General features: G+C 42.4%; 1 protein-coding gene across 1 annotated transcript; it reads right to left on the reverse strand.

Annotated features, from left to right (window-relative positions):
* Nucleotides 1-2,815: 2,815 nt before the first annotated feature.
* On the reverse strand, nucleotides 2,816-33,081 carry OSTM1 (osteoclastogenesis associated transmembrane protein 1). Its single transcript, XM_084827229.1, has 6 exons — nucleotides 32,621-33,081; nucleotides 25,662-25,776; nucleotides 14,625-14,722; nucleotides 10,515-10,676; nucleotides 9,065-9,230; nucleotides 2,816-5,769 (listed from the first exon to the last, which is right to left on the reverse strand). Exons 1-6 carry the CDS (start codon nucleotides 32,996-32,998, stop codon nucleotides 5,714-5,716), a joined length of 975 nt encoding a protein of 324 aa, XP_084683355.1. The 5' UTR covers nucleotides 32,999-33,081; the 3' UTR covers nucleotides 2,816-5,713.
* Nucleotides 33,082-71,129: the final 38,048 nt, after the last annotated feature.

The raw sequence follows: 71,129 nt of genomic DNA on the forward strand, positions 1-71,129 counted from the left end.
TGCAAGATGATGCTGTCAAGGTGATGCATGCCATATGCCAGCAAATTTGGAAAACACAAGAATGGCCAAAAGATTGGAAAAAACCAACTTATATCCCCATACCAAAAAAGGGAAGCACCAAAGAATGTTCAAGCTATCGAACAGTGGCACTTATTTCACATGCCAGTCAGGTAATGCTCAAGATCTTGCAAGGTAGACTCCAGCAATTCATGGAACGAGAATTGCCAGATGTACAACCTGCATTTAGAAAAGGCAGAGGAACTAGAGACCAAATTGCCAATATCCGCTGGATAATGAAGAAAGCCAGGGAGTTTCATAAAAACATCTATTTCTGTTTTATTGACTATTTTAAAGCCTTTGACTGTGTGGATCATAACAATTGTGGCAACTTCTTGGTGGTATGGGGATACCAAGACATCTTGTATGCCTCCTGAGGAATCTGTATAACGACCAAGTAGCAACGGTAAGAACAGACCACGGAACAACAGACTGGTTTATGATTGGGAAAGGAGTACAGCAGGGTTGTATACTCTCACCCTACCTATTCAACCTGTATGCAGAACATATCATGCAATGTGCTGGGCTTGATGAAGCCAAGGCTGGAGTTGAAACGCTGGAAGAAAGATTAACAATGTCAGATATGCAGATGATACCACTTTGATGGCTGAAAGCGAGGAGGAGCTGAGGAACCTCATGATGAAGGTGAAAGAAGAAAGTGCAAAAGCTGGGTTGCACTTAAATCTCAAAAAACCCAAGATTATGGCAACCAGCTTGATTGATAACTGGCAAATAGAGGGAGAAAACGTGGAGGCAGTGACAGACTTTGCTTTCTAGGCACAAAGATTACTGCAGACGCTGACTGCAGCCAGGAAATCAGAAGATGTTTACTTCTTGGGAGGACAGCAATGACAAATCTTGAAAAAATAGTTAAGAGCAGAGACATCACACTGACAACAAAGGTCCGCATAGTTAAAGCAATGGTATTCCCCGCAGTAACCTATGGCTGCAAGAGCTGGACCATAAGAAAAGCTGCGCGAGGGAAGATAGATGCTTTTGAACTGTGGTGCTGGAGGAAAATTCTGAGAGTGCCTTGGACTGCAAGAAGATCAAACCAGTCCATACTCCAGGAAATCAAGCCAGACTGCTCACTTGAGGGAATTATCTTAAAGGCAAAACTGAAGTACTTTGGCCACGTCATGAGAAGACAGGATACCCTGGAGAAGATGCTGATGCTAGGGAAAGTGGAAGGCAAAAGGAAGAGGGGCCAACCAAGGGCAAGATGGATAGATGATATTCTGGAGGTGACGAACTCGACCTTGGGGGAGCTGGAGGTGGCGACGGCTGACAGGAAGCTCTGGAGTGGGCTAGTCCATGAAGTCACGAAAAGTCGAAGCGACTGACCAAATAAACAACAATTATTCCTAAAGTCACATCTATGCATATCAATCAATATATGTTAATGTTATGCAACTCTGTATCCTCTTTTGGGGTGATGCAGAAGGCACTTACTAGCACCCCACTCCCAGCCTGTTTTCCTGGGTGAATCATCCATTCAATTTGGAATGTCTCACCAGCATGCTGACAACCTTTGCCCTATTTATATACATATATATTAATCAGAGCCAGTAGTAATGGAGGGTAAGGTTCCCTGACCCCAATGCCTAGAGTAGGGTGGGCAACACATGGCCCTCCAGATATTTTGGCCTACAACTCCATCAGCCCTAGCCATCATAGCCAATGGTGAGGGATGATGGGAGTTGTATGCCAGGTTAAGACATTTTTATTCTCTCGGATATTTTAATGGTTTGTATTTTAAAATAGTATTGGGTATTTTAAAGCACAGGAAATTAGTTTTACTTTACTGTTTTAAAAATTGCCATTTTAAAGGTGTATTATGCTATGTATTGCTATTATGCTATTTATTATCCTTAATTGGTTGATTGTATATTTGATTGTCTTGTTTTAAATTACTGTAACCAGCCCCGGGATAAATATTCTGAAGGTTTGTATAAAAATAGCTTAAAATAAATTAAATTCAGTATAAGGCAATTTCATATGGTCATATGAGTGGGGTCACAAACTGGGCGCCCTCCTGGATTTCACATTACTCTTGGATGCTTAACAGTTCATTTTAATTGGCTACAGATGATACATCAATTACAGCCCCTTCTCAGTGATAGGGGCTTGCTTCTATCATTCATGTGTAATGTAATCCAAACCTTCAGCTTCAATTAATACAACACAGTCTGTTCTTGAAGCTGCGGGTGGTGCAAAAATGCATCTGCATCTCTCAGGACAGGGATGAAAGCAAACAGATTAAACAGCTATTCTAACCCAACTGCACAGGTTTCCAGTTAATTCCAGAGCCCAAATTCATGAGGCTGGTTATTACCTTTAGGAGCTCTTATCTGCCTGGGTCCTATACCCCTTTGACTGACTGCCTTTCTGTTTCTTGAGATCTTTGGGGACGATCTGAGCTGATTGCATTCCTTTAAAGCGCTAATGGCCCAATGTGTCTACCCATACATCTTGCCATCTGTCATGCCTTCAGATTTATCTTGTGATTAATCATACAGAAAATGTAATATATAAAATGCCCTGAGGCACCAATATTCTGACTAGATTTTTTTTGTAGCACCAGTACTTATACATGCTATTCTTTAACATTCATAGATTTCTCCCCAATAAGAGAATTTTTATGCTGTATTTGTAGTTTTAATTTTTGTGAAATGCCCAGAGAGCATTGGCTATTGGGAGGTATGTAAATTTAATAAATAAATAAAGACAGATACAGTAATCCAGTAACAAAGTGATTTCCAAGAAATAATCTTTATTCCACCTGATGTTATAAAAAAGTGATTTTTCTGCATAATTAACCTTTTAAATATTTTGCTGCTTATTTGCTGATGTTTTCATTGCCTGTAGGTTGAAAAACAAACAGCAGAAAATAGGGAAAGAATCAATAAAAAGAGATTTGAATGCACAATGTAAGATTTTAAGCCATGTGTAAAAGATAGCACTATACTATAAGGTAACAACTTTGTAAGTTTAGAAACAAGTTATGTCTTTAATTCTTTTAAGTTTAAATAAGAAAATCAAAAATCACATGAGTACTTTCATCTGGCTTAGCAGCTAAGAAAATAAAACAGCTTTTTTCTCCCAAGCGCTTAACCACCATACCCAAGAGTAATGACTTTGAGACCTACTTAATGCGAATGCACTCAAAAAGCCACTGCTTATGAGAGCAAATCTGTCATTCTGTAGCTTTCCACACACACAGCCTCTCTTAGCATGAATGAAAGATCTCTTTGAGCTGTTCCCCATCATATGATTCCTCAAATCAATGTAATGCTATTAACGGCAGGAGTTGCCTAAATCCAAGCATCTTGACATCTGAAAGCAACAGGTATAAAAACAGACACCTGAAAAAAAATAGTAATGTGATTTCTCCCATCAGTGACAGACAGATATCTTTAGGTATTAAGCTACATAAAGATATTACTCATCCTTATGTAGGTAGGATGGAAGAATACATGTTTTACAATATGTAATTATACTTTATTTTGGCCATACTCCAACACACTGCTTAAGTCAGCATACTTTTATTTTAAATCAGCTTAGCCCTGCTGATCCAACAGAACTAACCTGTCACAAATCCTATCATGTAGACTTAAGTGGTTTGTGGATCTCATTGGTACATTGGTGAAACAACTCAAAATCAGTAAGGACAATTCACTTGATTAGGGAAGTATGTAACTAACACCCTGACATTCTAATGAACCTCTTATTTTATTTTAGCTGCTTATTTGCTGATGTTTTCATGGGACTGTTGGTTGAAAAGTAAACACTAGAAGGTACAGGAATGTTTTCATTATTACAGTGCAAACTAATGGCCCAGTGCTAAAAAGTGCTGCATCAGCAAATGAATGATTTGGATGGCAGGAGCCAACTAGAGTGTCTTAATAAAATTTGATATGCCACGGTATTTAGAGTTGTGGTGGACCTGCTTCATAATCCATATGTTTTATGAAACTAAAGTATCAGAGCATAATGTTGTGGAGGTGAAACAAAACTAGACTCCTGTTCATCCGACTTAGAAAAAGTTCTCCTTAAAGAACTCTGTTCCTCCTTTTCTCTGCACCCTGCTTATTTTTCTGCTGGGATTGTGAAAAGACTACTCTCCCCACTTTGCGACATGGGGGAGCAGTGAGATTTCCTCTCACTTTTTTTTTCTTCTTAAAAAAAGAAAACAGAAGAATTCCTCCTATTGGTTTAAACACTTAAGTTCTACCACAAATTTAGACCCTGAGAGTCTGAGATCCTAGGTTTCTTAACCATGTTTTTATATCTTCTTAAAACAATAGAAAAATCTATGTGCCTCTTTTGCTACTAAAATACTGTCATATTTAGAATATTTTTAAAAACTGTACCAAGAAAAAGCCACTACTTTTCATAAAATATATGTTACCCCTTTTATATCTTAGGCTCAACAAGTTCTGGCCCAAAAAACTCAGCATTTCTACTGATGGTTTTTTTTTTTACTTTAACTTTCCCAAGACAATATATACAAAAACAGAAGAATACTGTTGTAATTCCAATATATTATACTATGTACCATTAACTATAAAGCCACTGTATAAAGACTAACTTTAGAAACAGGAGAGGAAATGAACTCACTTACGTAACAATAGGGCTGTTTGCACAACAGGACAGCCCACCACGGGTTATTTAATCCACAGTGCAGCTGAGGCACATGCAGGAATTGTGTGGCTACCATTATGAATATGCAACTCCCACCTGGGGGTTGTCATGTAGTAAGGACCCAGCAAGTGTGGGTTACACGAGGGTTAAACAACCTTCGCATAACCCATGCTTGTTGGGTTGGCATGATTCGACAGCCCCCGAGTGGGGGTTGCATACGCAGTCTGGCGCCTGCAGGCACTGCACCTCGTCATGGGTTGCCTTAGTTATTACAAGTCCCACAATTCTTGCTCTCATATGGCCCTAGCTCATGGTAATAGAGCTTGCTCAAGCACAGCATTCAAGTGATCAGACCCTGTCCATGGCAGTATCAAAAGACGGAAAGTTTCTGCCAAGGTAGAATTCCACAATATTACATAATTCAGATGATCAGTAGTTTTGCCATCTTTAGTGCCAGCGATAGAGACTTGCAAAATGTCAGAACTATTTCAGTTAGCTAAGCAGCATTTCAAGAAATGATATGGTTAGACAGCTAAGATCCAAGATCTATAACCTAAAGTTGCTGAATATTATTAGCATTTAATGCAATTATTACACTTTCATTTTCTGATGACACCTTAAAAACATCAACACTCAGGTTACAGACAAGAATGTTACTAATAAGAGGTTGTGAACTTGTAACCTGGAAGTTAAATTTAGATTGTTAGCAATCTAGTATAAGAAGTATGAGGGATAGGAATGTGTCATGGAAACAAGTGCATATTAAAAAGTTACCAATTGGAAAGCAAGTGAGACAAAAGCACAAGTATAGAAGGGGAAATAGTCTCTATCTCCTTCACACTGAAGGTCAAACATAGCATCTCCGTGGAAACCTTTGCCACATCAGTAATGTACCCATCTGAGAGTCACACAGCATTTTGTTCAACGTGTTACAATATAGTGCAAGGCTAAATCATAATCATCTCCTTCAGAGAAATCAGATCTATCCCGTTGTGTCTTGCATTCTGCAGGCTCAGTTTAATTTTTCTTGAATGTTCACATAACTGGTATTTGACTGGAACCGCTTAGCTAGAAAGAGAAGAAGAGAATTAGAAATCCCACTGCAGCGCTCCCACTGCATTCGTCTGAACACAAGAGATCGAAATCCCATTCACACAAGAGGTCAAAGCCAGCAGACACAACAGAACTTCTTCAACATGCCAGAACCTTTTGAGTGAATGGAACTTAGGCGCTCTACATGTGATTCTGATACACAATGTAGCAGAATCTCATAATACAGCTCTTCTTGGATTGTATCAGTTAAGCCCATACCATTAAGATAGGCAACTGGAGGCCCAGTGGTCTCTTCTTCTGGCCCTCAGCATAGCCTCTAATCGTAGCCCCTTGTAATATCATAGGTTTCATCTAGAGCCTCAGATGTTTGGCTGCCTTTGGCTCAAGCTGCTCTGATGTCATGGTCTCAGCTGCTCTGGTATCACACAGGGCCTTGCAAGTAGGGATGCATGGACGGTGTAAAATCCATTCCATCTGTTTCGTGGGTTGTCAGGTGCCTTTTTTGATAGTTTCCAAATTTGCACAAATTCGCATTTGCGCAAAATCACACATGCAAAATTGCACAAATCCCCCCAAAATGCACATTTTCACGCTTTACCATGGGGGGGGGGGAATGCATATTTTCAGCCAGCTTTGGGGGGGGGGGTTGCATATTTTTGTATGATGAAATTTGTGCAAAATTCCTGAAAGTTAGAAAAACAGTCCACAAGTGTACAGAATCCACCCAACGGGAAAAGCCAGTCCACTGCGGAATCCACGGCTCGGATTCATAAAAATCTAAACTCATCTGGTTCCATTGTGGATTTCTCCAACATCCCTACTTGCAAGATGAGTTACTTAGGAACAGAGAGGAAATATTTGATTATGAATTCTGAGCTCCATGGGCAACTCTAAGTTAAGCCAAACAGTTCTGGAATATATTTATGCTGTGGATTTTCAAAGGATACCTTTGGAAATTGTAGGAAAGCAGATTTTGTCTAAGCATTAGGGAGACTTCCTCATGGTGAGAGCTGTCGACAGTGGAATGGACTGCCTCAGGGGCTGGTGGGCTCTCCTTCACTGGATGTATTTGTGTAGGCTGGAGGGCCATCTGTCAGAGATGGTGTAGTTGCTCCTGCACTGCAGATCCTGCTTTGAGCAGGGGGTTGGACTACATGACCTCCAAGATCTGTTCCAACTCTACGATTCTTACATGTCCTGATCAGTTCACTGTGTCCAATTTTTGGAAATACATCATCCCTGCTAGACCAGAGTCTGGTCCCATTACATTTGTTTATTAGATTAGGTCACTGTGCCCAAACACGTTAAGTAAAGGAAATGATTTACTGGAAAGTGGAAGCTGATTTTATACACGTGTGGTAAACATACTGCTGTGGCGATTGTTCAATAGGTGCCACCTGCCATGGCCTCATTGAGTCTAGCCCTGGTCCATCTTCCACCTGCAGATACTAAGCTCCTTAAGCTCACCAACCATCGTGTTAGAAAAGCAGGAGGAGCTCGCCTCATTATCAGCCACTGGTTACTTCCCTCTGGCCAGCCACAACAGCTACAGTCCTTGCCTCAGAGGGGGCTTGATGCAAACTTTTGCAGCCCACAGCAGCATCCCTTCAAGCAAGAAGGGCAGCCAGATCCCAGGCAGCTTTGCTTGGTTTGACCAACCTCAGCTGCCATCCACACTCCTTCCCTGGTTCTTGGCAGGTCTTGAGTCTGAAAGTGTACTTGGATGCCAGAGCAACTGGATGCAACATCACGTGAACAGAGCAGGGTTAGACATCAGGCTGGGACAGCTATTATTTATTTATTTATTTATTAAATTTATTAATCGCCCATCTGACTGGTCACCCAGCCACTCTGGGCAATGTACAACCCACCATAAAACAATTTAAAACAATAAAATTTTACCATAATTTTTTTTTTAAAAAAATACCCTAACCCACCCCAAATGCCTGCCTGAACAACCACGTTTTTAATGCACGACGGAAGCTCATTAAAGAGGGGGCATGACAGAGTTCCCTAGGGAGGGAGTTCCACAGAGTGGGGGCCACCACAGAGAAGGCCCTCTCCCTCGTCCCCACCAGTCTAGCTGTCCTGGCTGATGGGACAGAGAGAAGGCCATCTGAGACTGATCTTGTTAAGCGGCCTGTCTGGTGTTGCTGGAGGCGCTCCTTAAGATAGGCTGGGCCGGAACCATATAGGGTTTTAAAGGTCAAAACCAACACCTTGAATTTGGCCCGGAAAACAACTGGTAACCAGCGCAACTCCTTCAGCACTGGAGTGATATGATCTCGCCGGCGGCTGCCTTTAATCAGGCGAGCCGCTGCGTTCTGTACCAGCTGCAGCTTCCGAACCGTCTTCAAGGGTAACCCCACGTACAGCGCATTACAGTAGTCTAAACGAGAGGAGACCAGGGCATGTACTACTGATGGGAGCAGATGGTCGGGAAGGAAGGGGCGCAGCCGCCGTATCAGATGGAGTTGATACAGCGCTGTCCGGCTCACAGCTGACACCTGAGCCTCCGTGGACAGCTGGGAGTCCAAAATGACCCCCAGGCTGCGGACCTGGTCTTTCAAGGGTAGCCGTACCCCATTCAACACCAGGTCAACATCCCCCAGCCTCCTCTTGTCTCCCACCAAAAGTACCTCGGTCTTGTCAGGGTTCAGCTTCAGCTTATTCCTCCCCATCCAGCCACTCACCGTCTCCAGACATTTGGACAGGGATTCTACGGCCAACCTTGGTGAAGATTTGAATGAGAGGTAGAGCTGCGTGTCATCCGCATATTGAGCTACAGTGCACAGCTCCAAGAGGCACAGCTCCCAATCGCTGTACATCTTTCCAAACTTGCCATCAAACTGCCATTTGCAGGATGTCTTCTGGACACCACACACCAATGATGTTTTTTTAAATATAGAACAGGGGTGCAGAACCTCAGACTGTGGGCCAAATCCAGCCCACTGGGGTTCCCCATATGGCCACACCCCCTTTCCCTGGCCCCACCTCCATTCCACCAACCACTGATCATTTGGTGGTTTCCCAGCTTTTGCATGTTTTTCCCCCATTCTAAAAGGTTGAAATGCCTCTCCTAAGGCTCAGTTTCTGGCAGTAAGAGCTAAAATATCCTGGCATTTTTGGTATTTTGGCCCCTCCTCCTTTGCCTTTGGCCTCACTCCATTTTGTCTTCAGCCCTGCACACCACTGGAATGTGACGCCTAAGACCTTTCCTGACATTTAATAAGGTCTTTGGGCTGAAAGAGGTTCAACACTCTGATATAGAAGGTAGATGCAATCAGTAAAGATTTGGCAATTTACTTACTCATAATCAGGATACGTTTTTTCTGCTTTGAGTGAAGGAAGCTACTGAGGTAGAAAACAACTGGTAAAAAGAAAATAAATGAAGAAACTGCAATCACTGGCACTGTATCGCTGCAGGGGACAGAACAATTGAAAGTTGTGCTCCAAAGCCTTCGTGTGATGTTCATCTAATAAGGAGAGAATTCATAGTTTAAAAAAAAAAAATCTGTCCATTCTGAGAAATCATCAATATTTGTGCAGACACCAATAGGTTCATGACTGAATGTGCTCCAAGGCTTCTATCATTTTATGAGCACAAGTTCAACAACCTGGGTGCTAGATATCCAAGGTACTCCCTCCTCATCTAACTCCTTTGTGATTTCCAGGGGTACTCTTTTAAGTGTAACAGCCACAGGCCATGTTAAATGGCTGCATAGGAACATTTTTTGTGGCTCCAACACTGGAATTTCCCTCCCTTTGAGGTTATATTAGCCACGCTCCAACCATCTCATAAAGCAGAGCCTCTTTAATGCAAGAAAGCATATACTGCTTGAGATAAACAGTTCTGGTATCACACACATATACCTTTTCAGTGAAAGGCTTTGGGGGAAAAAACACTTGGCTGATCCACATCAAGTAATTAAGAAAGCCCATAGTGTCCAAAAATGGAAGAAGTGGTTAACAAAAGTAGCTCATGGATTTCCAATTCTAAGGTCTCCCAAGTCTTTACTTAGCAGTGTGATCCCGTAACTGCTCAGGCACCACTGCGACAAAGTGGCTGGAGTAATGGCAACCAAAGGGTGGTAACCATGGCACCCTTGCCAGTTGGCTCACTGGGACAGAGAGGTTAGAGGCCAAGGGAGAGAATATGAAGTGAAGGTGATAGAAAAAGGAGGTTTTGTGGTAAAATGAACGTGTAGTCCATACTGGTAGGCCCTTAGCATTTACCAGTGTTAAATGTAATTTTGACTTCATTACAGTTGTTATCAGGTTGTTATCTGAGATTATGTAGATAGAATAGCAACAATAATACATGGTTTTAAAATGCTTCTTATCCTTTCTCCACAAAAAAGGAAACAGACAGCATGAATTCAGCCAAACTACCCTTGCACCACAACTCTAAATACTGGTGCCGACGATGATGGCCTATCATATTTTATTGAGACACTCTAGTTGGGTCCTGCCAACCAAAGCGTTCATTTGCTGATGCAGCACTTTTTAGGACTGAGCTATGAGTTTGCATTGTATTGTACTGTATGGAATTGCATTATTGGAAATGTTTACCGTTCTTATGAGTTTGATTATTACATCTTAATCATCATCCTTCCTTATATATTTTTACACCTTGAATATTTGTTTGAAAGATGTTAACATATTAAAATGTAGTTAATTAATAATCCTACAGGTAAGGCAGAAGATAATATGAGGGGGTAGGAGATGTACAACATAAAATAAATGAAAGAAAAACTTACTGCATCTTCAATATCAATACACAAATTGGACTGTTCTTCAGATTCATCTTGCTGGCCACTCTTCTGCATATTGTTGTACATGACATTCAGATTTTTGTACGTTACATTGCACTTCTTGCATACGTCTGTGTGGTTACTTGGTAGGAGATACTCTTCCTGCCTCTACACGTATAACCAGAATATTAATTTTTAAACTAATGGATCTAAAGTCAATTCTGAAGCATAATTCAAGAACAAAAATATAAACAAACTGGCCCACATTTTCAGACAAAAGCCACCCAGGTGAATTCAGAACACACCATAATCACTTCTCTCTGCAAAAGCAGAAAGGACAGTAAAATGAAACCAGGTGGGTTTGCCAAGCCCTTTAATTCAGTGATCTAATTTGCCCAATGAAATCCCAATGGATCTCATATGCTGAACAACAGAGAAATCCTAACTCTCAAATCTGCTGGCTGGAAGGGATTAGGATGGAATGAACCCCAGTATGCCCATACTCTGCGGGCATCAATCTACATGTAGGTCTCAAAACAGGTCATTCTAGGGCTGGGCAGAGGCAGCCTTAGGTTCAAAGATCCCTTTGCTCCCATGGGAGGCCCCAGGATTGGGCTCCTCACCTATGCCAGTCTGGACCTGCCTTAGGTGTTTCCAATGAATCCAGTGAGACATTTATTTAAAAGAACTGCCAGAATGTATGTGTAAGGGGCGGGGGAGGGGAGGAGACTGTCCTCCCCACTGCCTGACCAATATGCTTTTGGTGTGTGGAAGCGTATTATTTATTTGGGGGAAGGGGAGTATAAAACCAATGAAATCTTGTATATCAAGCAACATATAGCCATTCCTCTACGAAGTTGATACTTAAGAGAATAGAAATCAGAATGTAACCTTATTGGCTCACTTGACCAGCAAGAATTGGGATGATTGTTGTTTTTTTAAATAAAGCACCAGCACAGACCTGATTCTGTACAACACCCCCAAACTAATTATTGCCCCCTCCCACCATATCTCTCATTATATGACAGACCAGTGAATAGAAAAGGGGGAAGTTAAAATACTATATACACATGCAAGTACAGGAAACCCATCATCTGTCACAGGGTGCTGTCTAAGGAGAAAAGGATGTGTCAGCTTAAATCAAAGCAGCAGATAAGAGTTAAGAGGAAGCTATGCAGAAAGGGCATGTTTTGGATGTGGATACATGTTCTACTTCAAGAATGCACTAAATAGAGGCTTATTTGTAGGGCTTCTATTTAGTAGGGGTGAACTTCATTTGTATGTTTTCAAGCTGTCAGTATACCCATTTTTGTCCAACTTCTGCTATTCTTTTCATTTACCTCCTGCTGACAACACTCATTATTCAATAGCTACTGACTATTCCAACATAAATGCAGAACAGTTACGCTAATGACTGTACATCAACAATAGGTGGTTTGTTTTGGTATCACAGAACCTACCACAACAGCACATTTTAACATTTGATACTTTGATCAACAATTAAAAAAAGGGAAAAGACATACATGCGCTGGAAGTTATCTACATTTTTCTTTATTGAGAATATGAATGTAGACACAGACTAGCTGATAGGATCATTTAAACATACACAGTCTTGAACAGGCAACCAACATTTAGCATTATAAGGACATGAGGTGCCAAGTATACTGACCTGGCAGTATTTTTTACAGAACGCAATAGAACAGAACAGCCCTGCTGGATGAGACCAAGGATCCATCTAGTCCAGCATTCTGTTCACACAGTGGCCAACCAGCTGCCCACGGGAAACACACAAGTAGGACATGAGTACAATAGCACCCTCCCACCCATGTACACCAGTTCCCCAGCAACTGGTGTACACAGGCATACAGCCTGTGATACTGGAGGTGTCATGCAGGCATCAGGACTAGTAGCCACTGATAGCCTTTCCCTCCAAAAATTTGTCTAATCTCCTTTTAAAGCCATCCAAACTGGTGCCCATCATTACATCCTGTGGTAACAAATTCCATAGTTTAACTATGGAACATCTCAAACAAGAGTTTAGCATGAAGGTATAACTGTCAGTTGAAATTGTCGCATCTATTTATATCACATCTCAAATGCAATCCACCTCCACCAAAAGCCAGTTGAAGCTATACCATCAATTTCAATAAAAGAAACACGCGGGGCAGAATCCAGCATCATGCAAGTGAACCTTTGCTCGCGTGAGAATACTTTCTCTTCTCCTCCCTCTGCCGCCCCCTCTCAAAATCTGCTCCAAAGGGTCCCCTGATCCTCTGGAGCAGATTCTGAGGTCACATGGAGGGCTATAGTGGGAAATCGCCTCTCTTCCCATTCCATTGACAGAAACTGTTCCATCACAGAGATGAACTAGCTGGATTCCACCCTTAGCCTGCATTTTTCAAACCACGTAGGCCAGAGGATCCAAAAGTACCAAAGGTCTGAATCTTCTTTTCACAGGAATAGGGACACTGGGAGTGGGGTTTGCATGTGTGGCCAGCTGCCCTCTTCACACGTTCATTTTGAATGCTTCTCCCCCAACACTTCGTCTCACTAACTCCACTGTCTCTCTCCATCTCTTCTTCTGACTGTAACTTCTCAACTGACAACTGCCCACCTGTCACTAACTTAGACTCTGCCCACCATTCCATTTCACTTATTCTTCTGTTACAAATTTAATAAGTTAAGAAATCAAACTGGATTCAGTATTTTATCTTCTGAATTATATGAATGGGGTAGTTCATAGGAAACAAAGAATTAGCTTCTTAAATAGCGACAACAGCAAGGGTACTTTACACAAAAAATGGAGCCTACAAGCTACCTTTGTTGAAAGAATGGGTAGATAACATCCCACATTCTATTTATCATTTATTTGATTTGTATCCCTTTTCTACCCCCCAAAAAATAGCACTCAAGGTGACCCTTATGGCTCAATTAACACATTACATCAGAGTAAAAGAAGAGATAGAAAAACTAGAATCCCGTTACTGAATATTGGAAAAAAACTGGAAAGATTTGTATCTTGAAAGGCAGAGTATCAGTTATTGCAATATACAAAATAAATAATTCATTAAATCTGACTATACAATGCTGCTTTTGATATTTCAGTATTTTGATATTTAAAATAGGTCAAAAGCATCCTATTCAATATTAAGTGTAAAGGATACGTTTGGCATTTCTTTTTTCTTTACTGGAAATGCATCAAAAGGAAAATTTAATTAAGAAAACCTTTTTTCTTTGTGCAATCTGACATGTTTGATAAGTTGTACTAAAATCATTTATGGTTTAGCCTGAATTGTTACATTTAATACACATTACAATACTGAAAAAGAGGTATTATTCCCATTGTGGAGGTGGCTAGCCAAAGCTGAGCGATGGCAACCATGGTAAAGCCATTTTGCAAACCAGAGCAGAGCTGGGGTTTGATAGTTCTCATGAAAGCCAGTGAAAACATTTTAGGCTTGGGGTCTTAATTTTACCATCATCCTTCTGGACAGTAAAACAGTTCAATTGCCATCAATTACACTTCTTTTTGGTAAGGGTCTAAATTAGATTTAGGGTGTAAACTCAAATATCAAAGCCTACAGTGGGATGCACAATTGCTCCAACTTAAGTAGATTGTTTGCTAGAAGACTGTGGCATCTTTCCAACATAAAAGGGGATACTAGATTAAAATAATTTTAACAGTTCATATGCAGACATATTAAAACACAACTTTTTAAATGTATTCAGACAGCTAGGCATCTATGGCTAAACTCATACTATAACAAAATACCAGAAGACCCATATAGTTAAATCAGGAGGTGACAAGGCCCAGAATAAGGAAAGAAAGTGATTTACTATATGCAGAGATTACACGACTCTTCCTATATAATTACCAACTATTGTGAGACCAAAACAGCACCATAATTGCATATGAAATGGAGGTGAACATTAATTAGAATGCATTTTGTTCTCTCAGTTGTGAACACCTGCGTTTTAAAGATAATTGTTCTACCTGCCTAAACTGCATAAGAGTTTGCGAATTATATTCGCCGCATCTTGCTCGGAAAAAAATAAAACATTTTCACTACACAATTAGAGGGCTCAACTGTACCCTTACACAAACAGTATAAGTACCTGGAGGTTGTGTTCAAAGCATGCCAGCGATTCATTGAATAAGGCCAGGAACTTCACTGTATCATTCGATAAGCCTTCACTGTTTTTCTTTAAGCAATCTGTGAAAGAAAATATAGAAATGACAATAAACCCCCAGTACACCATGTACTGTTTTAGGCTAAGGTTTGTTTGTTTTTAAGTTCTTAGCCATTCTGATTTTATTATGTTTATTATTATATTTATTATTATTATTTATGTAGGACCATCTATGTACATGGCACTTTACACAGAATGCGTGTGACAGATCCCTATCCCAAGAGGCTTACAATCTAAAATAGCTACTGAAAAGCAACAGAAAGGAGGGGGAGGGGATGGAAGCCTGGGTAAAGCAGGAGAAAAATATGTGATTACTTCAATTACATGTACTTTGGCTTAGTTACAATGAGGTATAGGAAATTGCGGGGGGGGGGGTGTTCCAAAAGAAAAATGAGTTTTGAGGAAGGACTCAAAGGAAATGAGAGGTAGTCTCCCTGAGGCATTGTGGGAGGCAGTTCCTGGCATAGGGGTCAGCAAGGGCAAATGGGGGTGGGCGTTTCTTCAGAAGACAGGAAAACTTTGGAGGGCTGAGGGTGGTGGAACTGGATGGGCAAAAGTCACAGGAAGTGATGCACTGAGATACAAGTGCAGGGAGATAATGACGGGCAGAGCTATGCATGGAAGGTTTTGAAGACAAGGAGCAGACAAAAAGCTGGTGAACGGATTTATGGAGCTGAATCACATGGTCTGAATGACAAGAGGGGTGAATAGTTTTGGTAGCAGAGTGCTGGATAGATGCGAGTGGACAAAAGTGAGACAATGCAAGACCCGAGAGAGGAAGATTGAGGTAGTCAAGGCAGAGATGAGTGGGGCATGTACAAGTGTTTTGGCTGAAGGGGCAGAGAGGGCAGGCCTCTTTCCATAACACTGTGAAGACTGAAGTGGCATGCTCTGGCAACAAACTGAATTTGGGAGGGAGACAAAGGAGAGAGAAGGGTCAACGAGAAAACCAAGACTTCATGCCTGATCAAGAGGGTGGATGGTAATACTTGTCAACAGAAAAGTAAATGAGGAGATAAGGGCTTTGGAGGAAAGACAAGAAGTTCAGTCTTAGATGTACTGAGCTTGAGACAGTGATGAAGCATCCAAGCAGAAATATCAGAAGGCGGCTGGAGATGCGAGTTTGGATGGAGGGCAAAAGAGCTGAGGTAGAGAGGTAGAGCTGGGTGCCATTAGCATACAGATGATACTGAAAGCCATGAGATTATACAATTAGTGTTTGAATTAACTGGCCTCGATGATATGAAGTAAGAAATTGAGTTTGCTTATGGGCTTCTAGGCAGCACAACAGCTGCTTCACCCGAGATTAAGAAGAAACTTTGTGAAAAAATGTAGGTTGAAATAAAATTAAGAGAGAAAGCAAGAGGAACTAAAACTTCACCAGACCCCCTCTCCGGGAGACCAAGGTTGCTGAGTGCATGTACTGGAGGTTGGGCCCAAAGGGCAGTCTGGGGATTCTGCTCGTGTACCGTCCACCCCGCTGCATGACTGACTCCCTGGCCGAGGTGCTTGAGGTGCATGTGCAGTCCCCTAACTTACTGGTGTTGGGGGACTTCAATGTACATTCAGAGGCATCCTCACGGGGGCACTCCAGGACATCATGGAGACCATGGCTTCCTGGGAGCTGCACCATATTCCAACTGGGCCCAACCATGTAGCCAGTCATGCACTAGACCTTGTATTTGTTTCTGGAGAAGCGGGGAGTGATCTGGAAGTCGGAGGTATATCCACCACCATGGTCAGATTACTAACTGGTCAGATCACTATCTGGTGACGTTAGACTTCTCGGTTCTACAACCCCTCCGCAGGGGTGGAGGACCCATTAAAATGGTCCGCCCCAGGCATCTTATGGATCCAAATGGATTTCTGAACATGCTGGGGTATTCTCTGGAGCATGCAAACGGCCACTCGGTTGAGGCCCTGGTGGGTGGCTGGAATGCTGCAATCACTGGGGCATTAGATCAGGTGGCTCCAAAATGCTCTTTCCCCCTGAACAGGGTTCGAACTGCACCATGGTTTAATCTGCGGTTACGAGCCCTGAAACAGGAGGTGGGACAGCTAGAGTGCCGGAAGTCTCACTCTAAAGACGATCAGACATAGGCTAGAGCTGTATCTTCAGCCTATCACGTGGCGATGAAGGCAGCAAAAAAAGGAATACTATGCTGCCTCTATCACGTCCGCAGACTGCTGACCCAGGAGGCTGTTCCAAGTGGTCCAGAGCCTGGTCGGTCCAGTCGCTCTGGAACCGCTGGAGCATTCTAAGGCCTCCTGTGAGGCCTTGGCAAAGCACTTTGCAGATAAAATTGATCGGATCAGGAGTGTTATTCCGTACACCGTGGCTACAGTTAGTGAGCGAGAGGTGGCCTGTGGCAAACTGGTTTTGTGGGATCAGTTCCAGCTTCTTCCTTCTGATGAAGTGAACAAGGTGCTTTCATCTGTAAAGCCGACCACCTGCTTACTTGATCCTTGCCCATCTTGGCTCATTATGAGCTGCAGAGAGAGAGTGGGTGAGGGGATCAGGGCGGTGGTGAATGCCTCCCTTGAGGGGGGAGTGATGCCATCAGCCCTCAAGGAGGCAGTGATAAGACTGCTCTTAAAGAAGCCCTCCTCAGATCCCCAAGTTTTGAACAACTTTCGCCCAGTCTCGAATCTGCCATTTTTGGGCAAGGTGATTGAGCGGGTGGTGGCGATGCAGTTGAAGGCACACTTGGAAGAAGCTGATCATCTAGACCTATTTCAATCAGGCTTCATGCCTGGGCATGCGACAGAAACGGCCTTGGTCACTTTGGTGGATGATATGAGGAGAGCTTTGGATAGGGGCGAATGCTCCTTCCTTGTTCTCCTCGACCTCTCAGCGGCTTTCGATACCGTTGACCACAGTATCCTCTTGGACCACCTGGAGAGGATGGGCATTGGAAACATCATATTATGGTGGTTCTGGTCATTCCTCTCCAGCAGGTACCAGAGAGGAGGTTTTGGACCCCTGGAGCCGCTCACATGTGGGGTGCCACAGGGTTCCATCCTCTCCCCGATGCTATTTAGCATCTATGTGAAGCCGCTGGGGGCTATCATCAGGAGGTTTGGGGTGCGGCGTCATCAATATGTGGATGACCCGCAGCTCTACCTCTCGTTCAAATCTTCACCAGGGTTGGCTGTGGAATCCCTGTCTAAATGTCTGCAGACGGTGAGTGGCTGGATGGGGAGGAATAAGCTGAAGCTGAACCCTGCAAGACCGAGGTAGTTTTGGTGGGAGACAAGAGTAGGTTGGGGGATATTGACCTGGTGTTGAATGGGGTACGGCTACCCTTGAAAGACCAGGTCTGCAGCCTGGTGGTCATTTTAGACTCCCAGCTGTCCATGGAGGTTCAGATGTCAGCCGTGAGCCAGACGCTGTTGTACCAACTCCATCTGATACAGCGGCTGCACCCCTACCTTCCTGACCATCTGCTCTCATCAGTAGTACATGCCCTGGTCTCCTCTCGTCTAGACTACTGTAATGCGCTCTACGTGGGGTTACCCTTGAAGACGGTTCGGAAGCTGCACTGGTGCAGAATGCGGCAGCTTGCCTGATTAAAGGCAGCCACCGGCGTGATCACATCACTTTGGAGTTGAAGGAGTTGCACTGGTTCCCAGTTGTTTTCCGGGACAAATTCAAGGTGTTGGTTTTGACCTTTAAAACCCAAGGTGTTGGTTTTGACCTTTAAAACCCTATGCAGTTCTGGCCCAGCCTATCTCAAGGAGCGCCTCCAGCAACACCAGACACGCTGCTCAACAAGATCAGCCTCGGATGGCCTTCTCTCTGTCCCATCAGCCAGGACAGCTAGGCTGGTGAGGACGAGGAAGAAGGCCTTCTCTGTGGTGGCCCCCACTCTGTGGAACTCCCTCCCTCGGGAACTCCGTCATGCCCCCTCTTTAATGAGCTTTTGCCACGTACTGAAAACTTGGTTATTCAGGAAGGCATTTGGGGTGGGTTAGGGTATTTTTAAATAATGTTTTAATGTATAATTTGACTGTTTTAAATTGTAGCATTGTACATTGCCCAGAGTGGCCGGGTAACCGGCCAGATGGACGATTAAGAAATTTAATAAATAAATCATTTCAGAATTATGCCTAAACTGTAAGAGGGGAAAATTTGCCTATTCCGTACATTGTTTCAAGGTAGTCCTGAGCTACTTCCTGTAATTATCCTAAGGTATTGCCAAGGAGGATCTTCGACACTTTTTTCTAGTGTCTTATTCTTATCTTTCAGATAGCAAAACAACTGTCAAGGGCTCCTTGGAGGGCTCTCAGTCTAATCCAGTAGCCAAGTCCAGACACAGACAAAGGGATTCTTTTCAAAGCTTTATTCTTCTTTTACAACTTAACAGCTCTACAGGTAGCAACTAGATCTGAGCAGCAGCATCCCTATGCCCTAAGTTAGAACAGTTGGTCCCCGTTTGAAAAGCAATTACTGGCAGACCCCTGAATATAAGGACTAGGGAGAATCCCTCCCCTTTTCCCTTGGATCCTCTGGGCGCAACCGTTCTTTGAGCGCCAACTGGGCGCTACGCCTCCTTTCCACGCTCTCCATTTGGCGCCGCTCTCTGCATCTGCGCCACGCATCCAATCAGTCTGCTATCGGTGCTGGGTCACTCCCTGGACTGCTTTCTAATCTAGGAATGTGGGTGGGAGGAAACTCTGTCAGCTGCGGGCCCTGAGAAAAAGGGGCGCGCTCCTCTCCCAGGAGCGACTGCTCTTCCTCCGAATCAGAACTACTCTAGGATTCTATGGGCTCAGTGTCCACCCTGACAACAACTATGTCACACAATTTGGGCAAGAAAAAGTTCCCATGTAATGGCTGCATTCACATGTAACGCTAAATACAAGGATGAGCCTCAGTGAGCCCTGGGCTTGTGTGCTCCTCCTCCCCGCTTTCTCATGCACAGTCATGAGGAGATAAGAAGTTTTCACTTCCGATTTACATGAAAGGCAGTTTAGTGTCACAGCCAATCCCTGAACTGTGGTCAGTCTTAATTATGGTTTGTTGAAACAAATCAGCTTCAAACCATAGTTAAGAGCAAGCACAACCTGTCCAGGTTTAGACATCAAGACATGGCAATTACTGTAAAATGGAAGCAAAAGCTTCCAGACTCCCCCTTGCAGCCACACTGGAGGAGGGCGAGTATGTGTGAGCACAAAGCTCACTGTAGTTCTTACCATACATATGATGCTAAATTGTGGTGTAGTGTTACATGCAAACAAGGTAAATTTTTAAGCCGTAATTTACCTTAAAAACAGCATATTCCCTTAGGGCAGTATTCAATGGTGTCATTCTGCTATTGCAAATGATGTTATGCAAGCAGAAACGTGATTCCAAACTATGCACAAGAGGAGAAACCACATAAAGTTACGTTTGCAAAAGCAAAAATGATTGCAATGGCATTTACGCTGCAGTCAGCAAGCTACATGAAAGGCAACTCAAGGCAGCATATTAAATAGCACTGTATTGATAGGCTTCGAGACCTTGGTGGCTGGGCTACAAAATTATTACCACTAGGCAGCACAGAAAGCATGCTAAAGTGCCTGAAAGTGACTTCCCACATTACACAGGAGCAAATCCACATTTGCCATTGAGTGTACAGTCAACAGGAAGCTGCAGCCAATCATGACTCCTGACAAGTGCAATACATACACAATTCACATTTTAGACAGACATTTGAAACATCTTCAGTGTACATATGAACAATTTGAGATGACCCTAAGGAGTACAGTCTCCCGAGAAGCAAAAAAAGGGGGCAGAAAAAAACTATCCCTGCCCCACCTCCCTAACCAAAGGATTCACTGAGTAAAACATTTCAGAACTGTCAGCATTTGGCAGCTCTTACACACAGCTAGCTATGTGTGTACATTAGGTCAAGTCACACAACATATAGCATTGTCATGTTCCTCTCCATCACCCCACTTCTAGAGCAAGGGCGCACATTGAGACACACACTATCAATACATTAATGCCAAAGGAACACAGCTCATTTGAATAGTTACGTTTCATGCAATTGCATGTCAGGAAAGGGACCAAACAGCTATTGAGTAAGTTGTGCTTCTGCATTATTTCTATTCTAAAACAGGACTCCACTGTGTTGAAAATTCAATCTGAAAAATGCACTTTGGAATCTTTTAGTATTTTCTACCATCACCTTTCATACTTGGCTGGACGAAAGAGACAGCAGGGCCCACTCCATGGGCTAGGCTGTAAGAGCAGCTACCATTGGGCCCCATCACACCCTGAACTACTTCCATTCAGCCTGGTCATTATATGATCTTCTATGTAACTTTAAGAATTGGAGCCAGAGTTTGTTTGTTTTCTTCTCCCCTCCTTGTCCCTTTTTCCTTTTATGATGTGTTAAGTGTCTTTTAGATTGTAAGCATGTGAGGTAGGGACTGTCTTTTTAAAAAATCATGTACAGAACTTAGTACACCTCTAGGCACTTTATAAATATTCATCTCTTTATATGTATGTCACTTTCCCACAAGATTGGGAAAGCGGCTCGCAACATACCAAATGAATAATAAATGTAACAATTCAAAACATATAGTAGGAACAATTACAAATAACTGTACTGTCACTCAGTAAATCTATAATGAAAATATCAATCACTTAATACTATACTGGATACAACAACAGAAATGAACTGAACTAATCCAACAGCTTGGAACTAAACAGGAGAGTGAATAAAGCCTGACACAGAAATAAAAACACACTACATCAAAGCCAAAGAGTTCTCCATTCCACAAAGGCAACATGAGATTCTCTACAATTAACCTACAAACTTTAGTTAGCAGCCACACCTCTCAGTTGGGACAGCTTTCTTCACAGCTCTCACCTGGGTCTCTTCTCTCAGTCCATCTCCATCTCTCCTCTGGGGAGGTAAAGATTGCTTGACCTCCTTCAAGCACCACATACACTCAGTTTTGATATTACTCAGGCTTTCTCCACCAAACACCTGTTCCAGCAGTCTTCAGTAGTAGACTCTGGGTAGTATCCAACATTAGTCCTATGTAAAGTAGACCCACTGAAATGAATGCGACTTAAGGCAGTTGTAACTAACTTAAGTTTCAATCATTTCAATGAGTCTACTCTATGTAGGACTAACATTGGATACTACCCTCTGTCAAGCTCTATGGTGGTGGGGTGGGGCAAGAGAGGTGGAAATGCTCAGCCCCTTGATTGATGGCAATCTCTCTCCACCAAGCACCTCTTAATGACAGTAGTAGTAGTAGTAGTATTTGCAGCCATATGGACCAGAAACTTTTAAAAAGGCACAGGAACAACCCCTTTCCACCCCCAAATTGGGGTTCCTGAGATTATTAGGCTTCCACAGGCCATATAATGCTACCCACAGGCTGGATGTTGTCCATCAGTTTCATTCCTATCACCGAGAGCCAGTGTGGCTTAGTGGTTAGTGTTGGACTGGTTGGGAGACCAAAGTTTGAGTCCTCACTTGGCCATGAAGCTCACTGGGTGACTTTGGGCCAATCACTGGCTCTCAGTCTCACCTACGTCACAGGGGTGTTGTGAGGATAAAATGGAGAGGGGGAGGAAGGTCATGTAAGCCACCTTGGATTCCTTGCAGGAGAAAAGAAGGCAAGATATAAATGTAATAAATAAATAGACAATTTGCAGCCCTCCGGATGTTATTGGACTCCAACTGCCATCAGCCCCAGCCAGTATGATCATCATCATAAAGCATGGCCAATTGTCAGGGATGATGTGAGCTGGAGCCAAACCACATCGGCAGGGCCACAGATTGCCCACCCCTGCACTAGAGGAAAATAAGTTATTGCTGGATATTTGTGCAAGTTTAAGACTTGTTCAACTCTTGTGCAAGACTTGTACAAATGTTTATACAGTGACTGATCATGGAGGCTGCTTTAAGTTTGAGACATCCTATTCCTTTCTCACTACATAGCTCTTTTTGCCTAAGGCTTGCTCCCCAATACATTTTGTTAAATAAACATGAAACAGGCTTCTGCATCCTACATGATCAGAAACAGGCTTCTGTATTCACATCTGATTGCACACATGCATCCCAAGCATTCATTCAGATCCTACTGAACTGACAGGATCTGTTTTGTTGATGCAGCAGTATAGGTATTGCACATGATTATAATTAATTTGGAGCCTGTACTTACTCAGCACAGTTGGAATCATTATTAGGGGAAAGCTTTTTAACACCCCTTTAAGAAAAAGCACAGGTTAAATCAGTTTTAGTCACCTTGGTACTAAAATGGACAAAGACCTGAGTTATTCTGTCCCGCACCCACGAATAAGGTTAACTGAAAACTGTATGTGTTAAAATACTGTGGAAGTATTCAAACCAAATCCAGAAATACTGATTGCACACAGCTCTCTTGCCTTTGAAGGGACTGATCCCAGTGCTGCAAAACACAACAGAGCTGGGGTTGATTAGGTTTGACCAGTTTCCCAAGAGAACAGCAAGAGAGATGGTAGAAGGGAGAGCCTGAGAATTAACTTTAAAAAAAGTGTATATCCACTTTCTCCCATAAAGATGGATCCAAAATAGTTAATATAAAAGCAGCCATTAAAACACCAAATTGCCATTAGGCAGAATTAACAGGAATAGTAAACACAAACACAAAAAAGCTAAGGCAGCAATTAAAAAAACAGTAATAGGGACAAAGAGGAATCCCACAACCAATAAGTTAAATTGTATTTCTGGTATTTCTACAATGCTATTCTGAAGACAAACAAAGCAATTTTCAAGAAGTTCAGAATATAAAAACATAGTAAACCATTGATATCCATACACCCCCTTCAAAGATTTTAATGCAAGTGTTAACAGTTCCCAGTCCCTTCAAATATCAGCACAACTCTGTTATTAATTATTATCAAGTAGCCCAATACTAGGGGCTGCACATTTAATTTTTAAAAAACCACTGCTCTCATAATAATACTTTTGAAGTTGTCCATCAAAGACCTGAATGAACAGAACAGACTTTGGTCACCTTTGGACACAACAATAAACTAGGAATTCTGGCATATTAAGCCACAATGTGAACAAACAACATGCTGGTGCATGCAGCCTGTTCACTCCCTTCTCGACCCTCCCTTCGTGCAAATAGGTAAACAAACCAGGCAAGGATAGCTTAGTGTGACATCTGAACTCAGGAATGTGCCTTATTGCACCCAAACAAGCCAGGATTATAAACCAGCTTTAAACCAAGGTTTGTTGTTGACTTACAAAAACTGTCTTCTTTGGGTGTCATAAACAATAACTCTGGATTAAGATGCCCCACTAAGCTATCCATGCTGGGTTTGTTTAACCATTTGTTCAAAGGAAGGAGAAAATATGCTGCGTGAACAAATATGCTGCTTGTTTACTTTGTGATTTAATAAGCCAGCATTTGGGGCTTACTGTTATGTGAAATATGTCCTATGAATGGCAAGTGAAGGCCCTGGAAGATCTCCTTTTAGGATAAATTCCATAGTCAGGGTACAACACACAAAAGCCCTCACTCTAGCCACCATCTGCCAGACCTCTCAGGCAAGTAAAGGCCATTTAGGAAAGGGCCTCCAATACGGATCTCAGCTGCTCATGTGGGAGTAGGCTGTCCTCCAGGTATCTGATTCCAGATCCTGGATTAAAAGGTCAGAATCAGCACTACCACTGTTGTTGTTGTTCAGTCATGTCCGACTCTTCGTGACCCCATGGACCATAGCACGCCAAGCCTTTCCATCCTGCGCTCTCTCCCGGAGTGTGCTCAAGTCCATATTCATTGCATCGGTGATGCTATCTAGCCATCTCATCCTCTGCCGTCTCCTTCTCCTTTTGCCTTCAATCTTTCCCAGCATCAGGGTCTTTTCCAGGAAGTTTTCTCTTCACATTTGGTGGCCAAAATATTTGAGCTTCAGCTTCAGTATCTGTCCTTCCAATGAGCACTCAGGGTTGAATTCCTTTAGGATGGACTGATTTGACCTCCTTGCAGTCCAGGGGACTCGTAAGAGTCTTCTCCAGCACCACAGTTCAAAAGCATCGATTCTTTGGCGCTCAGCCTTCCTTATAGTCCAGCTCTCACAGCCACACGTTGCTACTGGGAAAACCATAGCTTTGATTATATGAACCTTTGTTGGCAAGGTGATGTCTCTGCTTCTTACTATGCTGTCTAGGTTTGCCATAGCTTTCCTCCCAAGGAGCAAGCGTCTTTTAATTTCATGGCTACAGTCACCGTCTGCGGTGCTGTTGGAGCCCAAGAAAATAAAATCTGTCACTGCTTCCATTTCTTCCCCTTCTATATGCCAGGAAGTGATGGGGCCAGATGCCATGATCTTAGTTTTTTTAATGTTGAGTTTCAAACCAGCTTTTGCACTCTCCACTTTCACCCTCAACAAGAGGCTCTTGAGATCCTCTTCACTTTCTGCCATTAGGGTGGTAACGTCTGCGTATCTGAGGTTGTTGAGAATTCTCCTGGCAATCTTAATTCCGACCTGTGATTCATCCAACGCGGTGTTTCTCATGATGTACTCTGCATATAAGTTAAATAAGCAGGGTGACAATATACAGCCTTGTCGTACTCCTTTCCCAATTTCGAACCAATTGGTTGTTCCATGTCTGGTTCTTACTGCTGCTTCTTGACCCTCGTACAGGTTTCTCAGGAGACAGGTAAGGTGGTGTGGTACTCCCATCTCTTTAAGAATTTGCCACAGTTTGTTCTGATCCACACAATCAAAGGCTTTAGCGTAGTCAATAAGGCGTTATTTATATAAGGTAAGGGCACATGTGGGGAAAAAACTTTACTTATTCCTGGAACCCATCAGCTCCCATTCTCAAATACCAATGAGGAAACACGTTAAGGATCTATTTATTCCCAGCACAAGTAATTTGAAAATAAGCAGTCTGGTAAATATGCAAAGTGCAGTTAAGTATGCAGAAAGCAGACAAAAAAGTTGCCCGATGGAGTACTTACTTGCACAGTTTGCTTTTGTCCATGTGTCAGTAAAAAACCCAGACAGGATTACAACTATCTGGAGTCTATCTGACATCAAGAGACTTTTGGCACAGTGGTTACTCACAGTAGTGTTCTGAAAGGAGGAGAAAAAATAATATATTGTTATACATTCACATAAAAACATGTTCTTTAGCTGCACCAGTATGTAGAGGTCAAGGACAGATTATCAGATTTAATTTATTTTATCCAGCAGGAGATATGTGGTCACCTTTGCACAGATTGTTGTAACTCCAAAAATGCCACAGAATGTAGATGAAAATCCCTAAAGAAACACAGCATCATAGGGCTGGATAGAACTCAGGAAACCAAACCCTTGAATTCCAACCCCTATGCAACCGTCCCCTAAAGATCAACTTGCATCGTTTAGACCATGGCATGCCACAGAGAGGAGGAATCAAGAACTACTCCACGATGTCTATGGAGGAAACAGCTGGAAAGGACTCAAAACAGGTGAGCCCTGCAACAAGTTGCAGTGAGGTGAGAACCTCTCCTATGATCCCTTAACTTTGGGGGGGTGGGGGGAGAGACGGACACACAAAGAACACTACAGCAAAAGGAAGTAGTTAGAAAGTTGCTTTCAGTATTATAAGCTGCCTCAGTGTTAAGCAGCTACCATCTAAAGCAGGGGTGCCCTCCTGGTCTCCCAATCCATCCCTCCATGACTTCCTAGATGGCCATGCCCCCTTCCCCTGCCCCCAATTGTTTGCTGGTTTGCCAGGTTTTGTGCAGTTTTTCCCTCACTCTAGAAGGTTGAAATGCTTCTCCTAAGGCTTAGTTGATAGCAGTTAAGAACTTTAAGCTAAAATTTGATATTTTTGGCCCTGTCCCTTTTGCTGGTCACTGGAATGCTGCCCCCAAAAGCTTCGACCCTTGGGCTAAAAGAGGTTGTGCACCCCTGGTCTAAAGTTTAACACATGACCGTCGTCACCCTGTATTGTCTAATTTGGAAGAGCCTCTCCAAGGTCTCAGGCAGAGGTCTTTCCCAAATCTGCTACCTGAGATCCTTCCTTAGCACTGAACCTAAATCCAATGCATGTGCTTCGCCACTGAGCTACCGGCCCTCCAAAGAAAGCTCTATGAATGTTGCATGAGCAGAAATGTGGAAAGTCAAAACTTAACCACTGAACTGGGCTTACGAACATCAACACAGCAAAGCTAGAGCTGTAGCCTTATACCCATTTAATCCTGTAACTCTGGCCCATTACATCTACTAGAAGGCAGTTTTTTAAAGTTTGTGACTTCAGCTTAAGTGCTTGCCACATGAGCTGATGTTTGCCATCAAAGCAATTCCATTCCCCATCTCCAGGTGTCCCTGCTCAACATTCTACTTCCTAGATTTTTCTTTGCAGAAAAGCTAGTTGCTTGTTAAAGAGCTACCAACTTTCACACAGTTAATCCAGATGTCTCCTACTGTTCCACTGGCTGTAGGTCCACCTTATTTCATTTTAAAGCTTAACTTTGTACAAATACATCCATTTACTACGTATCACTCTCCAATTTCTGCTTTTTTTTCTTTTCTCTTTTTAGGGAGGTCTTTTTTTTGACCTTGAACAACCCTAGTTACTTCACAATACTGTTTTCACACTCACCTACCCTTTTAGGCCAAGCATATAAGCCATTATTGGCTAGTATAAAGGGAAAGTTACACAAATTTAGCATTTTAGGAGAAAAATGAGTTTTACAATCCCAAAACAAGGAAGCATTTTTGTCCAAGAAACATATAAAGATTTGCACTGGGACTTACAAAGGAGAATCTGAATTCAAATGATCATGTGACAAGACATACTGGGGCACATCTACCTTAACAGTGCAATTCTATATATATCTTCTCAGATGTTCCATTGTTTTAAATGGGGCTTACTCCCAGGGAAGTGTATAGGACTGCATCCTAAGTCACATGTTAGATGCATAAGAAACACCATACTAACCACTAACAATACTGAATCTTTCTTTTCAAAATTAGAGATGCACAAGTTATCCCAGCATGTACTATAAAAGGCCCAGGGTTATCTAAAGTACCACCTTCTTCCATATGAAGCTGAAGCTGCCCACCAGTGGAAAAGGGTCTCTTCACAATAATCTGTGTTCCGCTGCCTTCAGAAGTTAGACAGGGGGGCAGGGGGGACACCAAACTCCAGAACTCTCTCCTAAAATGCCTGGGAGAATAAAAAGGTCTTCACCTGGTGATATAAAGACCATAATATAGGCACCAGGCAAGCCTCTCCACAGAGCGCATTCCACATTCCATAGATGGAGTGCCACCACTGAAAGGACACTCCCTTTCATAGCCACCCACCTCCTTTCATTTGGCAGGGGCATCTGGAGAAGGGACTTAGATGGGAGCCTTATCATCTGGGTAGATAAAGATGGGAGGAGACGCTCCTTCAGGTAAACTGGCTCCAAACAGTTTAGGACTTTAAAGGTTAAAATCAGCACTTTGAATTGGGCTCAGAAATGGACTGGCAGCCAGTGCAGATGGCAGAGGACTGGCATAATATGATTGTATCAGCCAGTCCCCATTAACAATCTAGCCAACCCTTTTTGGACTAGCTGAAGTTGCCAGACCTTTTCAAAGGCAGCCATGTAAAATGCACTGCAATAATCCAAATGGGAGGTTACTAGCAGTGATGTGGGGTGGAAAGTTTTCTAGCGCTTTATTTTTCTGTGAAAAATTATTCCACTTTATAAGTTCATTTGTAAAAATAAATATATCCCAATTGCAAATACAGTATTAGGCAAGCTTGGCAGTTTCAAAGTTATAATTGTTTTTCAGGTGATTATCCCTAGCATACATATATGTCAATGAAATCCATCTATGTCTCAAAGTGAAATGGAACTAATATAGTGACAGCAAAACTGAAGGTGCCCCAGCAACCTCAGTGGACGACAGCTGAACTCTGCTGAAATAGATGAGCAGTTGTCAGCAATTCATGGACATTTATTTGGGCTGCTAAAATTAGTGTATCAACAGTTTTCAGTACTTTGGGGGGGGTTTCCTTAAATTTAAACGGTATGGGGGAAGTACATGCTATTGTCTTTATATTTCTACAAGCATTCCAGTAAAAATTTGACATAATATAACATTTTAATCACATTACGTGTGCTTTAATTTTTCCCTTCAAATATTTCCAGTCAAACACTTGTGATGTACTGGGACAAAAAGTTAACATGGGGCATTTTTTTTAGTTTTATTGTTTACTAAATACAAGTAAAATAAACATGCTAAATTAGATATCTCTAGGGCAGGGGTAGGCAACATGTGGCCCTCCAGATATTTTGGCCTACAGCTCCTATTAGCTCTAGCCAGTATAGTCAATGGTGAAGGATGGTGGGAGTTGTAGGCCAAAACATCTGGAGGGCCACAAGTTGCCCACCCCTGCATCTAGGGCATCAGAACATTTTCCAGTGCAAACTAAAAGATTTCCTATGCAATAACCTAATTTGCATTGGAAAATTCTCCAATTCAATTTTTTCCAACCCCCACCCCATCACTGGTTACTAGAGTATAACTAACTATTGCAAGGCTATCTCTGTCCAGATAGGGTCATAGCTAGTATATCAGCCTAAGCTGATAAAAGGCACTCTGAGCCAGGACAGGGTAAACACCACTCTGCGGGACAAATTACCCACAAACAGTATCTCCATCTTAGCTGGATTACTGGCCCTCATCCAGTCCACTACTCTGCCCAGGCACTGGTTCAGATCAACTGCCTCACCAGTATTAGATGAAAAGAAGAGGTAGAACTAGGTATTATCCACATACTGGTGACACCTCAGCTCACATCCCCGAACAACCTCTCCCAGCAGTTTCATGTAGATGGTGAAGAGCACAGGGGATAAAATTAAGCATTGTGGGACCCAATAGCAACACTGCCATGGGGCAGAGCAAATCCCCAGCACCAGCTTCTGGAACCAGCTATGCACACGGGAGCAGAACCACTACCTTGATTTCTACTTTTCCACTTCTAGACAAAATCTGTGCTGTCCTCAAAGGCTTTTAGTGGTATTCAGAAACTTTTTATAGGTATTGAATTTTTTTTAATCTTGGTGCTCATTTGTCATTTTATCTTTTGGAGTTTTAGTCATGTTTTTATTTTTGTTATTCACATTAAAAATATTTGACAAAAATATGATATAAATCCTGGAAACAAAAAACAAACAAAAAAGTTTCCTGGGTTCAAGTAGGAATGAGTGCAGGATGATACAAAAAGAATTTTTCAAATGGGCTGTACCTGGAATGCTGAATTTCTACAGTTTTCTTGGTTTGGGCAGAATTCAAATGTGTGACCCCCATTTGTATTAGTTGAATCACTTTCTCCTGTACGAGTTCACCATTATCTTAGACTCTCCTCTGGGTGTGCTCTTCTTCTGAGATGTGACAGGAGAGACTATTCAGTGGCGGCTCCCTGACTCTTTGAAACATCCTACCCAGGAAAGCTTACCTAGCACTGACACTGTTGTCATTCAGGTGCCATGTGAAAACATTTCTATTTTTCCAGGCATTTAAGTGGATTTAAAAAAAAAATCTTTAAGCATTTAAATAAGATTTTTATGGCTATTGTATCTTTTGCTGTTGCCCATTTTTTATGTATTTTGTTACTTTTTATTGCAACGTTTAGGTTTTATTGTTACATTTTTTGACTGGGTGGGATCTACTTCTTTTTTTTCCTAAACAAACATCCATCAAGATCCACCAACCTTTGGATTAAAGAATTCTGGACCCAGGACTTTGTTTTGAATACCAGAACTTAATGGCACTCACAATCCTTCTGCACAAAAATCCACTCCTGGTACCCCAAACTTCCATTTTAGAAATATAATTTATGGCAACAGGGCAGGAAAAGTTTAATTTTGTTTTTGCTATTGCTAAACAATTGGGAATTAAAAATCCTTGACGATCTACTGCAAATCACCCAGAGATCTACCAGTAGATTCAGGTCTACCTTGTGCCCACCTCTGTTTTATTATGGTTTTGTTAACTACCCTGGGAACTCTTGTATTTGAAGGGCCAGGGTATAAATTAAATAAAACGAAATAAAATATTCTACAGCGATACAGTCCTCCCAGGGCCATACCACATGCCTTTTCTTACTGCAGGTTCTTTGTAATATTGTATAAATTTGGCCTTACAGTAGGCTGTGTTCTTGCCTTACCTCATCTACAAATGAAGGTCTATATCCCATTTTAAATCTGATTCACCAAGATGTGCCTTCCACTGAAGAGGTCAAACCCCTTGGGTCTGACAGCAGAAGATACAGACTGCAAATATAAGGGAGTATTCCATTCTAAATCAACATTTTCCATGCATTTCTACTCTGAGTGAACTGATTTTTAAGCCACATGTGACTGAACTCCAGTGTGATGAAATTAGTCAGAACCATACTTATTTTCCAGCCACACCAAGACATCTCTTATTTCCTTTCAAGTTCCTGCTGATCCAATGCAATGAATGGCCTACTCAGAGGCCAGATTTGCACATAATGGCAGCAAACTGTGGGTTAATTAACCTACAATTTGCCTCAGTGCATTCCGCAGACTTTTTTGATTATTCAACTCTCAAAGAGTGGCTACGTGATGTTCGAACCCAGGCCCTATAGGTTAATGGTGGGTTAAACAACCCACAGTTAATCGAACTATTAAGTGCAAGTTTGCTGTGGATAGGAAAGTATGAGCGTGTTCAGATGACTACAGAGGTGGGTGGGGTAGGCTACCCCTGTGGCGAGGGCAGGGCCTCTACCTACTGCAGGGGAGCCCGCCACATGATCGTGGAACTGCACGGTTCTGCTAACCACCCCCCTCCACAGTTACCTGCTAGGTTTTCAGGCATTGTTTCCCTGAATCCCAGCGTCCCTACAGCCAAATTGGTCTCCTGGAGGCCACTCCATAGGAAAAAACACAACCATAGAAAATGTCCATGGTGGCGAGAGCATTGCCCCCATGGGGTAGCCACTCTAGCCTGCAAACCCCATGGTTCTGGCCCAAGAGTCCTCCACAACCTATTTTTTCATCCATGGAGCCTGCCACATGACACGGTAAGCCACACCAGTGCCCTTTAACCCTATTGCAGCAAGCAAATAGTGGGCATGGTTAGCGTGGGGTTAACTACCCCGCCTGACCTGCAAAAACACCCTCCAGATGCAACACTAACCCACTACAGGTAGAATTTTTACCCCACCCACAGTGGCTTAGCATTGCGTCTGAACAAGCCCTTTGTGGCTGCTGTGGCCCTCACCCGGTTTTTCCCCGTTTCTTCTCCCACCTTCTTCCCCAACCATTTGCAGAAAGCAGACATTTGGTTCTGTCCCACAGTCAGGGAGGATGCAGAGTGGCAAAGGGCGCAATTGTATGCATGTTTAGACAGAAACAAGTCCTACAACTCCCAGCATCCTGGCTGGGGAATGCTGGGAACTGTAGGACCTTATCCTGTCTAAACATGCATAGGACATAACAATATTTCCCCTTTACTACAGCTTCTGATAACTTTTGTTCTGGGACCGTGTTTCTAGACAGGCCAGAGACAGAGTCTTAACCCAGACATTGACTGCTTCACAGAACGCAACAGGCGTCCTCCTTCCAACACATCAGAAATATAATTTCCAGGGGGGTAGCCATGTTAAGTCTGTAGCAGCAAAACCAACGAGAGACTAGCAAATGCATTATGGCATAAGCTTTCGCGGAGTAGAAGCGTCCACTCCATCCGGTGCATTTTGATGACTGTGGACTGTAGCCCACGAAAGCTTACGTCAGAAGACAGTCTGTAAGGTACCGCAAGGCTCTTTGTTGCTTTATCAGAAATACAAGCTGAACTAGGAGCGGAGTAAATGTTTGATCTGGCTACCCTGCCTGCGCCCTTTTTTTTCCTCCAGGGCAAGAGAAGTCTGGCTCGGCTCAACATTCAAAGAAAGAAGCGCACGCACCCCCACGGCGCCAGTGATGTTCTCGAACCGCTCCCTGAGTTCCCGGTACTGGCGGTAGCAGTTCTGGCAGAGCGTCACAGGCCGAGCGCTCCGCACTAAGCAATCGGTCAGCCGGACGCTGCTGTTGGCGAAGCCCACCAGGAGTTCCCTGCAGTCCGGCTCCAGCAGGTCCCGCACGAGCCCCGAGCCCAGCGAGGACAGGTCCTCCGCCGCCGCCTCCAGCACTTCCAAGGGCAGAGAAGGGGCGCGGCGCCGGCCTCCCAAAGCCGTCCCTTCCCAGCCGCTTTGCAGGAAGAAGCCTCGGCTAGGAAAGAGACTCTCCCCAGCGCAAAGGCCCAGCAGGACGCCGGGTAGCACGAGGAGCGTGGCCGTGGCCATTGCTGCCGCCGCCGCCCCTGACGAGAACGACCAAGAAGAAAAGAAAGCAGCAGCTTCTTCCGAATGCTGCCGCCGCCGCCGCTACCAGAAGCGAAACATGGTCACGTGCAGCTAGGAGAAATGTTGTCAACATTCAGGAACTGGACCCGACGCGGCGTTTCATTGGCCGCTGGGGATTCGACGTTCGATGTGGGGCAGAGCTACAATGGGTATCCGGTTTAGCAGAATTCACCTGCGGAGCGCGTTGTAAGGCAAACAACTAATCTTTCTTTCGTTTTGTCGTCGACGTTGTTGCTGTCAGAGCTGGTTTTATGCAACAGAACTGCCTTATTCACAAGGGCTGAGTACGGTAGCAACCTCATGAGAGCAAAAATGTGCACACGTAAAAGCTTTGTTGTTGTTTAGTCGTTAAGTCGTGTCCGACTCTTCGTGACCCCATGGACCACACGTAAATGCTGCGAGTAAATACATGTAAAAAATACTAGTTTACAAGAACGCACGTTTCCGTACTTACCAATAAAATCTTATCTCAGGGCAAAAAATAGGGTAGGCTTAGATCACTGCACAGGGTTACTTACCCCATAATTTTCTAGTGACCTATATACAGCTCAGTCCTATATATTGTTGTTCATTCATCAAGTCGTGTCCGACTCTTCGTGACCCCATGGACCATAGCACGCCAGGCCTTCCTGTCCTCTGCTCTCTCCCGGAGTGTCCTCAAGTTCATATTCATTGCATCGGTGGTGCTATCTAGCCATCTCATCCTCTGCCGTCCCCTTCTCCTTTTGCCTTCAATCCTTCCCACCATCATGGTCTTTTCCAGGAAGTTTTCTCTTCCCATTAGGTGGCCAAAATATTTGAGCTTCAGCTTCAGTATCTGTCCTTCCAATGAGCACTCAGGGTTAATTTCCTTTAGGATTGACTGATTTGACCTCCTTGCAGTCCAGGGGACTCATAAGAGTCTTCTCCAGCACCACAGTTCGAAAGCATCAGTTCTTCGGCGCTCAGCCTTCCTTATAGTCCAGCTCTCACAGCCATATGTTACTACTGGGAAAACCATAGCTTTGATTATATGAACCTTTGTCAGCAAGGTGATGTCTCTGCTTCTTACTATGCTGTCTAGGTTTGCCATAGCTTTCCTCCCAAGGAGCAAGCATCTTTTAATTTCATGGCTACAGTCACCATCTGCGGTGCTCTTGGAGCCCAAGAAAATAACATCTGTCACTGCTTCCATTTCTTCCCCTTCTATATGCCAGGAAGTGATGGGGCCAGATGCCATGATCTTAGTTTTTTTAATGTGGAGTTTCAAACCAGCTTTTGCACTCTGCACTTTCACCCTCAACAAGAGGCTCTTGAGATCCTCTTCGCTTTCTGCCATTAGGGTGGTATCGTCTGCGTATCTGAGGTTGTTGAGAATTCTCCCGGCAATCTTAATTCCGACCTGTGATTCATCCAACCCCGCGTTTCTCATGATTTACTCTGCATATAAGTTAAATAAGCAGGGCAACAATATGCAGCCTTGTTGTACTCCTTCCCCAATTTTGAACCAATCGGTTGTTCCATGTCTGGTTCTTACTGTTGCTTCTTGACCCTCATACAGGTTTGTCAGGAGACAGGTAAGGTGGTCTGGTACTCCCATCTCTTTAAGAATTTGCCACAGTTTGTAGTGATCCACACAATCCAAGGCTTTAGCATAGTCAATGAAGCAGAAATAGAAATTTTTCTGGAATTCTCTTGCTTTCTCCATGATCCAGCGAATGTTGGCGGTTTGATCTCTAGTTCCTCTGCCTCTTCGGAACCCAGCTTGTACTTCCGGTAGTTCTCGGTTCGCATACTGCTGAAGCCTAGCTTGTAGGATTTTGAGCATAACCTTGCTGGCATGTGAAATGAGTGCAATTGTACAGTAGTTTGAACACCCTTTGGCATTGCCCTTCTTTGGAATTGGAATGTAAACTGACCTTTTCCAGTCTTGTGGCCACTGTTGAGTGTTCCAAATTAGTTGGCATATTGAGTGCAGCACTTTAACTGCATCTTCTTTTAGGATTTGAAATAGCTCAGCTGGAATACTGTCATCTCCACTAGCTTTGTTGTTAGTAATGCTTCCTAAGGCCCACTTGACTTCATTCTCTAGGATGTCCAACTCAAGTTCAGTGACCGCATTATCATGGCTCTCAGGGACATTCAGATCTTTCCTGTATAGTTCTTCTGTGTATTCTTGCCACCACTTCTTAATCTCATCTGCTTCTGTTAGGTCCCTGCCTTCTTTGTCCTTTATCGTGCCTGTCTTTGCACAAAATGTTCCATTGATATCTCCAATTTTCTTGAAAAGATCTCTAGTCTTTCCCATTCTATTGTTTTCCTCGATTTCTTTGCATTGTTCCTTTAAGAAGGCCTTCTTGTCTCTCCTTGCTATCCTCTGGAACTCTGCATTCAGTTGGATATATCTTCCCCTTTCTCCCTTGCTTTTCGCTTCCCTTCTTTCCTCAGCTACTTGTAAAGCCTCATCAGACAGCCACTTTGCTTTCTTGCATTTCTTTTTCTTTGGGATGGATTTAGTTGCTGCCTCCTGAACAATGTTACGGACCTCCGTCCATAGTTCCTCAAGCACTCTGTCTATCAGGTCTAATCCCTTAAATCTATTTGTCACCTCCACTGTATATAAGGGATATGATTTAGGTCATACCTGAATGGTTTAGTGGTTTTCCCTACGTTCTTCAATTTCAGCTGAAATTTTGCAAGAAGAAGCTCATGATCTGAGCCACAGTCAGCTCCAGGTCTTGTTTTTACTGACTGTATAAAGCTGCTCCATCTTTGGCTGCAAAGGACATAATCTGATTTCAATATTGAGCATCTGGTGATGTCCATGTGTAGTGTCGCCTCTTGTGCTGTTGGAAAAGAGTGTTTGCTATGATCAGCGTGTTCTCTTGGCAAAACTCTATTAGCCTTTGTCCTGCTTCATTTTGTACACGAAGGCCATGCTTGCCTGTTATCCCAGTGATTTCTTGACTTCCTACTTTAGCATTCCAATCCCCTATGATGAAAAGGACATACTTTTTTGGTGTTAGTTCTAGAAGGTGTCGTAGGTCTTCATAGAACCGATCAACCTCAGCTTCTTCAGCCTCAGTGGTTGGGGCATAGACTTGAATTACTATGATGTTGAATGGTTTGCCTTGGATTCGTACTGAGAATTGTTTTTGAGATTGTACCCCAGTACTGCTTTTCCCACCTTTTTATTGACTGTGAGTGCTACTCCATTTCTTCTAAGGGATTCTTACCCACAGTAGTAGATATTATGGTCACCTGAATTAAATTTGCCCATGCTTGTCCATTTTAGTTCGCTGATTCCCAAGATGTCGCTGTTCAATCTTGCCATCTCATGTTTGACCACTTCCAGCTTACCTTGATTCATTGATCTGACATTCCAGGTTCCTAAACAATATTGTTCTTTACAGCATCTGACTTTCTTTTCACCAACAGACACATCCAGAGCTGAGTGTCCTTTTGGCTTTGGCCCAGCTGCTTCACTCTTTCTGGCACTACTTGGAAATACCCTCTGCTCTTCCCCATTGGACACCTTCCGACCTGAGGGGCTCATCTTCGGTGTCATATCTTTTAGCATTGTGATATGTTCCATAGGGTTTTCTTGGCAAGAATACTGGAGTGGGTTGCCATTTCCTTCTCCAGTGGACCACATTTTGTCAGAACTCGCCGCCATGACCTGTCCGTCTTGGGGGGCCCTGCATGGCATAGCTTATGGCTTCACTGAGTTACGCAAGCCCCTTCGCCACAACAATGCAGCGATCCATGAAGGGGCAGTCCTATATCTACTTGGAAGTAAATTCCATAAAGTTAAATGGGACTTGCTCTGAGGTTCATACTTGCAGCCTTACACTCATAATCAGAATGCTAAAAGACTGTGTGTTTTTCGCTTTCCGTGGTTGCTGTTGTGGCTGAAGTGAAGCTTTGAATTTGTTTTTGTGGTTGTGGGAAACAGTGGTGGTAGTTACTCTGGATTAATGAGTTACGGATGTGATCTTGTGTATGCCACCTTATAGCAGTGGAGCAACCTCAACTAACATCTCTCCACATTAGTATTCTGATGGTGACCTCTTTATCACTGTGAATGAGTGGCCATGGACTTTAAGAAAAGAACCTTTTTGGCATTTAATGCCTAGGTCTAGGAGATAGTTTTCCTGATGGTCTCCAGAAGGTTACATCTCCAAAGCTAATGGGAGGGACAGAAAATTCCTAAATAAGGCTTCAGTTCTATGCACATAGGCTTGTAAATATGTCTCACTGAACTCAGTAGGATTTACTCCTAAGTAAACATACACAGAATCAGGCTGGAAATCTTCTGTACGCATGCTCCCATCAAGGTCAGAACATCATGTGGTCTCCTGTATATACAGGTATACAGATAGTATAACAAAAACATGAAAATCGTCAGGAAGAATTCCAGATCCATTATCCTTGTAAGCAAGTGTACAGTGGTGAAGTTGGGATTCTTTGCCCCAACGTGCAAGTATAAACTGATAGGATCTGAGCTAGCAGTGACTAACCAAGAAAGAGATCTAGAGGTTGTGGTGGACAGTCACTGAAAATGTCAACCCAGTGTGCAGCTGCTGTGAAAAAGGCAAATTCTGTGTTAGGCATAATTAGAAAAGTAATTGAAAATAAAACTGCCAAGATCATATTCCCCTTATACAAATCTATAGTGCGACCACACTTAGAATACTGGGTACAGTTCTGGTCACCGCACCTAAAAAAGGACATTGTAGAGTTGGGGAAAGTGCAGAAAAGGGCAACTAAAAGGATGAAGGGGCTGGAGCAACAATCCTATGAGGAAAGATTACAACTGCTGGGATTGTTTAGCTTAGAAAAAAGGCAAGAAAGGGTAGAGGTGTACTTGATAAGAGGTGTACAAAATTATGTACAGTGTGGAGAAAGTGGATAAGGAGACATTTTTCTCCCTCATAATAATAGAACCTGAGGTCATCCAGTGACCTGATTGGTGGGAGATTCAGGACAGATAAAAGTACTTCTTCACACAGCACATATTTAAACTGTGGAATTCACTTCCACAAGATGTAGCAATGGCTACCACTTTGAATATTTCTAAAGGAGAATTGGCCAAATTCATGAAGGATAAGGCTATCAATGGATACTAGTCCTAATGCCTATATGCTACCTCCAGTATCAGAGGCAGTATCCCTATGTACTCCACTTGCTGTGGAAGTTGGGTGGGAGGGTGCTGTTGCAATCATGTCCTGCTTGTAGGTTTCCCTTGGGCAGCTGGCTGGCCACTGTGTGAATGGAATGCTGGACTAGAAGGACCCTTGGTCTGATCCAGCATAGCTGTTTTTATGTTCTTATCCTCATGCCAAGAAGCAAATTTCCATGCGAAATCCATCTGTAGTTTGCTTTTAATTCAGTTGGTATTATGAATTGCTGACTTTTACTTAAAGTATCCAAATGCTTTTGTGGATGCTTTTCTGCAGCCAAAGTTTTGTAGAAGTTGTAGTCTTAAAGCTGCATAAACTGTTAATATCATACTCAAGGTCAAAACATGTCCTGGGTTTTGAAGTAGGGTGGCCAGGTGAAAGAATCAACAGGGCTCCTGCACCTTTAATAGGTTTCCTCTGGCCACTCTGTTTTGAAATCTTAAAGCTGTGGTAAGTAAGCAGAAGTGTAGGCCCTGATCCAGCTAAAGCTAACTGTGATTAACAGTACAAGCTAATGCACGTTTACTCAGAAGTTCCAATACTTATATAAGTGTGTGTGTGTGTGTGTGTGTGTGTATTGTTACATGATGTGCTCTAGTTAGACCCGTGTACAGCCTTGCACATGTTCTAATGAGACTCACACACCCGCTTATAAGGAATCTTTAGATATCGGCAATAGGGCGTCTATAGCTAAGAAGGCGATTCCCACCCAAAGAGATTAACACTCAAGACATGGTTGGAGAGGATAATGCCACAATGGCACATTTATTGGGGTTTGCAAAGATTCAAATGCACAAGCTAGTTTTGGGGAATTCGCTGAACAAATGGATTTAACACTTAAGACCAACTGGGGATGCTCCAGCTTTCACCAAGTTATGCTTTGGTGGGGAAATTAGCTGCATTCTTGGTGAAGGTGAGCTCCAGGCCTAAAAGCAATTTTCAAGACTATGGGAAGGAGTCTTCTGAAGGCTTGAAGCATGTACAGAGAGAGAGAGAGAAGGGAAAGAGGAGGTGGAGGCTACAATTTCTACAAAGAACCTCTAAAAGCAATATACCTTTCCTTGGGCTGAAGCCCTTTCCTGCAGACAGGAACTAGTGTGTGTTGCAATTCCTGGTCTCAGGTGAAGATGAAGGAAAGTAAAGCGCCTTGACTGTGGAGGCCAAGCACCCTCTGTTAGCACCTTGCTCTGGCAGCAAGAAGCTTAGCGATTTGAGTGTTTTCAGCATGGAGCCTTTCCTCTGGGAAGAGAGACTCTGAGTGATTTCAGCAACAGTGTGGCACCTTACCCCTGCAGGGGTGAGGCATCTAGTGATTTCAGCAGCATGGCCCCCACCTCTGGGAAGAGGGGGTCTCTGGACTGCCCCAACCTGAGGCTTCTTATACAGTTCAGAGAAAGGCAGTGACATCACAACTCTGATGAGCCAGACACTGCTCATAGGCACTAGAAAAGGTGCTGCTTGCTATGGGAGAAAGACCCAGTTGGCCTTCCATCCCGTATAGCAAAAGAGGGTGCTTGGGGATGATGGCTGTACTTGCTGGAAACAGAAGTCCTACTTACTATCTCTTATTTGCTTAACAAAATATGACCTTGCATCTTAATGACTGTCTTAAAGACAGGTGTCAAGGCTGGAGTTCAGCAATAGCATATTGCAGGTGGTTGACTAGGTAACTTACCAGATATCACTCTTGCTATCCAGCACATTCATGTTTTGCTCAATTTTGACCCCCACCTTTGCCTTTGGGGAATGCATTTTAAGAAGTCCATTAGAAACTGAATTGCTTGATCTAGTCTTGCATGTTGCTCTCAACCCCATACCTGTACCTTTCTCCTGCCATTGCTGAGGCTGGGAATGAAGACACCTGGCTTTTTGGCTGTCTCAAAATGGAGTCAGTACTGTTCACTCAAAAGAGCTACTTTGTAACTCTCTCTCTCTCTCTCTCTCTCTCTCTGTCTTTATAAATATATATATATATATATATATATATACACACACACACACATACACACACATATGTGTGTGTATATATATATATATGTATATGTATATGTGTATGTGTATATATATATATATATATATATATATATATATGTAAGTCCCAATATATGGGACATGACTTAGTTGCAACCATCTTGTTTCAATGATTAAAATAAGATTTCCAGTCAAACTTATGTGTGTGTTTTTACTCAGAAGCAGCCACCTTGTGTTTGCTTTGCATAATAAGGCAGGATATAAAGTTTATAATAAATAAATAAGCCTGTCCCACTCAGTTCAGTGGGGCTTACTCCCAGGTACATGTGCTGTCTTAGATGCAACTAACTTTAGCTGGTTTTGGGCCCTATGTAGCCATTGGCCACGACAAAGTTGTGAAAACATGTTGCCATTGTCATACATATGAATTCCTCTCTAGGTGTCAGCTGATATCATCAGATTTCTGAGATTATGCAACAGCAGTTAAAGTACCCCCCAGACCATGTGTGTTCTAATGTGGATGTGTAAAATATCAAAAATATGCAGATGTCATAAGAATGCAAAAAAAAAACCTTTTGGTGTAAATGATTTGACTTCATCTGTTCCAGGATGAATGTGTAGTGCATTTGTCAAATAAATGGCAGATTGTCATGTTACCACCAGATTTTTTGGAGCAGGACCCAGATGTTACAGAATTATCATATTTTATCTAAATTATAATTTGGGAAAGGGGGCTTTTTTAAAAATTTCCAATGGAAAAGGCATCTGTAGAAGCTGCTTCTTGCATTGAAATATTTACATATAATGTTCTTTGTAAACTGAACACAATGAAAATTCCATTTTAATGCACCTGTTGGCTTTTTTATGTTTTTAAAGAAAAAAAATAAGGGTTTTTTATTGGTGAAACAATAACAAGGAAAGAGTTCAGTTTTAATAAGCAATCATACTATTTTGAAAAGATTCTCTTGAAATAAGTTTACACAATTTTAAAGGAAGAAGATTCTACGTCTGAGCAATTTAGTAGTATGTCATTTCTAAGGATTCTGACAAGCTCCCAGTTGCTTTACTCATATGCTTCTAATTAAACCATAATTGGGCCATTCGTTATAAAATGAAAGAAAAGCTGTTATACTGGGTATCTTTTGTGACAAGGGAACAGGATGATCCTTCTAAAAAGAACAAAACAGTGTTGAAAAAAAGAAAAAAAGCATATGAGAGTGACTCTTGAAAGCAAAAAAAGAATACCAATCTTTGATTGATGTAAATTCAAGGCACACAATTTTAAATGATAATGTATGTTCCAAAAGCATATACACTTCTGAACTCTTTTTGAAAAACAGTTTGTACTGGCTCATCCACCATCTTCTTTGAGTAGTCATGTGCGCAGTCACAGAAAGTGACTTTTTGCAGTAATGTGCAGCTCATAAAAATTACTTACTCTTCATTAAACAAGATACTGGTCACAAGAACACATGCCATAGTAGGCCTATGCACAGGGAAAAAAATTAACTTAAAGCCTGTCTCAGCAGCTCAGATAGGTAGCCACCTCAGCTTAGGGCCTCAGATAGACAATGTGTTTTGCTTCAGATCCAAACACTGGCCTCCTTTTTCAAAGCCTTGGATGACTTCCCCATCGAGTGTAATGGGAATATCAACAAATGCCAATATCTAAAGAAAATTCTGGCAGAATTGGATGAAACTTGCAGGTGTAGTAGAACCTTCTGAAAGGATAAAGCCTGCCAAATGTCAGACAAATAGTTGCAGAGGTTAGGGAGTGTGGAGAATTAAAGTCTGAAGTAAAATATTGTTCAAATATGTTAATTGGAAAGAAAGAAAGTGTACTGAAATGTAATACCCACTTATAAACAACAGAAATAGTGAGAGGTGAAGAGGTCAGTGCTAACTGAAGCCTAATTGCTGCTATGTATACTAAGTTTACCTTAGGCAGCCCATTGCTAACACTTCCTACAAAGACCTTAGTGATTCACAGTTAGACCTGTTGGCTTATGCATTAGACATTAGAATTCAACATGTCAGGTTTTGATAGGTCATTTATTAACATTCTATTGAATTGGATTGGCTCATAGTTATAGTCCAATGAGCTGGCACGTTCTGAGGTAATTGTAGGCTATTGGTCAGAGGGTCCTTTCTGAAATGGTGTAAAAGGGCAAGTCACCAGGCTGGAGAAGCTTAACAGTGGAGACAGCTGCTGAAGAAGGAAAGCAGCTACCTGGGACTTGGCAGAAGACAAGCTGAGATCATTGAAAGCAGAAGTTATGAGAGTTAGTAGGAGGGGAAGACCGGAGGCAGTTCTCTGGAACAGCTTCTGGACAGAATGATAGAAGGCAGTTGATCTCAGAAAGCAGGAAGTTTTTAGAGGAGGCAACTGTGAGATCTGGGCTGTGTCCTGGACCTCAAGCCCCAGACCAGAAGTAAGACTTTAGGGAAAATTGCAGTAAGCCAGCCAGAGAAATAGCATCTCTCTCGAGAAGCTGATGGTCCACATTGTGAGTGGCAGCTGATAGATTCTACTTAATCCTGTATCCTTTCAACAAGTCCAAGACCAGAGGGAGAACTTCAAGTCTTTTCTTCTGTGTCATTATAAGAGAGCTAACTGGGGTGTAGTTAGGGAAAGGTTAAGTGATATATGCATTTCATTTAGAGAGGTGAACTTAGTTAAAGGTATAATAGCTTCCTTAAGGTGACAATACACATTTAATATAAAATAACTATTATAATTTGACAATAACATCTCATATAGTATTAATATACATTAGAAGTAAGGTGTTAAAGTAATATTTGTTTTACCTTTGAAAAAATTTTCCATGCCTGTTCATCATATGCCCAATACCCTATTACCTTAGTATTCATGGTGAACCAAGAATAATGTTTTTGGAATTTAAGGTATAAGGAATTAAACCGAATTCATCGATTAGTCTGAAGAAGGATTGGTAGCCAGATTCTCCACAGTTTGTGAATATTGAATTTAAAAACATGCTGGTAGGTGGACATTTTCACCACATCTGGTGCCCTAGCTGTGGGATTTCCAAACCACGTGCCCAAGATTTTGAGAGGGAGGTATGAATAAAAATCAGTATTTAAGGCTTTAAAAAGAACAAGCATTTTGTTCTCTCATCAATTTGTATCAAAGTCACAAATGGTGTAAGCCTAACCATGTTTACTCAAAAGTAAATCCCACTGAATTCAGTGGGGCTTACTCCCAGATAACTGGATATAACATTGTAGCTGTCAAAGTTGTCTTTTGATTGACACAAGGGCTAGCAAATCAGTTTAATGTGCTGGGAAAGACTGAAGGCAAAAGGAGAAGGGGACGGCAGAGGATGAGATGGCTAGATAGCATCACCGATGCAATGAATATGAACTTGAGCACGCTCCGGGAGAGAGCGCCAGACAGGAAGGCCTGGCGTGCCATGGTCCATGGGGTCACGAAGAGTCGGACACGACTGAACAACAACAACAAGAAGAAGAGTTGAATCTACTGTTAGTCCTATGTAGAGTAGACCTATTGAAATGAATGGGACTTGAGTTAGTCATGACTAACTTATGTCCCATTCATTTCAATGGATCTACTCTACATAGGACTAACATTGGATTAAATCTCAGGTTTCCCCTGAAGTTAATCCTTGAAAGAAGGCTACGTATATATTTGTCACTGGAAAATCACTGGGAGATGTACAGCTGTACATGCCTTATAGCAGGAGTGCTGAACCTCAGCCTCTCTTGGGATCCCAATCTGGCCCTCTGGCATTATCCAGGCCATGGCCCCTTTCCCCCAACCACTAATAATTTGGTGGTTTCCCAGCAGTTGTTCCCCCATTCTAAAAGGTTGTAATGCCTCTCCTAATGCTTAGTTATTGGCAGTAAGAACTTTAGGATAGAATATGTTGGTATTTTTGTCCTGCTTACTTTTGTCGTTAGCCTTGCCCACCACTGAATGCAGTCCTCAGCTTCTCCAAAATTGAATTCAGTCCTCTGGCTGAAAGAGGTTCCCTATCCCTGCTTATAGTGACAATAAACAAGAATGAGCCTTGGAATAGGTGCACTTAAGAGTTAAAAACATACTGAACTGAATCTGGCATAGGATAAGTAATGAAGAGGAAGCAGCAAAGGAGTAACAGGATGAGTTTTACAGAACAAAAAAATAAGATGACCTGAAGAATGAAAGACAGAAGTAAGCCTAAGATGAGATAAGGGCAAACCAACAAACAAGAATTATATTGATCCAACCAAGATAAAAGCAAAGAATGAAATAAAGAATGAACAGTGTCAACAGAAAGCGGGGAAAGCAAAGATTACAAAACTGAAAGAATAGGTATGTGCAGTGGATAGAATGGGAGATGACCAAAAAAGGGAAGAATTTCAAAAACGCATCCAAAGTTCTAGCAACATGAAACTTTAAAAAACTCAGTTGCTCAGGAGTCTCACATCAAGTAGATAGGCCAGAGTCTCAGGGTGCTTCCAGCTGTGCAGAGCCAGTCCAAGATATCTTGCAGTCTGAGATGAAGGACAAGATGGTGTCCTCCCCCCATTCCATGTATAGAAGCTTGTCAGCCTGGCATTTGAATCTTTCTTCAACACTGGCATGTCCTCCACTGCACTGAGGGAAGCAGGGTAACTTGGGTATTGCAGGGTAAGCCACATGGTCCAACACCTCATTGCTGCTCCCTGCCTCCTAGCATCTGCCCAGATGAAGGAAATCAACCCTGGCTGAGTCGCCAGTTGGAAGAGCTCCAGCTGGAGCTTTGGCCAGGGACCCAATTATATCAGTGGGTGGGCCTCTGCCCCTGACATCATATACAGTGCCCTGCCCACTGATGTCATCTGACTCATAGGGAGTTGCAGGAGGGGGGTGGAATCTGGACCCAAATAGCTTCCCCACTCCTGGGTTACAGTGATAGAGTTGATTTCTAGAAGGAAGGATAGACCACAGGGAAGGAACTGATTAGCCATCCATACAGGCCATAGCTTGCCCCAAAATGCTATTGAACTAGTTCACTATACTAAGATGCCTGGTAAGCAAATAGCACATGACAATCAGCTTGGAGCTATTTGCTTAGCAGGCATTTTAGTATGGTGAACAAGTTCTGTGCTTGTGGCATACTGAAGTCTGAATTATTCTGGTTGAATGTTTCTAGGTGGCATATGAACGTGACACTTTTGATCACTTTCCATATTCTATAAACATTAGAGATTGCTCACAGCAAACACAAATACTTTATATATACTCAAGGGGTTCATTAGGGACTTCTGAACAGAAACAGCCATTCACCTGACTTCCCAGGACAAGAGGATCATGGACTGCTGTGGTAATCTCCAGGCTGGAATGGCCTGTAGTTCTCCAATCTGTGGAAGAGCAGCCAGTGCCTGATCCACAGACCTCCTGGCTCAAGCCGATGATGCCTGACACAGAAAGAGCTAAATGGGTACATACATCTGAGTCCTGATTGGCTAGTAACCACAGGAATTTTTTAGCCTTCCACTGATCATCCTTTCCTGGGAAGTCAGGTGATTCTGAAAGGCCAACTGGGTGCTAGTGAAGAATATAAAGCAGATCTGCTGGACATCTCTCTGTCTGGGCAATGTCACTAGGAGATGCTACTTTGTCCTCTTTGCACCTCCAGGCTTCCAGATGCCAGCCGGGCAACCTCTCTAGACTGCTTCTAGCCCATCTGTCAGTCTTCAACCTGACTTCATCCTTCCTGCCTCATAGGTACCTGTAAGCAAGCCTCCCTGAGAGGACATCCTCTCAGCATCACAGCCCCCAAACCCCTCTCCCTAGCAACTTCAGCCTCTCCTCTGAAGGGGGAGGCTTTCAGAGAAGGCATCAACAGATAATCTTAAAAGTGTGGGCAGCTTGGATGGGAGTAGGCACTACTAAACTTACATTCCGAACAGACCAACAGTGCCCCCTAGAGCATCTGTGGTATGACACCCCCATGGAGCTCCCCCATGGGCAAATATCTTTCACTTTATTTCCAAATACGGGGGGGGGGGGATAAAATACCTCAACTAGTTTGCTGTTTAACAAGTTTGTTGCTTAACTAGAATTGTTTCATCATGTAAGACTAGAATTGTCAAGGAGGTGGAAACAACTTCTTAAATCAGGGGTGCAGATTCTTTTCAGACCAAGGGCTGAAAGAGCTTTCAGAGAAGCTCTTGGAGGCTGCATTCCAAGGGTGGGTGGGAAGGATAAAGGGTGAGGCCAGAAGCAAAAGGGATGGGCCCCAAATAGCAAAACGACTTGCATATTTTAGTTTAAAGCTGTCACTGATAGTAACGAAGCCTTAGGAGAGGCATTTTACCCTTTTAGAATGGGAGAAAAACTGCACAAAAACTGGGAAACCACCAAATGAGCAGTGATCAGGAGAAAGGGGGTGGGGCCATCTGGTTAACTCTGGAGGGCCAGATTGGGACCCCAAGAAGGCTGGATTTGGACCCTGGACCTAAGGTTCTGCACACCTGCTCTAAATAAATTTCTGATTGGTTACCTGGCCCATTTACATGAAAGATCTAGCTGCTTTCACCACTGGACAAAACAGCTCACCTCCATTGAGAGTCCAGCTTCACTGGTCTCAAATTTCCATGAATAGGTGAAGCATCACCACAGAATTTTGTCTCTTGCAACTATCCACTGAGGAATTAAAAAACATTGTCCTGCATCCCATCTTCTTTGCAAGGATCTCTGCACATGCTCTGAATCCCAAGACTCTGCTCAGGGAGGTAAAATATAATTAGCTAGCTTATTTATTGATTTTATTTGTAGTATTTTATACCGCCTTTTTGCCAGAGCCACCAAGGTGGTGTACAGTTTTAAAAAAACCAAAAAAACCCATAAAAATATAAAAACAGTAAGTCTGTGTGTGATTTGGTGCCTTCCTTTATCTTTTTCTTCCTCCCTCCCCCCCTTTCCTAAATAACCTTTTTAATAATTGACATTTACGTTATTTTAAAAGGGTATTTCTCTGGAATTTCTCACTAATAAAATGTTCCCCATGTGTTAAGACTGCATGGATGTTAAACTACCCCTTGTGTTCTTAAGATATTTCAGAAGATTTGGTTCTCTGGGGTTCGGGAAAGTAAATTCAAAGCTCCTTACTGTTTAATATTTCTAGAGCTGGGTTTAAGGGAGGACATTCTTGGCTTTAGAATCAAACAGCTAGACAACCTAGGGTGTGTCAGGAGGTTCAGCCTGGCTGGTAGCACCCTATCATAATTATGTTGAGGGAGGTGAAACCCTTATAGAAAAAAACCCTTGTACCAGAAGGGAAAGTCTCTCCCCTGCTCCGATCCATCACATTACTCATTCAGGTACCTGGGACTCAATCCATTTAGGGTTAGTACAGCACTTTGAATTGGGCTTGGAAATGAACAGCCAGCCAGAGTAGTTCTTTTGAAACTGATGAGATGTGATCCAAACGAGTGGTAACTACTGGAATTCTGGCAGATGTATTCTGGACTAATTGAAGCTTCTGAGCCATTTTCAAAGACAGACTTGTGTACAATGCATTGCAGTAATCCAGCTGGGAAGTTTCTATGGCATGGATAACCATGACCAGAGCAACCATGGCCAGGAGTAGTCACAGCGGGATCCAGGAGAACCCCCAAACTGTGAACCTTATATTTTAGGAAGAGTGTGAATCCTTCCAGAACTGACAGAACAACAACTCTCTGAATGTGGGAACCATCCACAAATGGCACCTCTGTCTTGTCAAGATTCTGCTTCAGTTTATTGGCCAGCATCCAGCCCATTCACCAAAACTTAACAAAGTACAACTGTAAAAGACAAAATAAATGGTTGCGTTTACAATGAGAAACATTAATGTACAAAAATATTTCAGAATAAAATAGAATCCTAAAAATGCAATCCTAAGTGTACACACACACACACACCTGTGACCTATTATATCATCTATAACATTCTATAATGTCTTCAGAGTCTACCTACACTTCATACGTATATCAATTTAATGCAATTTAATGGTCATGGCTTCCTCTCTCCACCCCTTCCCTTATCTTAAGAATTACAATTTAGTGATAGTGGTAAGACCTTGTTAGAGTTTGCTCCCTACTTTCTTAAAAAAACTAAACTAAAGTTCCCAAGATTTGCTGGGGAAAGGGAACACTAAGCTTACAAATGTGTATCAGTTTATCCGTGATTTAGTCTGTGGTTTATGCCACAGGAGAAGATACAAAATCAAGTCCACTCAGAAACTGCTTATTTGAAAAACATATGCCTGGTCCAACTAGAGACGTACCCAGTAACACATTTTGGTTCACCCTAACGGTGCAATCCTAGATATGTCTACTAGGGAGTAAGTCCCATTGAGTTCAATGACCCATACTCTCAGGTAAGCGTGTAAAAGATTGCAGCCTATGCAAGAAGATGTCTAAATTCCCAGAAGGTCTTTGTTTCCTTTTCTCCCTCTTGTGTCAGCCTTTCCGTAACAACTGGTTTACTTTTTCCTCTCTCTTCCAAATTCATGAAGGAATGCACACGTCCGGAAGAGATAATAAAAGCGCCCTTTCCAGTTTCTTCCACCAGGGGTCGACTTTGGTTCTTGTTTTCCCAATGAGGTTCCAAGGTTTTTATTCTTTTGATAAACCCGTTTAGTAGATGTGTTCATCGCACACCCACCATCCTCTTCCCACACTCTCAAAACAAAACAAAACAAAACTGACCTGGCATCTAAGTTAATGAAACCAGTCTAGCTTCAGCCCTAATCACTAGAAGACAACCGTCATAAAGTTAGGATTTGGTGGCGTTTCTTTGCATTTGGCTCGTCCCCAGGTACAAGTAAAACTTCCAAAGAGTCGTTACAGATTTAGAAAAGCTTTCTCAGTGAGGACTCGATATTCATGGAAAGGAAAGAAGAGAAGAAGAATCTGATTAGCTATATTTTAAAACTTGATTACAGTCACTTTTTAAATGAATGCAAAAATTATACTTGAAAAACGCTGCGTGGGAGAGGCCAGCGGGGGTTGGGGTGGTAAAAATCTGATCTGATCGTTTCTTGGATTAAAACTTAAGGACTTTTATTGTTCAAAAGTGTCGCCTTTGGATAGATCATTCCTCAAAGGCCCCTGACCATTCACAAAGCTCCAGAAATTAGTGTCAGAAGGAGACAAACAGAAAACCCGCTTGTTTCTCTCTGTCCGTAAATCCAGGAGCCTAAGGGCAATCCAAAACCTTAGGGAGTATTTTAAGCAGCCTCAAAGAGATCTTTGTCTGAAGGTAATATTTCGCCAGCTTTGCAACAAGCCCAACTTCGACCTTGAAAACTCTTGAGGCTGCAATCCTATACATATTGAGAATACGTCCCATTAAACTCAAAAGGACTTATTACTGAGTAGGCATGCATAGGATTGCTCTGTTGCCCATGAAGTCAGGCCATTAGTGTGACGCCTGATCCCACACTTTTCCTCTCTATGCCTCCAATGAATGATATAGATGTAATCCCGGCACCTGTTCAACAAAATACTTTTCATGAAGTATCAGCTGATGATTCTCTTTCTGAGATCCACCTAATTACACTAGAAAAAATCCGCTTTTCATCCACGGGCTTTAGGAATGATAGACTGGCATTCTAAACTTATTTCCCAAATACAGTGATTTAGGTTCATGGAACGCGGGGGGGATTACTTACGAGTAAGCCTGCTTAGCTGGTAAGATTGACGACTGTGATTCTGGGGACAAAGTCTGCCGGTTTTCCTCCCCCTGGTTTCCCCAACTCTCGCTGTTCATCGTCTTCCGGCTTGGGATTCGCCTGAAATGTGTATTCGTCAATTTCACTTTCGCCGCCAGGACCAGCAGTGGAGATTTATTTTTTATATAGTTTTTGTTATTTTCACCGAGACGATATTAATTAAAAGAAATACATGATTAAAAAGTAATGAGTTGAATAAAAATTATCTCCGCTCATTTTCTGATTATGTTAATTGTTAAAAACCCTTCAATCACGCTGTTGCAGTCAATGGGTTTTAATGTGAAATTAGTGGGCTCTTGATAACTTACAGTCCAGAATAATCCTGGCAGTTTAGTCATCATTCCTAATAACGAGGATGTTGCTAGGATGAGAGATTTCTACATGATTTGGCTACATTAAGCCCTCGGTGCCACTCCTCCCCCACATCGAAGAGTGCCTCGCTCAAGTACACAACTTTCTGCATATTGTTAACCAGCCAGGCTGAGCTATACTACATCAATTGCCGAAAAGTCTCCGTCTTAGTTTCTGCCAGCAAAAACAGCAGAGTCCAATGGCGGCAAGAGAAGCCTATTTTATGAGATGCATATAATAAAGAAGGCTCTTACCAACGAAAGCTTACAACACAATAAATCTGATGGAGCCCGATCCTATAGACAGGTTTACTCAGAAGTAAATCACACTGTATTCAGCGAGTTCTCTCAAGTAAGTCTGCATAGGATTGAGAGGCTAAGGATTCTCTTATTTTTATGTCAATTACAACACTCAGGGGAGATGTGTATTGCTCTGGCTATGTACATCTACAGAAAACAAAATACTGAGTATTGATTAACACAAGGATAGATCACAGCCTGTTAATATAGTTCGTGTTGAACACTCATTTGACTGTGGGTGGGATGTTTTTATTAACTTGATTTTTTGTTATATAATAAATAAATAAATAAATAATATGGTTATTCCAGTGATTTGTGACATTTTAACTTTTAGTCGTTCCTAAAAGTATCAAAAACTATATAAGTCTTTAAGTCGTCCATTGTTTTTCGTGAATTTACAGGAGGGATATCGGATAGCCATGTTTCTATATAAATACGCAGTAGATGTGTTGAGTTTTGTTTTTTAACCGATTGCTGCTTTTAATTGGCGGTCCACGTGCCAGCTGAAAACAGCCCCTCCACTCCACTCTTTTGACCACAAGTTGATTTTGACATAGGACTAATAAACGGATTGCGCGATTGTTTCAAATGCTCTTACACACACCAGGGGTTTGGAAATTCTCTGACATAATTATCATATGTCAGACGAGGAGAAAACACAGCTATGCAAGTTGACCTTTCTCAGGAAAACTTCCGGAACTTGTATCAGGAGGAGGTTGTATCTCACATTCGTCTGACAGGTCCCGTTCATTTCAATGGGTCTACTCTAAGTAGAACTAGTCAATAACTTTAACTAGTTTCTGACGTTGATGGATCAATTTATATCCAGCTATCCAGATGCTCTCTGGCTAACCCATTTTCTGTCCGTTGCCTAGCCAAATTCCCTCACTTTGTGTTTTTAATTTACCTTAATCTTAAAATGGGTCGGGCTCCTGTTATAGCACTTCACAGCTCTAAAGGAATCCGACTACTCGGTTGTTGTGTGTGTGTTTCCTAATGATTTATGCTCATCGTCTGCAAGTCAAAGCGAGAGAGATTGCATCAGTGGACATTGGACAGATGAAGACAGGGTCGCAGGGGGAAAGATTGGGGCTCATAATCTGTTGTGGTTCATATTCCCCCCGCCTCGTTGTTTTATCTCGTTCCCACCCAGTCTGACACTAATCAGCTAGCTGGATTTTCTAACGTGTGTATGAAAGAGGAAGGGGGGAGATAGCGAGGCCCTCTCTCGTGTAATAATTCCCCCTTGTTCATTTTCCTATTTGCATCCCCAGTTAGCTGAAGATCATGTTAATAAATAACAATGAAAGGGAAGAGCCTCTATCTAGAGGGCTTGTCGGCAACATTTAAAAAGCCAATAGAGTTTATAATTCTACTCTATCATTTCTTATTGATTAGAGTAATCAAGATAAAAAGCTAGCCGGGCTCGGCGAAGTTCAGTAGCATATCATTAAAGATAAGAGTCAGTTAATTCTGGAGCAAGGAGAGGGTGATGGTGCCTGCGCTGAAGAGTTCATTTGCATGAGATGCTGAGCCCAGTAACAAGAGGACAAAAATCACTAATTAGGGATTGCAGAGTGCCTCCCGCGCTCGTCAAGCACCCTTCGGAGAGCTGCCACGATGCAAAGATCGCACTTTTATGTAAATCCGGGCCAGGACAACGCAGTCGAAAGGTTGTCTATAAGCAGCGATTCAGTCTCACAAGGAAGAGCGACAGTCCCAAGATGCAGCTTCATCGCAACGAGGACACCTACCACGCGTGAGTGGTTGAGGATCTTGCCTTCCAAAAGACTGAAGGAAACAGCTCCACCTTCCTCTCCTTGCCTGCGAAACATGACTACCGCGATGCCCAATTGTCTACCTTGTTTTGAAATCTGGCTCCCAGCCATCCTCTCACGCTTAAAAAAAGTGTCAATTGCAAAACAGTTTCTATCACACACACTACGGATAAAACAGCTGAACGCTCGGTCTAGCGAGATTCGAAGTATAGTGGAATCCTGCAGCTAGAAGGTGGGACTTCCAAAAGAGTCATTTACATCCAGGCCATAATAATCTACCTACTTACTCCAAAGACTTAAACTGCAGTTGGACTACGCTGGGAAGAGGTCTAAGTGACTCATTTTTGGTACTCTTCAGGAAGCGAACTTTATAACAAAAACACCACGCGTTTATTTCAAACCAATTGGGTGACTTCTTTTAACGTATATTGGTTAAGCTCTCTTTCTCTCTCTTGCCAATCTCAGTAAAGAACGTGTAAATAAGAATGGTGACATAGGACGCATACACACACACATATATACACACACACACATACACACACACAACACATCCAAAAAGGCATTAGAGACTGTAAAAACGTTTTATGCATATTTAGAGTACCAAACACCTCATCAGGCAAAATCTAAGTTGCAATCCTGTGCTAATTCATTAGATCAAAGTCAGCACTTACACTGTATCTCAGATTATCTTTGAACACAGTACTTGTCCATAACTTGTCTTTATCTTCTTCACAGATAAGAAAGAAATTCAGCAAGGCTAGGCCATTTGAGTCAGTGTCTCTATTGCAGCTATTTACAATTTTCCCCTCTGAAGTCCAAAACTGTGTGTGTGTGTGTGTGTGTGTGTGTGTATACAGAGGGTATAGTGGAAACCACTAACCCAGAAGATGTATTGGAATTGATGAGGAGGGACAAACTTAATAGGCTTTGGCCTTTACCCTGGGAACTAGATTATTTTTTAAATTTGTGGGGCTTACTTCTGAGTAAATATATTTCAGATGGTTTTCAGATAGTGTTTTTGTTTTTCTAATATCACACCTTTAGAAAGCCAACCTAAAAGTCTCCATGATTATTTTAAACACATACACACTAAAATAAATTCCTTCCCTTTCATACAAAATCAGTTCTCATATGCAGGTGGCTCAATTTATCTATTTTATAAAGCAAAGATAAAACATTGTTCTTTTTTATGAATTAACATTCAATGAAACAAGAGTTTCTGATAAACCAAACGAGTGTGCCATGTAGTTTAACAAACAAGCTCATTTTTAGTAAAAGTATCTGTGGTCTTTGGATAATAACATGTCCCAGCATCAAATCAGTGCATGGGAATGAGTAATTTCTTGTCAGAGGACATGATCCCCTTACTTTCCCAAAATGCAATTTACTTGAAATGGCTCAAAAGAAGCAAAATCCCTGGGTCTTATGGGGCCTATGAGACAACCTGTCCCCTCCTGAGATAATTGGGGGGCAATAAGCAGTCGGTGCTTTTCTCCAATCTATAAAGTTGTTTACTAGTCTCACCTAAAACCTCCATCATTCACACCAGTACTTGGCAGCCACCTATTTCGTGCTAACTTCGTCCCTTGCTTGGCTGCTGAGTAAAGGAATCACGCCCTTAGATTGGTTAATTGTAGGTGTCAGCGTGGAAAGTGGCAATGTTTGCCGTCTCTCTAAAGTCTCCGTGCCTCTTCTTCTCAATAGCTCCCTCCTCCTTTCTGTCAGCACTGCCGCCATTTCTTCCCTCCCCGCTCCCTCCCCTCAGCTGCAGTCCTCTCCTTCCCTCCTCATACAGGACCAGGCGGATGAGGCCAACTGAAATGGCAGGCTGGTTGAAGTCCTGAGTGCCCACTCGTCACCACCTGTGCACAGAACTTACACTTACAACGCAATCCTTAACACGTTTACTCGGAAGAAAGTCCCACAGGGTTGAGTGGTACTTACTTCCTAGTTAATGCTGCACCCCACGTAAAAAGGCATTTGCTGCTGTGCATTTGCTGCTTGATGAAACACCCAGAGTTTCCTCTCACAAATACGTACGCATATGCTCCTCCTTCCAGCCTCACAGAAGGCCCTCTTTTCATATAAGGTCTCTCCCTCTCTCTCTCTCACTCACTCACACACCTGCATTCTTTCCTTGCACACATACATAACTGATACTGTTGTCTTTTTTCCTATGCTTCATTTTCTCACACACTGTTGTGGAAGCTATGAAGATAGCTGGCTAAACAACATTCGGGGCTCCTATTCCTTGTTATCATGTATTTTTGCAGGCACATGCCTTCTCTGTCTCACTTGCACTGCTCACACACATAGTGTGACCGGAAAATCATGTGACGAATGTACTTCAGGCAGAAAATGCACAAACTGTAGTGGATGGAGAAGTGTGTGCCATGTGTGTGTGACCAGTTCCTCCTGCACACAATGTTTTCTTTCCCCACACAAGCAGACACTTTTGAGGAGACACTCAACTTCCAACTGAGAAGTAGCATATCAGCCAAACACATCCTGTCACTGCAACATATTCTCCATACACACAATACACTACCATATTTATGAGGAAAAACACTTGATCTCAAAAAACACTTGATCTCTCTCCATGTCACACATTCACACTCAGTGGTACCATCAGGGCAGGACTTTGGGGCAGAAATCCAAGGCCCCCACACACAGCAGGGCTAGCTTAATACGTTTTAAAGTACGAGAAGTAAAACACATTACTTTCTAAAGACAGAGCCCCCATAAGACCATTAGGTCCAGAGTCTAAAAGTAGTTAACTGCACCACAATTCACTCTTTGTTTTGAATAACTGGCACACTTCCCTGTCATGCTTTCACACACTTTGTCACTGGGACAATCACACTGTTTCCTCTTCTAAATTTCTTCCTTGTAAGACAAATGTATTTCAGACTCCATCCTCTGTCATACTTCTATTCACACTATATCATCATCAGTATTTTATGTGAAAAGGGTGTGCAGGTGCCTTGGCTCTCTGTCTCTCTCCTACACACACCCAAACACTGTCTCTGACTTTCAAACAAGTAGACTGCAATCTTATACACAATTACCTGAGAGTAACTTCCACTGAATTCAATAGGACTTACTTCTGAGTAAACATGCATATGATTGAACTGTTAATTGTGTAACACACACACACACACACACGTTTCATTTAATATCTTCTTCCCACACAAACATACTCTGTCTTCTTTTTCTCTCCCACCACACTCCTTGTACTCTTTTGTCAGAAAACACACTTTTTCAGCAAACACTTATTTTGATTAAACTCTGTCACACAATCTGAAGACATTTTCTCTCGCACAAGTTAATAATCTGCACACAGGAATTTCCCGTGCTTTTCCTTGTAGCTTTCTCCTTCCTTCACATAAGACATAATTTCTGAGGTGGCACTCAGTTTCCCTTTCATAAGGTAGAATATCGGTCGCACACGTCCTGTGTCGTACCATCACACAACTCGCCCGCTCGCTCTTTCACACACACACACACACACACACACACACTTTCCCGCGCTTTCTGTCGCAATTTTCTTCCTGTCACACAGGCATTCTGAGGAGACTCCCCTCTTCTCTCCCTGAAGTAGAATATCAGTCATACGTGTCCTGCCACACCAATACATAAACCCATACACCACGGTCTCTCTCACACCCGTCCAGAGCCATTTATTCAATTATAAACGAGGAGGAGAAGGCTGCGAGCTTTCCCATTTCTTCCGCCTCGCCTGCCTATGCCTGGCTCTTTGGACTTTTTTTGTCTAGATATGTGGCGGAGGGCTCTTCCCCCCTCCTTGTCCTTCCCATACAGAATAAAGTCAGTCTGTATTTAATGGTTATGGCGGATGTGAGGAGGTTTTGGCAAATGAAGAGGCCTCTTGCTCTCAAATATTGCTCCTTACGTCGTGTGAGTCTACCAACCCACCACGACCCCATATTCTTCTCCGGGTGTCTGACTCGAATGACAAACGAGCTGATTTTTTCAGTACATCGCTGGGAAATGTAGTGGGTGATAATAGAGATTTCTCTTTCATTTTTTACGCTTGACTTGGTTATTGTTGCCTTTCTTTTCCCGTGATTCCTTCTAAGGATTAGCTCTGACTTCCCTACTATTGGCGGTCAAAGTGGCCCAAACTCTGGATGACAATTGATGGGGATCAAGGGATTGCCCATTCTGTGCCTGTAAGGACTGATTTGTGCCAGAGAAACTCATCAAGTACAGGCGAAGAAAGAAGGGAAGGGGGGAGCATCTGGGGGTAAATGTATTCATTGAGCCGGGTTCTCTCAAATTGCTTCGAAGTTTTCCTAATGAAAAGTAACGCTTGCAGCAATCAACGGCTTTTTGACGGATTACAAACCTGGGTAGGACTATGGAGAACTGAATTTTTTTTTTTTTAAGTGCCAACGGCTTTAGCATGGGGGCAGCGCACCCACAAAAGTAAAAGGACGAGGGGTCAGTTAGCAAAACACAAAGCTGAGGTTTTGATGCGTGTAGGAGTAATGAAAGGTGCATTACTTTATTAACATGGTGCAAACCGGGGCGGGGGGAGTGAAAGAACAGTCCAAGGGATCATTAACTCCCTACTCGAGGCACCCACCCCAAAGATGGCATTTACATCAAAATAGTAAGAAGAAGAAGAAACTGAAATAAAGAGAGACAGAGAGAGAGAGGGAGAGAGAGGGAGAGATCTGGAGGGAATGAAGTGCTGGACAAAGTTCATTAAAGCTGGGAATTAGTGCGGGGGTGGGGAGAGAAAGCTGACTTTATCCCCAGTAAGAGCACAGTTTCACTAAAAGACGTTGATCTGCCCTTAATAGAAAGTTCCCTCTTCGATCACATTATTGTCTTCACATGCATACACACAGCGGTCCTGATCTTTCATGGATTTCATGTGAAATGTGAGGGAATTCACTGAACTTTGGTCATGACTTCATCTTACCTTATATAAAATACAATGTATTATAATATAAAATAATAAGTGGCAAAAATGCATCAGTTCTATCTCTTCCTCGCGACCCACCCCAAGGCCTTCAGGCGCGTGGTCTCCTTGCATCTCAGACCTCGAAATCTGTCCCCTCTCCTCTTTAAAACAACCACAACAACCACCCAGCAGCAAAGCAATGTTAGTTTACAGGGAATTTCAAGAATAACGTCTATCCTTGAACATTAGCAACAAATGAAGAGAACGCAGGAATCTGACTTTTTCGGCTCCGCTGAACTGACGCTTTAAAAGGGGTGGGGGGAGGAAGCAAGTTCTTCCCCGCCCGGTCTCCCCCACCCCACCCCACCCCCGCACGCCTCCTTTTCACAATTCCTTGACAGCTACTAAGCAAAGAAATGGCTGGGAGTTCAGAGAAAGAAAAGTCCCTGGAACTTTGTGACACAGAAGATATGTTGTAATTATTCCATGCAGATCACAGTAATCAAAGTTGTCAGAGAAAGGACTCGGTTTTTTTCTCTCTCCCTCCCGCCCCGATCCCCCGCCTATCCACGCCACCCCACCTTCTGCTATCTTTTCTCCGCTCCCGTCAAGTTTAGCGGTTTTCGGTTTTCTCCCTCCTCACATCTCTTCCATCATTATAGAGTCCGAACCTTCAGGTCCTTCTGTCCTGCTCTCCCTTGTTCTTATGACAGTTCCAGAGACTCTTCTCTTCCCACGTTTTAAATAAAACTTCGTTTTAAATGATGCTTTGAATTGTAAAAATATAAAATAAAAATCAATATGATTAATTAGAAGACGCCAGAAGAACTAGGAGGGAGGCTATGGAAAAATATGTGGAAGGAAAAGAAACACACAAACACTAAAATATTTTTTTAAAGCCTTCAAAAATGAATAGATGGGGGGGAGAAAGGGGGGCAAAGGAATCCTCCCGATCTCCTATTTTGTTAAACCCTCCCAAGCCCAGGAATGATTAACTCCCCCCCCCCCTTCATCTTGTCAATGTTATCATGGCTTTGATGGGAGGATCTTCAAGGTGGCACATTTCTGAACTTAACCTCTTTTCTAGCTAACTCTCTACCTCCTTGTTAGTGCCCGGCTCTGAACTTCTGAAGAGTATTTTTGTGTGAGTCAGGGTTCATTCACTCGGGCTCTTTTGTAGGACTTTCTTCCTTTCAGCCCTCAGTGTGTTACACCAATTAAAGGACGACGTGCTGTAAATGTAATGGGCCGAGGAGTGATTGTTTTTGACAAGCAACAAAACACATAGATCCACCCCTTAGATTAGGCCGTTGAAGGGGAGGTTCAGGCCGGTCAGTTTACTGAATAGTTCATGAACTGTAATTCTGAGGGCTCGTGTGAAAGAAAATGTCTCTCTCCCCCCCCCCTGCTTTCTCTCTCTCCCTGTCTCTCAGCACCCACCCACCCCTCCTCCTTCCCCATCGTCTTCTCTCCCCCTGCCCCCCTTAACAAGGAGGAGAGAAATAGGCAACATATATGGAAAGGAAGGGGCTGGAAAGGTGTAGAAGAGAAATTGAATTTCTGACTCAGGTGCCCAAATAACCAGCCACTAAGGCCAGCCTTAGGTACCATGCACTTTGAGTTGTGGAGGGAAAGTACCATTTGCTATCCTGCTCAGGCAGCAAAATGTCATGGGCCAGGGTACTGATGGCTCTGGTTTCTCATTTAGTTTGAACAACTCACAGCTAAAAAGACTTTATGATACCAAATACCCCAGCTTCATGGTCTTTCCTGGAAATCAGTTTTCAGTATAATAAATATACAGTTAAAAGTTCTATTTGTTCTGTGCAGTCTAGATGACTGGACAGAAGTTCAGTTGCATTTCTGTTGTAGGAAAGTACATTTTCCCAGCACCTTGTACCTAAGAAGTCTTCCAGACTCAGGCCTACTGAAGTGTCAAGAAAGGCAGATCCACCTAGTGAGAACTGACAGTATTCTGATTACATTTCACAGTGGACAAATGCATGTCCAGTTTCTATATAATTTATTTCCTCAAAGCTCAGAAGATAAAAAATAAAATGGAAGTAAAAGGGCTTAATGATTGCAACTCATACTTCTCTTTTTATTTTTTACTTCAAGCTCCTGTGTTATAATGGAATCCTTGGTGTGAAGTAACTTTCTTTTTCTACCATAAGTGAATTGCTTTTCACTTACATGTCATTGTTTTTTCACTACTTGAAAAATATATCACATGTTACTGCCCCATATGTCCAATAAAAAGAGCAGCCATTTTGGCAGTTTGTTGTTTATGCTATGATATTTGGTCAAAGCAAAAATAAAAGATTAATAAAACAAGACTAGTAGAACAGAAAGTGAAAATCAAGAGGCAGTTTTACATAGACTAGCATTCCTGAGCAGAGGTGAACATGAGCAGGACTGGATAAGTATGCAGTATCAGCAAAACATTTCATTCACTTTCATCACTGGGTCTGATTAATTCCTAATTGCAGGCACTAGGGAGGGGATGATTGGCTGCCAGATGTGCCCTCAACTCACCTGTACTTTTCTTTATCAAGAGCACATAGACACAGAGATGCAAGACAAACTGATATGAAAACATAAACTTTGGAACATTTGAGAGCAGCACCCCATAACAATTGTGGTCTGCCACCCTGGGGAAAAAGGGACAAAAAATTGCTGAACACGAAGTGTTCAGACGGATTGAACGTAGAAACAATGTGGGGAAATAGTGGCTGGTTGAAGAAAGGACATTGTTTCCAACACACAGGGCTGGTTTACATGTAACAAGAAACCACCATGAGGGAATTTAACTGCAGGGCTTCTCACTGTGGCAGTGGCTGCCATTTTGAATACTCGAGGCATGGGTGGGGCACCGTAGCTTCTTGTTATGTGCAAATGCAGCAAGGGTGGGTTGTTGGGGTGGTTGACAAGCATTGACAGAGCACAAGATTCAGGTGGAAGAAAAGCCAGAAACAATTGCATAAAGCCAACCCTAAGCTTTTAAAGAGGACTTCCTTGGAAACATGTTCATTTGTAAATCTTTCATGGAAGAAATTTGCCTGATATACTTTTAGGTTTCATACATAGTTTCTAGATCTCTATTATTTAGGTCCTACTGATGGCCTTTCATGAGAAATCTATGAATATGTTCTTGTGCAAAGGAAAGAAGGAGGTGTGGAGATGGGCCTCCAAGGAATAGTAGCAATGTCTGAGCTTAATAGGAAAGCTAGTCTAGAGGTCACATGGAAGGAATCAAAGCAGTTTATTGGCATGGCAAGATATTAAAATGTTGACAAAGTCTATGGAAATAAACTATACCTACCAGAAAGTAAAGAATTGGTGAAGATGTTACTCAACTAGGAGGTGTCCAATATGTTCTAGAGATGGATGTCTTTGTATTCTTGATTTGTCACAGTCCATTCTTGTTTCAGTGGCAGCTGAATATGTCACACTGTGCCATGCATTATTAATCTCTCTTTTATTTCCAGGATCTGGTAGAATTTCCTCATCCATTTAGGGTAGGGGGGATATGGTCTCTTATCATTTGAAGAATCTCTTTTTTTGTACTTTTCCTATATATGAGACACTGGAGTAGAAAATGTCTATATGTTACAGCTGCTCAAACATGCCTGAGGTGTTTGCACCAGCTTTTAACCTGTTCTGTTCAGAGCTGGAGTTCTGTTTGGAGTTTGAGTTATATAGTCTGGAGATCTGGCTGGGTTGTTAAACGTTTACCTGGGTTAGCAGTGATGCAGGAGACAAGAAGTAGCCAAAGGCATATTCTGCAGGACCTAGGACAGCGTTTTAGCAGCTCACACATTGCTCCAGCAGAGGCTAGAACTCAAATTATCTATCAGTGCCTATTAAAACACAGCTGGGCACCTCAGGAGTATATAACCACTGCTTTTATTTGTGTTTTATTATTTTTTAATTTGTTCTTTTAAGCTATCCTGGAAATATATTACTGAATTGTACGATATACATCTGTTAAACAAATGAGCCCTTAAGTGCTACTTTCTGTAAGTATAGTACATACAAGAGCTCAAGATAGTGTACATGGTTTCCACACACCCCATCTTATCCTCACCACAACCCTGTGAGTTAGGTTATGCTAAGAAATATCGTGACGGGTTCAAGGTTCCTCGGAGAGGTTCATAGCTGAGTGATTTGAACCTGGATCTCCTCAGTCCTAGTTTGACCTTCAAACCACTGCACCTATCTTTCTTTATATCAGTTCTAGCCTTGCCTCCAGCACTGAGCAGAAGAGAATGTACAGGAACAGAATCTTGATGTTATATTCCAGCCATTTTGAATAGCTCCCTGATTTCCTTTCTGCCACCTCAGATTGAGTTTCACTGAGGAATAAGAGGTCTTGGGTAAGTGGTGAGTTTCCAGGTAGGTGGGGCTCAGGGTCACCACTGTTGTCACTAAAATAACTGATCTTGGGTGCAGAGCAGAGTGTTTGGTGTCCTTGAGGAAAGCATTAACACTGTTGCTCCTCTGACTCGAGTAACAGTAGATTTTGGAATCCCTTGAGCCCTCTTCTGACCTCTCCAGCGGATTACCCCTTTACATCTGAGTCACTGTTGAACTATTGCAGGATTACTATTACAGCTGAGTCAAGATTACAAACAAACCTTCCAGTTTTGCAGCAGTGGGCTAACACTTGTTAACAGTAGAGCCATCAGGGCAGGACTTTGGTTCAGAGGTTCAGGGGCCCCATTCAGCAGAATGAGCGGCAGGGACCTCAAATGTAGCAGGACTGGTTTACCACATTTCGAAACAACTGAAGCAATACACATTACAATACAAAGAGCAGGCTCCCCATAATAACATTAAGCCCAGAGTCTAAAATTACCTCACTTCACCACAGCTTGCTAAAATGTTCTATCCGGAGTTAACTTCCTTTGGCTTTTTTTAAAGCACTGCTTGCTTACCACCCTCACTATTCATCCTTTTTAATTTCTCATGGAACATTGCACAAAACTATTAGGAAAATCTCACAGAGAAATGTGCTATTGTACAGAACAAACCAGCAAAACAAAACAAAAACCAAGGTGAAAAACAAGCTTGTTTGTTATATGAACCCTTTGATTACCAGTTGAAATGAGCAAAAGCAGCTGAAGGAAAGCAAATGAAGTGCACAAGGAGACACTGGTTAGGTTAACACCATGTGTGGTGTTAATGCCAGTGATTGGCATCAAACATTTTTGCACCTTGTAGTGTTTTGCAGGGAACATTTATGGATGACATATATACATTCATAAATTATTTGCACCTCTGTGTTTGATTTCTATAGCTACATTTATTTGAACATTTGGTTTTAAAAGCTAAAGAACTCAGTTCATAATGAGATGAATGGTTCAAGGTAAGAGAGGAGTACACATTGTGGGAACCCTGAAGACAAGTTTTTAATTGGGCTGTGTAGGGACACCCCATTCAGAATCAGAAGCCACTTTGTGGCTTTGGAGGCAGGCCCGATTTGGCTCGGGCTGATTCGGGGGGGGCAACCCAACTCAGCCCCCAACCTGAAGTGGGATTCAGCCATCCAAACCCCACTCCAGACCCCCCGATGCTCCCTCACAAAACCCCAACTCCTTACTTGGGCTGCTGCCTCTGCTGCCTCCTCCTCCGCTGCCACTGCCATCACCACCTCTGCCTCCACCACCTCCACCACCACCACTATTGCTGCTGCCACCATTGTCATCACTGCTGCCTGCCACCACCAGCTTCTGAGCCCTGGACATCCACCAGCTCTTGTTGCAGGGAGTTGCCATTTTAAAAATGGTGACTCATGCCAAAAAGAGCCAGCGCTCGTCCAGGGCTCAGGAGCTGGCGGCAGCAGGCAGTGGTGGCAATAGAGATGATGGAAGCGGCGACTCCTGTGAGTCACCTCAGGTAAGGAGCTGGAGGCGCTGGTGCAGCTGGGCCAGGGGGCCGAAGCTCGGAAGCACACTGAGTGCTTCCAAGAGCCCCTGACCCACTCCAGGTCACTTCGTGCCCCCTGCACTCCTCTTCAGAAGGGGCCTGAAACAGCCTGAAGCTGTCCTCTTCAACTCGGGCTTCGGGCCTTGGGCCGAAGCAGCGCACAGCCCTAGTTTTTAATCTATCTCCTAACTTTGAACCCTCAGCCATTACCTGTTTCTTATTATATGTTTAAATCATTTATTAAAAATTCACAAAACAGTAGTTCTCACTTACCATTACCTCAAATGGGCCTTGCCACTTTTCTTCTAGACCACTAGTCATTAAGGGGGGCGGGGGGAGAGAGAGAGACTGCATCAATTCCTCATATAAAACAAAATAGCAGCTTCCCAGTAGTAGTTTAGCAGTAGTGCATAGACCAATACAGAGGCACAGCTGGTTGTGATGCAGGAGAGGGTCTACTTTGTGGTTATGTCTAGTTTGTAGAACTCCCTACCTCAGGAGGTCTATTTGACTCCTTTTCTCCTTGCTTCTTGGAAAGGTTCCTCCTGTGCAAGCATCAGGTCATTCCTGACCCCTAGAGGGACGCTGCTTAGGCTGATGTTTTCATGGCAGACTAGTGGGGTATTTGCCATTGCCTTCCCCAGTCGTGACTACCTTTCCCCCAGCAAGCATTTTACCGACCTCAGAAGGATGGAAGGCTGAGCCAGCTACCCGAGACCTGGCTTCCACTGGGATCGAACTCAGGTTGTGGGGAGAGTTTACTTTTCTATTCCAGTAGGCATTTACTTACTAGATTGAGAATTCATCTGTGGCTGCCCCTCTGGTTTTTAGATTGTTTTTACCTGCTATACCTCTCTCATTACTATTTATTTTTGTTGTTTAATTTTTTTGTTGGATTTTATGTATTTATTTTTAAACTGTTCTAAGCAGCTCTTAGCTCAAGTGCAGAAGGAGGGCAGGACATACATATTTTAAATGAATAAAATAAAATAAACAAAGTGGTTGATTGCATAGGCCAGGCACAGAGGCTCAATTTCATAAACACATCAAGGCAATTAGTAAAAACAATTGTTTTATTATTTGATCAGATCACTTGGAATTGAAAAAAAAGAAAAGAAATGTGAAATATATTTCAAAAAAGCTCTCTTCCCCAGAGGAGCAGGATACATACCTGTCTAAGTTGCAAAGTTCAAAACATTCACTTCCAGGGCTCAGAAGCCAGGCAATTGCCATGTTTCTCAAGCACATGCTAACTAGGAATGATCAAAACAAAAAACACACCCAACCTCACACACACACACACAAGAATTTTACCCCAAGATTGCACATTCTCCTCAAAAGGACCACAAACTGAGATCTGAATCTTATGAATCTGAGATAAAATCACCAACTGAATCTAACAGGGAAGTAATCCCACTTTTAAATAGGACAGAATGACTATCCTCTAGATGACATGGACCAATCATTATCATATAAAATCTTAGAAGGAAAAGAGGATTGCGAAGGAAAAGGATTCCTTAGAAGGACTGTGGATCCCTTAGAAGGATTACTTCCTGAGAAGGATTGTGAAAAGCTGAGTCAATGCAAGTCAATTTGATGTAAGCTGGAAGTAGGCAACTTTGTGCCTGTGGGTACAACTGTGTCCCTGGGCACCTTCCTTGATGTCCACCAAGCTGCCTTACTCCTCCCAATTTTAAAATATTGTTTTAAAGTGTCTTACCAACAGCTAGGCTTGTTTCAAGGCCAGTTGGGGGCTTTTAGCCACTGCCATCTTAATTTACCATGAATGCTTCTGGGCTGCACTTGGGGCTCAAAGACATTCTTAGAAAATTAAGATGGTGGGTTACTGGAGGCTGACACTTTCCTCTGCATTGTACCCAGCCACCAAGAAAAACAAGTTAAGGGGCGAGATGGGGTAGCCGGCTTGAGCAACCTGGAGAAGTAGGGATGGTTGTGTACTTATATGTCTGAATGGATGGGGGTAGTGAGAAAGAGAGGGAGAAGGAGAAATAAAGGGTTTGGGGTTGATCCAGAGGGGGAACATATTTTAGAAGGATTCTGAAAGAGAGTGAGTGTGGTTTTTCATGTGCTTGCAGTGAGAGGAGAAAGGGTGGGACATGTGTGCATATGCATGCATGCATATATATAGTGCGTGCGTGCGTGTGTGTGTGTGTGCATGCATGCATGCATGCATGCATTCATTATGGGTACATGCGGTCCTTGCTTGTGTGTGAACAGATGGGGGGGATGAGAGAGAGAGAGAAAGGGTATGGGTGGTGATCCAGGATAAGAGAGAGACCATGCATGTGGGTAGTAATCTAGGGTGAGAGTGAAAAAGAGTTGCTGGCAGAGAGAGGGTGGGGAGAGAAAAATAAGCCTTCTGTGAAATACATTTCTGTTGGCACAAAAAACTGTGGGTTCAAAGGAGTTTAGTGCATTGGGGCTCAGATCCCACCACTGCCTTTTGGGCACTTTATTTGTCCTTTGCATCTAGTCATGCCCTTCATGGCAGCCATTTTGTGGTGGTGCCCAGGACAGTTTATCAAATGTGCCCATGGGCCCAAAAAGATAGCAGCCCCCTGATGTAAGCACTCAAGTGTTGAATTATTAGTTAGAAAACAAGGATAGAGGCAGCCTCATCCAGTATTAAATCAAGATTAAATATGGTTTTATTTCCCATTGACCTTGCTTTGAACAATGATAAACTTAACTGCTCCCCTCCTGAAAAGGACTGGGGAGATGGGCTAACTTATCTATATTTCATCAACTCATTTTTCTTATAAACCTGATTTGAATTTTTGCTTAAGAAAGCAAGTTTTTAACCCTCATGGTTGGAAAGAGACATTTTGGAGAAAGTAATAGCAAGAATTTGTAAAAGGCTTAATGGTCTAGAAGTAGAGCTTGTGTGTGTGCTGCCCCACAAAATCTTAGATTCTACAAAATGTCAGGCCATAGGTTTAACATAAAACATGCAAACAGAATATGCTTATGAAAGAATGGAAGATTTGTATAACTTGTTATATAAAACAAAATTTATGGATTGGCATAGTATATTTGGTGTACCAAATTTTTTGTCTTGTATTTGTCCAGGACTACAGTGTGCAGTGCAATCCTATGCATGTCCACTCAAAAGTGAGCCCTATTGGATTCAATGGGACTTACTTCTAGGTAAATATGTATCTAGTATGTATACTAGATTCTAGCCTTAATGCAGGGAAAGCAAGTTAAAGTGTCACTGACCATCCTATTTTCTTTACTTAAAAAAGAAATGGAATGAAATGAAATTTCTCAAACATTTTTGCACCACTTTGAAGAATGAAGATTTACACTTATCCATACACTCAAATGGATCCTGATCTGCCATTCTTTAAGTACTTAAAGCTCTCACTTGATAGGTACAATGAATACAGGATTAGGGTCGCAATTCTTAGAAGGCAAACATGCAACTCTAGAGTATCTGTTTTCTGTGTTACCCTCTGTGCAATATGACACCCTCCCTTTTTCCTTCTCCCCAGATGAAAAGTTGCTTAGATACAAGAGGCCTGTACAGATGGACAGATAGTGATGCAGTGGGTCCTTGTCTACTACATTTCAAGAAGAGACATCAGATTCTCAAGTGCATGAATTGCTGTAAGAGATACAGCTTGTTTAACAGGCCAGAGGAGTCATGAAGAATATAAAATTATAAACAGAAACATTTGAAAATCCCACAAAATTGTCCCACTCACCTTATCTTATCTAAGCCTTATCTTAACCATCAAATAAAAATGAGTTAAAATTAATATATACAAAAATTATGGGGAGGGGGTTACACTGTATCATCTGATATTTTCAGTCTGTAGCCAGAAGATGCTTGAGAAGTATTCAAAGTGAGGAAAGAAAAACAACAAAACAAAATAACAACAAACAAAAGAGAAATAAGAAAATCAGCATGGTCATACAGGCCATCCCTGAAAACGAGTGACCCAGGATCAAGGTAAGTATTTTTGGTGTGCATATGTGTAGACATTTATACTGTAGACGGATGTTTTGCTAGTCAGCAGCAAGCTCAATATTTTTTAAAAAATGGGTTCAGAACAAGAAAAACAAGTGAATTTTAGTTATGGTAACTGTGGAATAAACATCCAGAGCTCCCTAAGTCCAAGAGAACAGCAACAGCTAGCTTTCCCCTCAAATTCCAGGTTCAATAAAGATTACATCATGAAGAAGCTATGCCATGTAGCCTGAGAATCAAAGCCATCACAATTGGTGGCTGTTTAACTGTAATGTCACTGAAACACATACTTCCAACCCTTATTCTGTGCCGCAGTTCCCCCCCTTCCTTTCTCCCCCTCTCCTTACTAGTTCACCACACTCAGCCCCTCTACTTTTCGTACCATTAAGGGCAGCTTTATTGGGAAGAAGAAAATCTGATCAAAACTGTCGACCGCCAACTGCCGATTTTCAATGGATTCAATGAAGGCCACCTTAACGATTTCCCTAATTAATGGATGACATCTTTGGCTGGAGGAGAGGCGATGTATTCTACTCTGCCTTAGTCTTTGTTAGCCTTCTAATTAACTTTCATAGGTCACCCAGGTCTCCCAAACCTAAAAGTGAAGAGGGCCATTGTGCTAGGAGCAGTAAACTTACTTTTTTCTGCCTGAGTACTTAAAAGTGTGTGTGTGGGGGGGGGGGGATGATTACAGACAGGGAAAAATAACTCTATTTAAAGTCTTTGTGAGTACAGAGAATAAATAGGTCTCTGCCCCAGAAAATAATTGAAACACCTTTTTATACCAATATTTTCATGCATAATAAAACAAATTAGCAAAGTCCATCTAAATCCAGATGCATTTTTCCAATTACTTTGAGAGAATGTGAACTTCAGTTACACAATGAAAGGGTTTCAGCTTAGTGAACAAATTGCTACTGCAGCAGCTAACAGCAGTTGTATAACAGTTATAGTGTTTGAATATTAAACACACACACGCTACATACCCAATCACATAGTATAGATACAAGTTAGTATTTATGAAAGATCACAGTGGAATTGTGCCAGAAAGTTGAATGTGATCCACTGCCTTTCATGGAATCTCAACTGATCCTGTTTTTAAGAGGAAACAGAAATGGCAAATCTTATTCCTTCAAAAAATCATGATCCAATTGAAAGGCAAAAGTAGAAACATATTAAGCTACATGATACATTTCTTCACATGAAATGTATTTACTGGATTTTGCTAATGTTTACATCTCAACAGCACCCCTTGAATCTTGATCGATAATCTACATCATTAAATAATTTGTTAAATTGCTATTAGGTCTATCATAACATTAAAGGCTTTTCAGCTGCATACTAGATGATCTAGTTAAGCCAGAATATAGTCCAGGGGCTTGTTGTGTCAGATGACAGTATTGCATTTTATTACTGTCTAATGGTGTTTCTAGACAAGGCTTTTATTGTGCCATTGCCCTGGATTATTCACAGAATTTTCTGGGGGGTCCAGGTGTCATTGCTTTCTACTTGTTACCCTCTCATGTTTTCCCACCACTTCTTCCATCAATTTTCTTACTACAGAAAATCCATTAAGGAAGAAAAGACAAAATAGCTTCACAATGCCTTCAGATTGGTAGCTCTAGGAGCCCTCTGTCTGGAATCACCCTGACCACTTAATAGAGTAAGACAGGGGTTCCCAGCCTTTTTGGGTCAGTTGGCACATTTGGATTTTTGAGAGAGTGTCATGGGTGTTTTCACAAAATGGCTGCCATGGGGGGGGTTGTCCCTTAATAAAATGTCTACCATGGTGAGCATGGCATTGGTTTTATTGTATTTGTTTTTATTATGTATGTCACCCTAAGAGTTTCAGCTATAGGGCAACTCATAAATTGAACAAATGAATGAATGGTCACAAAACACTTATTTCTCAGAAGCCAAACTGGTGAGACTAATACAAAAGTAACTTGTTCAAGAACTTAAATACAACGATGTGGTGTCTGAGCTCCAAAACACCAAATCAGTCTTTAAAATCCAAATAAAGATGAAACTGGAGGGCAGCACTTTGAATCATGCCAGTCTCTCAGTTAATTTTTTTTACATCTTAGAAAAATAAAATCTAAATCAGGACGGCCAAGGAACCTGGCAGGGGCCAAAAGAGGTGTCTGTGGGCACATTGGTGCCCATGGGCACCATGTTGGGGGCCCCAGGAGTAAGAGAAGCAGTGTGGTAAAGTGATTTGAGTATTGAATTGATTCAGAACCCCATTCAGCCATGGAGCTTTCTGGATGGCCTTGGGACAGTCAGTCTTTCTCAGCCTAACATCCTAACCTACCTTGCAGGGTTGTTGTGAGGATAAAGTATGTGTGCAGGGGGAGAAGCTTGTATGCCAATCTGGGCTCCTTGAAGGAAGTGTGGGATAAAACAATGACTTATTATTATTTATTAATAATATATGCAGCTTTGAATGGATTCTACATTCTCTACTACATAACATATTTATACTGTATACTGTCATATATTCTACATAGTTACTGAGATCTAGCTACTAGCCTTATCTTACTTTCATCTTGCTTGTTTTATTATTGTTCTATTGCTACTTCATATTTTATGTTTTGAATATGTTCGTCTCCTATAAAACTTGTTATTAAGTGGTTAAAATGTAATAAATAAAAAGTAAATAAAAAACTTCCATTAGAGGGAGCATCTGTGTGTGAAAATACTGTATCATATATATTTGTGTAATCTATTTTTATATTTTTATATATCTATTTGCAAGCCCATTTCCAAATGCATAGAAGCAAAAGGAGGATAACAGAGGGGTTCATCAGGGCTATTGAGGGATTCAATCCCAGACAGAGACTCTACAAAAGATAGCAGAGGTCAGAATGGTATCCTCCCCCTGCACAAAACTCCACAATTTGCCATGGGTCGAAGCTTGTGCATGCATATTGCTCTCTGCTGCTTCTGGCTTGCAGGGCTTGATGTTTGGATAGCTTCAATATGCTCTACAAATGCCCCCATGATTTATTTGCTCAGTCCTATTCTCCACAATGTGCTCACTCAGTGAGTTCCTGTACTATCATGGTGCTAATTCTCTTTGAAGCTGGCTTGCTATAGGCATCACCTCAGCTTAAGACAATTACCCATGATAGCCTTCAGGCTGAAAAGAAGGAGCAAACTCACCCCCGCTTTTCAGTCCGGATCCCATCTTGGGGGCTAGCTGAAGAGACTTGGAGGAAGCCCAGCACTGTGTACCAAGACACATCACTGCCTCCAGGGGGTCCCCTTATTCCCCAGGTTCCATGGAACATCTGGGTGAGGGAACTCTGAGAATGTCCAGTGCCACATTTCCAGAATACTTGGGTGTGGGGTTCCCTGTTATCCACTTGCCCACTGGGTGAAGAATTCAGAAGGAACAGAGAACAAAGATCTCTCTTCTTTATGCCTCCTCCCACCCACCCACCCACCCACCCACCCACCCACCTACCTACCTAAATTTGTCCACATCATATCTAATGGAGATAGCTGCTTCCCTTAGCTAAATAACAAAAATAATTTATTCTTTGGATAATTGCCTCAAACATATATCCTGACTAAAAGGGATGTTAATGAACAGCGAACAGTGCCATCCACACTGTACATCATTTCATGAAGGTTCATTTGATTTTTTAAAAGTCTTTGTCAACAGCTAATTAAATAATTCCCTGATCATACAGATTAAAGTTTTACCATTTACAGTTATCACTGTGATTAAATGCACCACATAGAAACAAAGGAATACCAAAGCAATCTACTGTTATGTGCTCAGGGTCAGTCTAAATTGCCTTCCAGGGTTCCCTTACAATTCAGTGCCTCTGATTATAAAGAGATTGAGGATTCTCCCCATCTCTGAAATTCTTGAACTGGTAACATTTGTTCTATTAGGCCAAGGTGAGGGGTCGAGTGAGG

The sequence above is a fragment of the Heloderma suspectum genome, chromosome 1, assembly GCF_057233095.1.
Source record: "Heloderma suspectum isolate Gila_16-S chromosome 1, 16-S_ref, whole genome shotgun sequence".
Lineage (NCBI taxonomy): Eukaryota > Metazoa > Chordata > Lepidosauria > Squamata > Helodermatidae > Heloderma > Heloderma suspectum.

What these genes read in the sequence shown, in the direction of transcription:
- OSTM1 (XM_084827229.1), bottom strand. Translation starts at nt 32,998, where the DNA reads ATGGCCACGGCCACGCTCCTCGTGCTACCCGGCGTCCTGCTGGGCCTT. An exon ending in GCTTTGAACACAACCTCCAG is followed by an intron (nt 10,677 to 14,624) that starts GTACTTATACTG and finishes TTATACGTGTAG; the next exon opens with AGGCAGGAAGAGTATCTCCT. An exon ending in GTATTGATATTGAAGATGCA is followed by an intron (nt 9,231 to 10,514) that starts GTAAGTTTTTCT and finishes TCTCCTTATTAG; the next exon opens with ATGAACATCACACGAAGGCT.